We start from the raw sequence: 72,089 nt of genomic DNA on the forward strand, positions 1-72,089 counted from the left end.
CCATCTCTAGTACAAACACCTAAGAGTTAAAAATAAAACACAGTTACAAGATGAGAGATATTTGACTCAGTAATACTACAAGTGAATAGGATCTTGGAATTGTTGTAGATCACAAGCTGAATATGAGCCAACAGTGTGACTTGGCTGCAAAACAGGCAAGTGCTATTTTTCACTGCATTAACATAATTATGTGAAGTTCTAATCCCCTTCTATTTGGCACTGGTTAGGTCTTAAGTACTGTGTCTAGTTCTGGACACTACATTTTAAAAAGGATTCAGACAAGCTGAAACAAGGTCAGAGAAGGGCAAAAAGGACGACTAAGCTGCTGAAAACCAAACCCTATGAGAAAAGACTAAAAGTACTGGGCATGTTTAGCCTTGAGAAAAGAAAACTGGGGGCAGATATAATCGTCGTTTAGTCGTTTAGTCGTGTCCGACTCTTCGTGACCCCATGGACCAGAGCACGCCAGGCCCTCCTATCTTCTACTGCCTCCCGGAGTTGTGTCAGGTTCATGTTGGTTGCTTCGCAGACACTGTCCAGCCATCTCATCCTCAGTGAGGATACCATTCTTTAAATAATTTAAAGATTGTCATATAGAGATGGAGCAGGATCTGTTCTCAATCATCCCAGAGTGAAGGACATTTATTGATGGAATCAAGTTACAGGAAGCCAAATTTCAGTTGAATATCAGGAAAAACATCCTAACTGTTACAGAAGTATGATAATAGAACCAATTATCCCAGAAGGTGTGAGGACTCCAATGGTAGAGGCATTCAATAGAAAATTATACAGCCCTCTGCCAGATATGATTTGATTTTGATTCCTGCACTGAACAGAGGGTTGAACTTGATGGCCTTACAGGTGCCTTCCAACTCCATTTTTCTCTAATTCTATATTTTGGTCCAATAATTTCTAAACTTATCTCTGCTTTTGAATAAAATGAACTGGAGTTGGTTTGGTTCTCTGTTTCTAGCCTGGGAGATGGCCTTATTTATATACTGGACTCTTTGGCAGGAACAAACCAGCCTAATTTGCTTGTTAAGAATTTTTCCTTAAAGCTTGTCTTACCTTACCAGGTTGGATGTACATTTTTGGTTTGTCACATAATGGGAATATATAGTGTGGTCAGACCGTGAAATATTTAATATTTTGGATGACTTGTGTCATGGTCTGGTGGCATCTATTTCCTGATGATCACAAAATGTATGGGAGATCATGAACCAGCCGGATCCTAAGCCATGCGCAAGCTGGACCTTTTTAGTCCAGTGTCAAGTCTACTGTTCTTTTGGATCTGGATCGAAGTGATTTCTGCATGGATGGAAGTGTTACTTCAAGGCAGTTTGCTCTCAGCAAAGCAGTCCAATGCAATAAGATGTAATCCTTTCTCAGTGTCTAATCACACTCTAAGTTCCATGTACACATGCAGAAGATTGCATTACTGGAATAACCCTGAATTATTGCATGCATCCAGATTAACTTGCACAGTTGATTTAAGCATGTTCCCCCCCCTTCTATATAATAGTTTCCTTTTCCCTCTCCTCTGCTTTTTTTGAATTCTGTGCATGTCTTTTCAGAAGGTGATCCCACTCACTTGAATGTGGCTCAGATCAGTGTGTATGTCATTGCAATCTATGGTCTTGCAAGAACTTCAGTTCCTAATTGCATTATGCACTCTTGGTTTTTCCCATCAACATCACTCTTTATGCTACAGGGTCTGATTGATAAAAGTATGTAAGTCATACACTACCTTATAAATCACATGAAGCATTTTCTCACTTCCATGGGATTTATAGAAGTGAAAAAGCATTCCCTTGCAGATTTTGATAACCTAAGAGATTAGGTGCCTGCCCAGTTGCAGCAATGCTGGATGGTTTTATAGCATAATTTACTGTCTTGAAACTGACATATTAGCTATTTATTAACAGACGCAAGCCCTTCATTAACATTTGTTGCTGCATTGATTGTGTGTGCTGTTGGTGAATATGAATATCTTTCTGCTCAGAAATATAAAAAAGAAAAACATCAAAGCACAGGGATATCAGTTATTTCTATTTACATAGAAATATGATATTTACATAGGAATATGATAGCGTTCCTGCAGTGGTGGAGGCTTCTGCCACCATAATCCCCATGCACCCCCATGGTGCAGTGGTAAATTTTGAAGCTCAGGCACTTATAATGACACAACTATAGAGGCCTCCAAGAAATTCTGGCAGTTTTCATCTTTACCATGAGCAGGTCTTTTAAAGAGCAAATGGCTCTTAATTACCTAGTCATAAGACCTATTGTCTTGATACTGAACGTAACCTCCCACCACTATGACAGTACGTTGCAGCAGAAAGACAGTAGGAAGATACGGATCATGATATAATGTTGTTCTTGGAAAGATCCGTTGTCTTCATAGCTAGGAGCTATGCTCAGAGAAAACAGGAAAGGCTGAGGAGGTAGCAGATATCACTGACCCACTACTCAAAAAGTGTGAGTACTGTGATCATATGGCCTGGCTCCGATATATTATAGCTGACCTAGATCTTTCACTTCCTCCACATTCTTGATCCTGGTGTGGGGAAAGCTTCTGAGGGTCTCAAGGGATGTGCTGAGACACCTGAGCACTGGTGCTGATGAAACTATATTGTTATTCATAGTGGCCATGGTTGCATGACACAGTAAGACATGGAAATGGGGGGAATTAGACATATTTCCTTGGAAAAGACTTTGATGTTGGGAAAGTGTGAAGGCAAGAGGAGAAGGGGACGACCGAGGTTGAGATGGTTGGACAGTGTCTGCGAAGCAACTAACATGAATTTGACACAACTCCGGGAGGCGGTGGAGGACAGGAGGGCCTGGCGTGCTCTGGTCCATGGGGTCATGAAGAGTCGGACACGACTAAACGACTGAACAAACAGACATATTTATATTCCCAGTGTGGGATAGTGGGTAGAGTGATGGATTGGGACTTTGGAGAACTGGGTTCAAATCCCTATGTAGCCCTGAAACCTCACTGGGGAAGTGGAACTGGTAAAATCTCACTTAAATATCTCACTTACCTTGAAAGTTCTACTACGGTTGCTATAAGTCAGTTCTGACTTGACATCACATAACACAGAGAGACATATTTAATGCAAACAGTCTGCTAGTTGATGTTACCTGGCTGCTTTGCTCCATATTTTGTTCACCATGCTGTCCAAATTTCTCTTCTCTGCTAATGACTAAGCCAACATTCCTGAAGCTTCCTGGCTTACTATGTTGTACAATCATATTCGCTATTGGAATTTTTCACTGCCATGACACAAATGGCATGCAACAGATGGTGTCTGCAGTGATTCCTTGAGGCAATTTTCCTTCAAACGTTACACCTTTTCAGTAGGCTTGTCAGTATAATTAACAGGATTTTGGTCATGAGGTTGAATGCTGGCCAGATTTGGTTGAACTTCAGAGAAACTGAAGAGAGTTCACACCAGTTGTCTTGTTCCACTGTCTTTGTTATTTAAGTTGGGATACCTTTCATAGGGCAGCCAGGCCTGATTTCTTTTAACAGTGTGGGAAAGAAGACAGAATTGGGATTTGTGAAGCTGTCAATAAACAAGAAATCAAAATTAAAAAGCTTTTCTTTATTTCATTAAGGAATGGAAGTGACGTTTGTTAGAACAGAATATTATGTCTGCTAATATATTTGCTTTGATTCAGCAAAAAAAACCTATAATAATAGCCTCCTTTTCTTTTTGTTTTGCAATTATACACTTTTTTTTTCCTTTTTCCTTGTAAATTTAGCAAATTTAGAGTGGCAAAAATATCTTTTAGAAGTTACGATGCTGCTTTTGCCTGCAAGTTCTGACTGCTTTGGGGAATAATTTATATTCAATATTCTGCTTAAAAAGCAGGCCTTGAGCTATAATGATGCCTTTTTCGCTGTTCATATTTTTGCTGCCTCATACATGAAGAAGTGCTGCCTCATTATTTTGTCAGAAAGTGACATTTTGTTGCCCAAAATAGACATTATCATTTCTACTGCAGTAAATATGATGGGCTCTAATCTTTATATCACATTCTCTATTAATCATTTCAGTTTGGTTCAAAACCACTCTTTTTCTCCCAGTCCTTTAACATCAGATTGAAGTGGCAGATTTCCTTAAGGGAATTGTCCCCCAAACAAGTTTAGTGCCTTTGGGAATTTAAAGTTACATATCAGATACCTTCAATATTCACACATTTCTGGTTCTTTGTTTTGTTTTGTTTTGTTTTGCAAATCAGGGTAGCTTCCATGGAGACTGAAAGAGCAACTTCAAATAACATGGCAGGCTCATTACTGACATTTTATTTAAAATCAGTTGTGTAGGGAGAACAAAATGAATTGGGCCCACAGTGTTGGTTAATGGGGAATTTAATTTAATATTTTTGTAAATATTTGTGGGGTGCAGTATCAGAACTGGTCACGATATGGCACTTCCTGCATTTCTTGGTCTGTTAGTAACAAAGATTACAAATTGATAATGCACAGTGCAACAAATTACTGGTGAAATCAGAGCAATGGTGATGGTAAAAAACTGGCCCTGTGAGAGGAGACAATAAGTACTTTTGAAAAATAAGAATCCACATCTCAATGAAACTTTTTTTAAAAAAACTCTCAGATTACTAGTACCGGGCACATTTAAGACAGACATTCTCCTTCTCAGTCAACCCACAAAGCCTGTTCTTCACCTTATTTTAAGAACACTTCAAACTCAAACACAGAAAGTGTAAGACCACATAATTCTAAAACATCATGAAACGTGGTTTAAAACACATATCAATACTATACATACTGACTTAGATACCATGCTGATTTTTCAGTAAACTTCAAACTAAGCAAAATAAACTTGGTTAAATGACTTTCAAAAGTAAAGAACAGTCACCAGAAGGAGAGATGAAAGTAACAAAATTCAGATTTGGACCCTGAAGCAAACAGAAGCTTTCCTTCCAGTACAGATACCAGGCTAATCCCAGTTTGAGTTGCAGCAAGGCATAAAGCGTTAAAGGTTCCCTACCTGCAACACAAAGGTTTCCATACTTTGAAAGTGATTTGATGGCATACAACAACAGCAGCAGCAACAACAACAACAACATTTTCCACCCCAGGGTCTCATTTCAGATTGTTCTTTCTCTGTGACTACTATTTAGTTTTTCAAAACTCATTATAGGGCTGTGTCTTCTTTAATTTGGCCCTTCTTACATAGGATAAAATCCCATTTAACTCTGTGCAACCTGCATGCTTAGACAAACCTGTTAGTCCTCTAAACATATTTAAATCTAGCCATCCTTTGGCCAAAAGTACATCAGAGAGAGCCTGTGACAAGAAGAAAATCCTTAATTAATGAGAACATCTGAGTGTTACAGAAGTTTCTGTCACTTCCAGGAGTGGGCAAATTAGCTTGCTTTGTTTGATTACTTGCCTTCAGGAGTTAAGCACAGAATTTCTTTGATGTCTGATTTTGCAAACCCAAAAAGACAGCTTCAGTGACCTCTTTGCCACATTACTGTTCTTTCAGCTCTAATTACAGACTATCTCTAACGTCTGTTTCTAGCCAGAGTTTTAAAATACTGCACGATGTGACTGCCTTCTCTTATCCTAAAGGTACAACTGGATGCTAACATAATGTTTCAAGGTGGAGGAGGGCAGAAGAAAGGAAAGGGATTTGTTCATATATTTGGTGGGAACTGATGTGGGTTTTCATCTGGAGTTGAATCAGCTCATATATTGTTATGCAACTGCCCAGTTACCCTTCCGTTTCCATCGCTTACAGTCTAAGATGATTGGCTGACTAATGGCTGAGTAGGTGGAAGGAGCAAACGTAGCAATCTAAAGCACAATGCTTGTGACTCATATGTAATGAGTGATAGGAAATGTGGCTATAAAAATTCAAATGGCTGTATATCTTGGCCTTCTTCCTGTAGCTAGGAGGAAGTGGGGGATATGAATGGAGGTGGGGGGGAGAGGATGGAAGCATGTCTGTCCCTATACATAGGCGGGGGAGTGGATGGAATCTGTACCTTTTTTCTGGCACTCCACAAAGGGGATCCATGTGATTTAAGAAGCAGTGGGGCTGATACATGTTCATTTGTTGCCCAAGCCATAGCAACAGAATTTAATTGACTTGATAAATAAAAGTTGCTATGAGTTTAGACTGTTAGAAACTCAGGCTTTGGAGGAGAAAAACACCCACATTTTATTGAAGGTCGTCTTATTCTACAGCTAAGGGAAAATGTAAAAGGATATTTACAGGCGTATACCCACACAGAGAAAATATGTAGATATTTCTTCAAAGCGGTTGTGTCAATCAAGATTGAGAATCTGGTCAGAAGTTATGTTGTGGATATAGCCACATGAAGTAGAAGGCCAGCATACGAGGCATGGGGGCAGCTAAGTAAGAAGGGGGTATAACTCAAACTGAAAAGTATCATTTTCCACATGCACAGTCTGTGTATAAATTTAAGCCCAAAAGTCAGGTTCACATTCAGAGATCTTCTCTTGGGACAAATCCAGAATACTAGATTAGAAAGTGGCTATAACAGCTGGGTGGACAGAATTAGATGCCTATGAGAGCCTCACCCCCAAAATAGGCACATGATCCACCGGGTCTGCATTGAAACAAGAGTTATACACAGAGATTGGAAAACTTGCTTTTTTGAATTCCCAGGGTCCCTAAGGCACCATGGTCTTGTGGAAGAGGGACCCACAGGTATAGACCACAAAAAGGAACTTTTGGGGTAATACCCATGAAAAGAAGCTGCATATGTTGACAAGCTGCTGGGCCTGGTTTAACATCAGAACTGCCTCCTGCCTCTTCCCTGATATTTGCATGCTGGCCAGGACCCAGCTGCATCATTCTACTCATACAACAATCCGTCTATGTCCAGAATGACATGGGCAAAGTTTGTGGGAGGAGGCAGACATCTCCTCGCTCAAGTGTAAGCTTCATTTCAATGGTCTCTCTTGGCAATCTGCTCTTGCGCCACTATGATCGGGCAGAAAGAAGCCAACAGATGTTGCATTCAACTGGTGCTCAGCAGGACTGTGCCCACTGAGTACAGATGTCTGAAATGGGGAAACCAGGAAGAGAAGCCACTCACATGTGACGACTCCTTACGATTAGATGACATTAGACCAGAATGTGGTCCCTTAGACCCAAACTGCAATTCAGTCTCCAGGTTAAACAATGTTCCCTACCCTGTCACAGTTACAAAGAGTGTCTTGATGCTGTTCAGACATGCTTTGCAGCAGTCAATATATTTGGGGGCTACCTATAGTTCATGCAGGCATAAATATATGGAATTCTCCTGCACGAGATGAACCAGAACGACACGGTAAAAGTTGTGCACTTGTTCCTTTAATACATTTCTGCAGTGTAAATTCCCAGGGCACTGTGTCCATTACATGTTTCTATTTATTACTACAGAACCCTTAATTAATCATGCCATTCAGTTCCTATTAGAAAAGCTTCCTGTTTTCCTGCATGACAACATCCAAATGGTGCTGTCTATGCAGGTGCTAGTAGTTCTTCAGCGCTGCATTTTTTTCTGTTCATTCCACAAACATCCTTGACATCCCACAAAACCTAGCCCACTGGACTCACAGAAATCTGAAACGGACAAGAAAGGGGGAACAGGTGTAGGTGTCTGTCTATATACTGGTGAAAATTAGTCATTATGTTTCACCAGTTGTTGGATAACAGCCAAGGGATAGCATTTTGCAGCTGTGGAAACCACAGAAAATGGGTCAGTAGAAAAGGTTTATTTATTTGTATTTAAGGGTACCCAATTGTATGTGGTTACAAATCTGACAACTTCTCAGAGTAACACACAGTTTTTGCTTTTATGTTGCTTTTAAAATCTGGAACAGGAACAAAACTGTGCTACCAGCTTCTCTCTCATTATAACAGCAAAGGAATACTTTCCTGTTCTTAACATCCTACCTTGGCAGAATTATTGATAGCACAGAATTGGTTTCATAGTTATTTCTTTTCCTCATGTATGGATGGGATTTGTGTATTTGTAGGGGAAAAAGAGAAGAGCCTATTCAGAGAATTCTCTGAAATTCAAACATTAGCTGGTTTCTCTAGGCGAAAAAGGAGAAACTTGTTTGAAACCACCAGAACTAGGTTTAAAGCTTGGGAAGTAATTTTTAAAAAGTGATTGGAATCCCAAGGCCCTGAGAAGTAGTTAGTTACAGGGATAGTTAACCATTTTAAAAATCCTTGCTATCACATTTCTCAAAAAGAAGTCAAATTGTTCTCTTGGAAAATCTGACCATTTTGTGCTGTCAGCCAGTGATACAAAACAAACCTGCATCTATACATCTTGTGGTCAGCTTGCCATCAACAGCAGAAGATGAGGAATATTTGTAAGGTTCTCGTGAGTAGTTGGTTGGCCAGTGTAGGTACAGAAGGCAGGATTAGGCAGGAGGCCATTGGTCTGATCCAGTGGGACTCTTCTCATGTACTTTTGTTTTCCTCACCACCAACCTTGTTCCTTTCACAAACACCCCCCCCCCAATCTGCTGGGGTTTGATTCCAAGTTCCACCATAGATACTGAAAACCATGGATAATAGCAAATGAGACAGAGACAGAGACAGAGAGAGAGAGAGAGAGAGAGAGAGAGAGAGAGAGAGAGAGAGAGAGAGAGAGAGAGAGAGAGAATGGTAACAGGAAAAAATGCATAGAAAAGTATTTTCACATGCAGTACCAGAACTGGCCACTAGAGTGCATTAGAGAGCATGCTACATATTCTTCTCTAACAAGAACTCATAGCACAGTTTCTGGCTTCCTCTAGTGGCTGGTTCTGGTAGTACATGTGAAAATAGTTTTTTTCAGATTTTTTTCTTTTCATATTTTTAATATTTTCAGACTGTGGATAAGTGAAACCATGGATACTGATACTGGGGGTTCTAGAGAAGAAAGCAAATGAAATAAGAAGGGTATGGGCACTAAGTATGTGGCCCTATAAGTGGAGGATTAACCAGTTTACAAAGCTTCTCTCATCCAATTCATCTATCCCTTCTTCAACAACCTGTATACAATTCCAGAGTTATCAAAGAACAATAGATAAGCATCCTATGTAATGCTTTAAAACATGGGGATCTCACACACACTGAGGAATGTATATTAGCCCTGTATCTTTAATCACAGAAATACAGTTGCTTGAAAAGGCTGCTATTCTGGAGTCACCTTGCTACATTTATTTATTTATTTATTTATTTATTTATTTATTTATTTATTTATTTATTTATTTATTTATTTATTTATTTATAAATGAGAACCCAAATTGGGGACAGGGTTGATTCACATAGGAAGGTTGTTGGAGTTTAATTTACAACCTCACATCTTGACTGTAGTTTAGGTGACTGGGAGGGACTTTTCTGTGCTGTGGTGATTGTTTCTCTATCCAGCGCTAATCAACATTCCTTGCACCTTTTGAAATTCAAAGAGAGCCTGACAACTCCACCAAGCACTCTATCCCTCTCTTTTGTCAGTTGGTGGTAGTTGTTTGTTGCTGTTGATCTGTTCAGTTGGTTTCTAATATGTTTACAGTAAAGCAAGTCTGTAGTTTCAAGCAATATTTTTTATTCTTTCTCCTACAAATATCTCAGAGTGAGTTATTGACTTTAAGTGCTAGTCAATGAGAACGAGGTGGAGTCTGGGAAACACTCTGTGATTCTCTGTACTTCTTCTGTGTAGCAAATGGAAATTTTATCATAAATTCAAAACTGTGCAACAGAAGCTACCTGAATTTTTCAAGAAAGTTGTGATTTTGTGATTAATGAGATGGTAGAGGGGCTCAGGCCAGTGCCATTTCTTCAATATGTGTAGGTTAAAGCACACCAAAATAGGGCTATGATGTTTTGGACAGCTGCTTAAGTACTGTATGATTCATTGTCCAATCCACTGGATTTTAAGTTTTAAAAAGTATACATGTTTGACAGGAGTTAATAATAATTTCAACAGTGATGTAGGTTAGTAAGAAAATTCAAATGTTCTAGATTTAAAGCTTCAGTTCACACTCCCTTTTCAAAGCAAGAAAACAAGTCTAAAGTACCTGATGTATGACTCATAGCTAGGGACGCTAGTCTAATGACTTCCAAAGGAGTTAGCAGCATTAGTTTGTTAGAGGGAAATGAGCAAAAAGGTCTGGTGGCACTTTAAAAGCTTTTCAGTGCATGTGTATTACTCCAATGTAAATTTCCCTGATCTCCATGGGGTTTTTCCGAAGGAAATGTCCAGTTGCAGCCTTTTATGGCATAAACTTTGCAAAAGGGGTTTGTACTCCAGCCCATGTCATAAGAAATCTATTAAAGTTGGCACAAGACTCTGTGCTTTAAAAATGAATGGGCTTTTTTTCATGCCTTGAATGGCAGAGATTTAAACTGCCTTTAGCATTGTTACTGTTGTATTCACAGGGCTCTTCCACGTGGGGCATTAGTTGTGCTGCCCCCCTTTATTCAGCTTTGTAATGATGACTATGGGATTTACCTGGATCCTCCACCCCAGTTGGAAATGGAAACAAAAAATAATTTAAAAACAGAAGATACAAGACAGTAAGATTAATGGCTACACAGATAATGAAATTAAGGAGCAAAGTGATCTCATAAGAAAATGATTTTGGCCAATTCCTGAACAGCAATGAGAATACAAAACCTCCTGCTGTGTCTCTTCTGCTTCCTTCAGACTCCTTTGATCTTCCCGATAGCTTGGAGAGGATCAACATTATCTAAAATTATCTTTTCTGGAAGAAGGCAGAGGTTTTTAAAAATAGCAAGAAAAAAAAAACTTTAGAATGTTGAGGGATCCTAAAATATTCTCCTGGAACAAAGGGCTACAAAAAATAAACCAGGCATTTGGAAGCAATTTTTTAAAAAGGCTGAGAAACCAAGGCAAAGGAGCAGTGTAAAGTTAGATGGGGGAATGTTTTCAGGATGCTGGTGAAATTTCTTTATGAGATGTGTTTAATAGGGAACTTAAAGAAGCACAAATGGCCCATCTGGAAGAAAACATCTTTATTCCATAAATTGCATCTTGCTTATTATGTAGTTTTCTTGATGTACTAAGTCTCCTTTGCTTGATCAGATCTTTTCAAGGCATGTTGTATTATTATGAACCTTACATTCAGTGGCTGAGAGGTCTGAGCCACTAGGAAATAGTCCTGAAGGTGTGGAATTCCCCTGTATAAAAGGCACACAGAGCAGGCTGCCTTTTTCTGTGCCTAAGGAGGAGACATTCCAGACTGTTCTGTCCCTGGGCCCATGACATTACCTGTTCACTTCTGTATCTCAAAACATCCCTGTGAATGGGTTGTATGTCTGCAAACAGATATGATGCGGGAGCTATACTTCACCATGAGACCTATCCACTCAAAGCCCATACAACAACTCTAGAATCACACACACAAAATATTAATAGTATAGTATTAGAGCAAGAAAACACAGAGAGATCCTCAATTGCTAAGGCAACATTAAGCCTTTATTCATCTCCCCCTGCAAGGGCAATATTGAGCCTGATAAATGATGGTGCATAGTAAATTCTGATCAGCTCTTGGCAGCATCACATCGTCACTTGGATTCTTATATTGTGCGGGGGGGGTGTTGGACTCGATCGCCATATAGGCCCCTTCCAAAATAATTATTTTATGATTGTATGATTATATGATCTCATCTATTACATGAGTGTAAGTCATCTGACACACTAGCCCTTTACTTGCTAGGAATACACAACAAGGGGAAATGATTCAGTCACAAACATTGAAATTAGTATGCTTCCCCCCCATGCATTTTATGACAAAGGAAATAAACATTTTGCTTTAATCTTGCATGGACTTTTGGGGGGACCATTTTGGGTTAGACGACATCTTAACACTAATTGGAAAAGAAAGATTTGCTATCTGGATATGCTCACACATGCAATACTTGGGGCAATGTTTGAACTTCCTCTTAGGAAATATACGGAATTATTAGGCCCATTAGAAATATAGCATAAGAATTATTGTGACCAATTTCCCTGCCATTTTTTTAAAATGGGAAAGTAGTTATTAGAGATTTCTTCAGTTGAATTCTAGTACTGGAAATATCACACAAAAATTCCGTTAAAATGACAATGCTGCAAGGTTAACATTGCAAAGCAAGTTCTAAGTAGTCCTCAAATTATTGCACAACTTACCATTCTCTGTCATTTTCCTTTTTCATAGATGTGTGTGTTTGCACACACACAGCCTTTTGGTCAACTGTTTTTCTTAAATATGTTGTGCTGTTCTCTTGCTTAAAGAACTAAATACCAAACAGTTCCAAGATCTTCATTCAGATTGATTTCTCATCTCCCGTTCATGTGTTATTCATTGCATTTCTGAGATGCTGACACTCACTGACTACAAAACAAATTTAATTTAAATATCATTATATTTTTATTTGGCACTAGCTTGATAGCTTCATCATTTTTAATGCTAATGTTTATGGTTTCAAATATCTGAGTAACATATTAGAAAGATGTACTTGATTTTATGTTGCCCCTGGAGAAATATCTGGTTACCATAGATATAGAATGTTCCTTAAGAAGTACTTCAAATAATGTGCCCAATGGAAGATGTACGTAGCATTTGAATTTTCCTTCCACACCTTTTCTCTCAAATACTATTGAAAATATGTCCTTGGCCCAGGAAGTACTGCAGAATTCTCAGCAATTTAAGCCCTGTCAATGAAGTTAGTCAAATGGATTAGCTAAAAACTGTTGGTCATCAGAAACATGCAACATAACTACACTGAAGGATGTATGTTAAGACAGATGATCAGTAACACACTGAAACCCTTGTGATATTTCTTTTTTCAGTCAAGTCCACTGGGCTGTAAAGACAAGCATATGTCATGTTTTATTGTTCTCCCTATTGCCTAATGATTAATAAATCTCCCTTCAGAAAAGGAATTATCTCCAAAATATTTTTCAGAAATCTATCCCTAGGTTTTTGGAAGGATATTAGACACTATCGTTTGGTGAAGAATTTATTTTATTTTATTTATTTTATTTATATCCCGCCTATCTGGTCGTGTGAGGACCACTCTAGGCGAATGTTCTGTATTTTGATTCTCTCTGTATTTGTCAGCCAGTTTCTCATTCTACTTCAGTAGCAAACTCACTGGAAGATAAAACATCAATTTTCTCACTATGGTTTGTCATACCATTCCCTTCTCTTCTTTTAGAAACATATTATGTCCTACTGGAGGAAAGAGCTATGCGTCTCCCCTCCCCAATGAAACACACCTGTAACTACACCACTTGGTCAGAAGAGGAGGTTCACACTCACAAAAGAAAACTAGAATAGTGCTATGAGTGCCTATAATGCTTACTGTGTTTTTATGTGTGTGTGTGTGTTGTTGTTTTTTTTAATTAAAAGGCAGGGTTTTCAAAAGTTATTCAGGACACCCTATGGTTCAGGTATGAGTGGAGACTCAGTAAAGTATTCCATTGTGCAGAGACGGGAAGCAATTTTAACTTCAAATCCCATAATCTCAAGATTCAGAAAAGCATGGATAAATGCACAATGCTTGGAAATTATAGTTAAAATTTTTAAATGGTTCATTAGAAACAGAAGTTGATTTTTTAAAAAACAAACAAACTACTAATTCTAAAATCTATTTTCTTTTCACAGATTTGCTCTCAGCTTTTCAGATGTATGCTCCCAGCTTCATGAAGCAATGCAGCTGAAGGGAGTTACTCCTTTTGGAAAATGTATTAAGATGTAAACCACTGCATGTGGTTTTCTATCAAGGTCATGATCTGTAATTTATCTTCACAAATTAAAAAATGAAGACACCATGCAGTTGCTCCCATTTAAATTTATCACTCAAGTTTACGTTTATACAGACATTCAACAAAGCACTTAAAACATTGCATAGTTATGCAAATTGCAGTTCACTGAGTTTTTGTATGCACTTAATGAATACAAATGTTCCCTGTAATATTTTTAGTGCATTCCATTTTCTCTTGTGTTGAACTATCAAAGGGAAGCCAGAGTGTAATAAAGACCATCATAAGATTTTTTATATATAGCTAAATTTTACATAGAAGTTTAACTCTGATGAAAAATCCTCCCCATAGGAGAAGAAGGCGCGTGAAATAGCTGCCTGTTTTTCAAACAAGACCCTTGAAACATCACGTCCCTTGAACACCTTAATTAAAGAAATTGGATTAGATCCAAAGGTTCGTGTTCCATTAATCAGAAGAGTAATTCATTTCCATAAGTAGAACTCTCCTTCCAAGAATGCTCTTACTTTCCATTCAGAGAATAAGAACTTTGCATCCAAATTGCTTGGCATGTGTTTTCTCAACTAGAATAGACTTTCTGAAATGAATGGGAGTTGTTCATCACAGCTACTTACGGAATGTCCCACTGACTGCAGTAAGTCATAGAATCATAGAATCACAGAGCTGGAAGAGACCACAGGGGCCATTGAGTCCAACCCCCTGCCATGCAAGAACTCCTAAGTCTACTTAAGTTGGCACCCAGACTGTGTTATTGGTGCACAGAATGAAAGTCTGTAGGGGAGAAAGGAGTTGGAGAAATAATAAGCTCTGAACAATAGACCTGCCCATGACTGCTGAGATATTTTTAGAAAATAATAAGAAATAAGAAAATAAGAAATAATAAAATAGTGGCCATGGACATTTAATTCCCAAGAGTATTATAACAGTAAACTTGCATTAGGACTGGAGAGGAGTCTGCAGACTCCTTGTTGCCACCCTCTACATATATAGCAGCTAATTCTTTTTATTATCATATTCATGTTCATACGCAATGCAGCATATCTGACTAGTATCTCACTATTCAGCTGCTATTGCTACAGTTTAGGGGTAACATAAGGGATGTGGTGGTGCTGTGGGCTAAACCGCAGAAGCCTGTGCTGCAGGGTCAGAAGACCAGCAGTCGTAAGATCAAATCCACACGACGGAGTGAGCTTCCGTCGCTTTGTCCCAGCTCCTTGCCAACCTAGCAGTTCGAAAGCATGTAAATGCAAGTAGATAAATAGGTACCATCTCGGTGGGAAGGTAAAACAGTGTTCCGTAGTCATGCTGGCCACGTGACAATAGAAAACTGTCTTCAGACAGGCGCTGGCTCTATGGCTTGAAAAGCAGGATGAGCGCCGCCCCCTAAAGTCGGACACGACTGGACTGAAAATGTCAAGGGGAACCTTTACCTTTAGGGATCCGAAAGAGAAAGTGACGGAGCTTGGAACTGATGCATTAGAAGTAACGGCATCACCTGTAACGTGTCACTTTTGAATGTTCACAAGAGCTAGCTGAAATCCTGTTGCTTAGCATAGTAAGACACAACTAGAGAAGGCTTTTCATGTCATGAGAAAACTTTAGTTGTCATTTCTCCCGTTACTTTCCAGGGGATGGATGCTTTGGAGATAATTTCAAGGGGATTTCCTTTTTTATAAATTAAGTCCACTTTCTTACTTTTAGACTCCTCTGCAGCCGCAATTAATAAATAATAATTGCATGCTGTCAAGTCAGTTCTCATTTAGGGCAACTTTTTTCAGATTTATCCAGGTAGAGAAGACTCCTAAGTGGGTTACCATTCCCTTCTGGGGACATCCTGGGACTGTGCAGCTTGCCCAAGGCCACACAGGCTGCTTCTATTTGCAGGATATGATTAGGGCTATAGGCAATTTTAAAAGGATAGGCTGTACATGCTATGCAAATTAAATGTAAGATTTTTATATGTGAAAAAAAAAGTATTACATAAATGTAGCAATGTATTGGACAGATCCTGAAGCTGAGGCTCCAATACTTTGGCCATCTTATGAGAAGAGAGGACTCCCTGGAAAAGACCCTGATGTTAGGAAAGTGTGAGGGCAAGAGGAGAAGGGGACGACAGAGGATGAGATGGTTGGACAGTGTCATCGAAGTGACCAACATGAATTTGGCCCAGCTCTGGGAGGCAGTGGAAGACAGGACGGCCTGGCATGCTCTGGTCCATGGGGTCACGAAGAGTCGGACACAACTAAATGACTAAACAACAACAACAAGCAATGTATTATGGAAGGACAAATACCTGTTACATTATACAGTACTTGTCTTTTTACAATAGAGGAATAGGCATATAATATGTTTAATATAACATCAATGTACATTTCACAGGGAAGCTCAAGGAAAAGCAATTGAGAGAGGAGAAAATTCTATCACCATTGTGATAATGTTAAGCTATCTAACCACAATAAATTCTGCTTTGATCATTATGGCGGAACACATTTTTTAACTGAAGTAAACAACCCATCACTTCTTGTAACATAAATCTTTCAGATTCAGCACACATGGTTGTAACACAGACCAGCATCTTCCTCTTACTAAACAAACAGATCAAGTTCAGTCAATGGGCTACTTGTCTGTGGACTCATTTGTACTCCCCAGGCTTTCTCTTGAGCTGTTTGCAGGTCATCCAAAGAATTGTACAATAATAGAACAGTTGGGTTGGAAGGGGCCTATAACCCAGCACTTCCCCCTGTTACATTTCATTTGGTTGTTTTCAACTCAGTGCTCAAGCCAATCAAATATTTTTGAATTTTGTTCCTATCTCCTGTGGTATTAGCTATTTCAGCCATTTTTGTGTTATCTGCAAATCTGATAAGTATTCCTTGAACTCCCCCATCCAAGTCATTAATAAAAGTGTTGAAGAGCATTGGGCCCAAGACTGAGCCTTGTGGTGCCCACTTGTTACCTCCTTCCAGTTTCAGAAGGAGCCATTGATGTACTAGTATTGCAAAAGCTCCTGCTCTCAACAGGGAACTAAAGAAACAGGAATTCAGAGATCACACTGTTGAACACTTGCTGAAAACAGGATCTATAATGCAGGATGCAGATATAGCATCTCTGGTGATGTATCTTTCCACATTTTAAATCTGAATGTTACATGTATTATTAAAGGTAATAAAATTTGTTTTGGGAATGAGGATCAGCATTTGGAATACTGGTTGCAGATTTCAGACTAAAACCCAGATTGGCTTGACCACCAACAACCAAGAGTCACCAGACTTGCCTGGCTGCTGCTCAGAAGCTCTTGATGTCCGGTTGCTCTCCTGAATGTTTAGCTGGCATGTTTAGCCTGCAATTCCGACCATTAATTCTTGTCCTGGCCTCTGGATCAGCAGAGAAGAACGCTGCACCATATTCTTCAAGAAGGTCTTTCAGCTATTTAAGACTTTTAATCTTTGTCTAGTGGTCACCCTGGATTGCCGCCTAGAGTAGTCCACCACAACTAGATAGGCGGGATATAAATTAAATAAATAATAATAATAATAATAATATTTGGGTATAATTTCAACCATTCCAAACAAAGATGAACAGCAGAACAAACGGAAGAGACAATATCAAAACAGCAACAAACAACAGGATATGGTTTTTAAAGTTGGCAAAAATGAATGAGTAGATTTGGTTTAGCCTTGTTTCAAACTTTAGGCTCAATATTTCTGTATCTGTAATTTAGCATTGCACAGTATCTCAGAAAATATATTCTGCGCTGAGCAGAACATAGCAAACAGAATATAATCAAAATAAGTCTGTCCAATAACCTGGAAGTCATTAGCTACCTTAATGCATGCAAAGCTTGGTATACAGCTACAGTTTACTATTTCTTGGCAAAGCTAATGAAGCATTGTGTGCATAAGTTTGGCAGCAATGTTAAAAAATTGCTTTCTCCTTGTATATTCCCCATACATGGCCTTCTATTAAGTTCTTAAGTGTAGCCCATAGTGAATATATGGGAGGGAAGGAGGAGACGAGAAGGAGTCACCATGATTCCCTGAAGAGTTTGTTGCCTTAATAGTATATAATAATGTTTTATCAGTCATTTCATTCTAGCTTTCAATGTGTGCACCATAAAGAACTCTTAAACATCTTCTTACAGCTAAATGGTAGGAAGCCTAGGACTGGGAGTGTGTGAATCTGATCACACATCCAGCTTACTTGGGCCCAGCTGAACATTTTTCATTAGAAGGAGGGTTTTACTAAGGATGAACCTCTTGTTGCCTTTTGGGGTCAGTTGCATTATTTGACTCCTAACAGGAAACAATTCCAGAAAAGGTGAAGATGGCCAGGAACATACACAGTATAAACAGAGGTCCTTTTATTTATGTCTCGGTTACATTTATATCTTGCTTTTCTTCAAGTGAGCCCAAGGTTGTTTACATTTCTCTTCTCTTCTGCACCACATCCTCCGAACAACCCTATGAAACATACCAGGTTCAGAGAGGAGGACTGGCCCAGTTTCATGACTTCATCCAGACTAGAGTGTAGTCTCGGAATGCTTGCTCTTGTTGCAGATTTTTGAGTTTTGGTTAAATTCTTTCAGCCATGCAGCAGAAGTACAGGGACTTGAAGAGGAGAATTAACTTCAAGTTCCCCAAATTAGCCCACCTCCTTTTCTCAGTAACTGACACTTACAGTCTTAATAACTCATTTGAGTCATTAGTAATAGAAGGAAGCAAAAGTTTCATTGCTTACAATGAACAGATAACAACAACAACTGACTGTTTTAAGCAGGGGCCTCAGCAGGCTAACTGCTTTCAACAAATAGCTATGTTTCATGTCCTTAACATCCAGACATTACATTCTCCTAGAGTCACAAGGCTAGAGAGAAAACAGACACAAATTTCTGCCATGCACATCCCTAGTTCTCTCTCCATCCTGTTCACTACCCACTACTCAACACTTCCTTGTGAAGCAAATATCACTGGATTGGGATCACTATCTGTAACCAGTTCCTTTCCATAGGATTAGCATTTGGTGTCTTAAGGGACATCAATCCTGTTTATAGTGCTTTGTTTCAGATATCACTGTTGTTAAGCATGACATCTGAAAGTGTTTGGTATGCCTGTAATTTCATGCAGAATGCTGTGATTACTATTCATAGATGTACTAGTTTGTTGATGTTGCTAGGCAAGATTGTGAACAGAACATTTTGAACATTGAGTCTCTCTCTCTCTCTCTCTCTCTCTCTCTCTCTCTCTGAAAAACACTTAAATTAATATAGCTACTTAATATTGAGTGTGAAGAAACTGGGAAATTGGGGAGACATGGATTGGGGACCTTTCTAGGAAAGGCAGGCTTTTCTCAGTGCTTAGGAATGGCTGGCTGGAAGAAAGCTGTGTGTGTGTGTGCAGATTTTGCCTGCAAAAGAATGGAAGTACCCATTTATCTTTTTGGCAAAGATTTCAAGGGCAAGACAGCTTGTTCCTTGGTACTGTGTTAATTGGAAAAATCATTTAATATATGTGAGAGGGAGGGGCCAAATATGCTCTGGTCTTTGTGAATATTTAGGAGAGCTCATAGCCTGATTGGCAGACCATTTCAAAAAGTGCAGAATGTAGTGTTTAGGGTATATAATGAAGTTCAGAAGTTACTGTAATTGGCTTAGTTTTCTCTTAGGAGATGCTATGCTCAGTTGCTGTCCTGTTACACCATGCTCTGAGACTATGCTCATGCTATACTAGCATGTAAGTATCAGATAGTTTAGATAGCTTTCTTATTTTCTGGTGTGTCCTTTCTATATTGCTTCAGCCTTAGATTCAAAAGAAATGTTTGCTCCAAAGACTTCTGAAGCCTTTTTGAAACTTTTGGACAGTTTTGTCTTTTAGCCTTTTCACAATCTTTAATAAAATATTAAAAATTCCCCATTCAATTGTCTGGATTTTTGGCTCAGAGGGTAGTTAAAACCAGGTCTCCTGGATACACCCACTCTAGGATCAACAAGGTAGTGTGGATGAGTGATTAATGATTAGGTTGGGACTCCCTGACCCCAATGTTTCATCACTTGAGCATCCTGCTTCAACTCACAGCTAAGCTGTACTTACTGATTTTGACCTACAAATCTTCTGGCCATCTTAAACATGACTTGTATCAGTATTTGAGATAATTCTTCATGTCCCACCACTTTGAAGGTATGCTAAGTGATGAGAGAAGATAGAGTATTTTCTCATGTGACAAAGTGGTAGTGGAATGTCCTCACTTAAAATGCACTGGTGGCTCTATCATTATGTGTCATTCTGCAGGCCCAATTTTGGAACTTGCTTTAAATAAGGGACCTACACCACACATCTAGCTATGGATTTTAAAACTTGTATGTTTCTTCTGCACCACCTCCAGCTTTGCGCTGCTCAACCTGAAGATGGCCTCTGGAATAGAAAATCATTTTCTGCTTGTGATATGTTAGTGATACCTTTATCACCCATCCTTGTCTTCAAGATTGTGTCCACCTTTGTCCCCTTTTTTGATTCTAGATTTAAAAAGATTACTTGACCATGCCTTACAAGACTCGAATCTTATACCAACCTACCTGGCAGTAAGTCTCATTGAACTCAATGGGATGTACACCTGAGTAGACTTGTATAAGACTGCACTGCAAGTGTTTGAGATGTGGTGACAGCATTTGCTTTTCTTTTATTGTTGTGCTGACACTCTTATATTATATTTTTCTAATGCATTTTTAAATTGTAATTTTAATCTTTTTATTGCAGGACACTCTGGTGTCCCTGAGGAGCAGCATATGTTCAAAGCAAACAAACAAACAAACAAATCCCCCTAAATTTAGCTGGACTATAGGTGAAAATAAAATAAAACAAGTCCAGACCTTCAAGTACCTAGGAGTGCATTTTGATGAGAAAAACTGCTGGAAATCCCAGATACAGAGCACAAAAATATTGCTTCAGAAATCTAGCCATGCTCCGGTCAAATTTTTCCATTCCAAAGGTGGTAAACTAGTAACCCCAGCTTTAAAAGTTTTTTTCAGGGAGGGTCATCTCTCAAATGCTTTATGGAATTGAGATCTGGGGTATGAATCAGATCAACCTACACCATCTTGAAGTCGGACAGAATAAATTTTTGAGGCACATCCTCGTGGCACCCCAGGGGACTCCAGAAGCTTTTCTTAGAACAGAGACAGGCATGGTGTCCATGAAAGCTAGGGCAACTCTAGCTATATTCTCTTACTATAAGAGGGTGATGGATATGTCCGATCACCATCTACCTAAACGTTGTATGGTAGAGCAATGGAAGAGTGGGTAACTTCAGTTCAAACCCTGCTAAAATCTAAATCCCTCTCCACAGATATTTTTGTTTTTTCTGGGGTTAAAAGAATGTTGAGGGACTGGTTCTACAAATTGGATAATGACCAGGACTTAGCCTTAATTCACTCTTCAAATTTCTCTCACTGGTACCATCTGCTGCAAACAAACTACTCGATGGCGCAATACTTACATACACTTACTTTTGCCTCCTTGAGAACTGTATTCACAGAACTCTGCTTCCAAACCATGCCAATTGCTGTCTTAGATAGCAGGTACAGTGGTGCCTTGCTTAATGATATTAATTTGTTCCAGCGAAATCGCTGTAGAGCGAAAACGTCATAAAGCGAAATTAAAAAGCCCATTGAAACGCATTGAAAACTCCTCAATGCGTTCCAATGGGCTGAAAACTCCCCATCCAGCAAAGATCCTCCATAGGGGCAGCCATTTTCGCTGCCTGTAAAGTGAGGAATCCATCCAAAAACACAGCGGGGAGCCATTTTAAGCAGCCGGCGGCCATTTTGAACCCCGACGATCAGCTGTTTTGGATCGTCGGAAAGCAAAAATCGGTTCCTGAAGCAGGGAATTGATCATCGTTAAACAAAAAAACATTTAAAACATCGTTTTGCAATCGCAAAAAACTAATTGTCAAGCGATTTCGTCATAGAGCGGGGCAATCGTTAAGCGAGGCACCACTGTATATGAATGTCCCTAAACATCTAAGGCTTTGTATTTGTGGAGCAGGTGATATAGAGGATGTTGTCCAATATTTACCATACTGTCAACTCTATCAAAACCCCAGAGAAAAGTTCCTGGGTAACATTTTGGCTACTCTACAGGAGGAAAGCCCTCAGATAAAGGTGGTCAGGTTACTTTTGGACTGTGACCCTTATGTTACATACAGAACAGCGCTGTTTGCAAAAGCAGCCAGAAATATTTGAGCCAATTTCCTGAAAGCCATCCTGAGCAATTGTGCAGGGGACTCCCAGATATGAAGTGTCTTTTATTATTTTATATGTCTGTGATTTTTATCATGATTTTATTTGATCAGATTTGTATTTTAAACAATTGTGACGGCTTTTAGCTAATACAATAAACTTGAACTTGGAACTTGGAACAGACAAACAAATGTCCTTCCCTCTCCTGTGACTCACCAATACTTAATTAGCTGATCTATCAAATATTGCTTTCATTCTGCTTCACTGCATACTGTTGCCATTTTGAAATGTTACTACACAGAGAGAGGGGGGGGGAGGGAGAGAGAGGGAGGGAGGGAGGGAGGGAGGGAGAGAGAGATCTCTCCCAACCAGCATCAGACTCCTGGCATGCCTCAGCACTCTCCCTAGCCATGACATGGAGCTGCCATGCCAGGAGTGGGTCCTACCAGACAGCCACCATTGCACCAATGTCCACCACACTACTGATAACAGGGGCCTCAGTAAGACTGAGACCAACCTTTCTCAGACCACTTCCTGGAGATGAAAAGCAGCACTGTGTATATATATATATATATATATATATATATATATATATATATATATATATATATATATATATATATATATATATATATATATATATATATATATATATATATATATATATATATATATATATATATATATATATATGTGTGTGTGTGTGTGTGTGTGTGTGTGTGTGTGTGTGTGTGTGTGTGTGTGTGTGTGTGTAGTGAAAAAAATGTAGAATCAAAACCGTGCTGCTCAAACTCGTGCAATTCAAGGGAGAAGTGTATTAACAAATCATAGTCACCTGGCAAATGAAACCTTGTTAATCCTGCTCAACTCGGGGTGGGAAGTGGGGGTCCTTCAAAGCTTCCCATGTTCCATGTGAGACACCATGAATCAACAAAGAGTACCTCGCTACACCATTGGGTAATCCTCAGAGTTCACTGATGAGAATCATCAAGGGAGGGAAATAAAGACTGAAGGGATGGATAAAATTAATTAATGTGTACACACCAACAGTGCTCTGCCCTAACAAATTATATTGCATTTATTAATCAGGCTGCTACATGGTGCATGGCAGCCCAATGATATATGCCAAGTATGGATAATTGACGACTGCCTCTGAAGCAGGTGAGATACCTTGATTTCATATTTATCAATGTTTGCCAGTTCTGGTAACATTACATATTATCAGGTTATGTTATTTTTAGAAATGGATGCATCCTGGATTAAAATGGATTTTATGGACATACTGGTTCACTGCAAGCTGATAAGTCATATAGCACTTCCAATGATGGCTGTCACACCCTGCTTTGAATAATTACTTCTCTTTAGCTACAAAGTTTACCCTGGGGAATCTAGGCTTGTGCTTTTCAGTCTGCAAAGTACACTTTCCTTATACAATGATGATTTGTTTTATAAGATTTCTGTCAACGGGAGTATTGCTATGATTTGCCTAATGCAAGAGTCTTGGACTTGAATTTAAAAAATCCTGTTAATATCCCAGGATATTTGGGCGTCATGACCGGTGTCCATGGCAGCTAACTGATGAAACAAATATGGGTAATCTTGCCTGTTACTCATATGAGGTCAGTTTAAATATCCTAGCGGCAGCCACTGCCACCTCAATTCCTACTTCCGCTCTACAGAAAATGTTTGGCAGTCTGTATAAAGTATGACAACTGATAGAATGGTGGTGTATCCAGAGAGTGATCCATGAAGGCCTTTCTATTTATTTAAATTACTATGTGGCTTCCTCTGTTGCCCATCTATTTGATTGTGCATGTTCATGGGTATACATTGCTGTGCTGACACCTTCCAGAGATCTGGGGATGCAACACATATCCACCCCTAGATCTTGGAAAGTCACACCAGAAGGGCCAAACTCCATTAAACCCCAATTCCCTTTTCATACTTTTTAACATGAAAAAGCCTTCCCCCTCCAGTCTATAGTGGTCATGGGAGGGGGCATTGTCACCATGTTTTTGTCCACAGAATCAGAATAAACTTCACCCAGTCTAAAACAACTCAGGAAGGTCCCAAAACTTGAGCAAAATAGCTCCTCCACCACCAAGAAGATGTGAAGAAAATTTTTCAGCAAACATTTTAATTAACATAAACAACTTAGAGGACTATGGGAGTGCTAGGAGTGCCTTAGGTGTGGAGGATTGTACTTGGGGACTTTCTGTCGCCCACAGGATGTCCTTTAGCACCCCTGCTATACACGACTCTCTCACTGCAAATGGCACTCAGGGGCAAAGATTGCCCACCCTGTGTTATTTAATTACTCCTTACAGCTGTCTACTTCTTGAGTCTTCTTTATGGAGCAATAGCAGGTCCCTTCCCCACCACCTGCTAAGAACAATAGACTAAATCCAACACTATGCTCACAGCAACATTTAAATTTTCTCCCTGTGGCCTTCCATGATGGCAAAAAAAATCTGTTCTGGAAAGCTTTCCAAATATATGGTGCAATGGGGATGGGAGGGGGCAGCTGCAGAAACGAAATGGCATTACTTCAGCTTCTACTGTTGGAAGCCGGTTCTGCCATCAGCCATATACTGTTAGATAATCATGGTGTCTGTGGAAGGGAACAAGGGCATATAGTTTCCAAAAGAGGGACACAAAGCTGAGCTTGGAGTTTGTAAGGATTTGGGACGTTGTCATCCCATGAAGTCTGATATATGCTATGACTGTGAGTTTTAGCTGTGCTTCCAGACCTGTGAATTATGCAAATAAACTCTAGTATTACAAAAATTGGAGGGGAAAACAGTGTGTGCCTTCCAAAGAAAATTAAATGTAGGTAAGCGCTGTGCCCCAGAAGGTCTTCTTGCCTGGGGAGGATATAGCAAGTTGTAGGTCAATACTTGTGCATTGATCTGACAGAATGGCTGATGCATTGCAGAGCTATTCAACAAGGGTGACCTTGGACGATTCAAGGGTAGCAAAAGGCAGCAAACTCTCTATAATCTTGTTTTTTAAATCACTTATTTTGAGGTCCCAATCTTTAGCTTGTCTCGGTTAACTTTGTTTTACACATCCATGGTTTGAAAGACCCATACTTTCAAAGCAAGTAGAGAAAGATGTGAACATGCTCCTTCTCCTTGTTGTGGTGTGCTTTCTTCACTGTGCATGCAGGCAAAATAATGAACCTGACTCACATCTTCTGAGTGCCCAGGGAATCACAGAACAAGAAAACAGAAATGCTTTTTGTAGTTCTTTTCCCCTCTCAGATGCTGCTTTTAACATAACTTGCAGATTTTTATTTCTGTTGTTTTTATGTATTGTGATTCAAAACCCTTAGTAATAACCCTTTGTAGTCTTTAATTAATATCCACACTACTGAAACCTAGAAAAATAAGAACTAACGCACATGACCTGCATAACAGAAGAACTGCAGATTCTGATGTTCCCTCAGAAATTTGATAGATGACTCTAATTAAACAGGACTCTATCACCTGAATTTGCTAGAATTGGTGGGGACAGGCTTAGTAGCCATTGATCCATAAACCTTGCATAATTTTCATAAGTGCTGTTAATAAGCCTTTGGGAACAATGAGATATTTAAATAAGTTACATTATATCTAAGTTTAAAAGCCTCAGAATGTAGAAATTTGTCACCAGTGCTGATTAATATGTTAGATTTTTCAATTCCATTTCCAATTATATATGCATTTATATACCTTGCCAATAGGACAAAGTGGCCTCATACTATAAGTTTCTCATATGAGAAGAATCAAAAGCCAGCTGCAATGCTTTTAGAAAATAATGACTTAATTTTATGCTATATATTATTTGCACTGGAAGTTTTTTCTTGATTGAATTTGATTTTATTGACAAATCTAGAGGCATGCTGGATAGCTCAGTGGTTCAGGTAGATGGCTGTGGAGCCAGAGGTCAGACGTTCCCCACTGTGTCTCCTTGACAGGGGCTGGACCTGACGATCCATAAGATCCCTTCCACCTCTGCAGTTCTATGATTATAATTATGATCTCTGCTTGTCCTTGACCAAAATGAGTAGCATGACTTCTGTGGTCATTAGCTCAGGCAGTGAACAGTGACAAAATAACTTGGAGCAAGCAGTGTCAAAATGGAGCAAGCAGTGTCAAAATATCATCGAAGGTAGTATTTACCTCCAAAAGCAGTTCCTATGATCTGCATCTTCTTGCTCAATAAACACCCAGCAATTGGCCTTCCAATCTCCTCCTTGCCACCTCTCATTTTATTTTCCTTTTATCTTCTGTTCCCTTGTTCCCTTTAGGCGAGCTCATCTGGTTGTACTTTCCATAATTCTGCAGACAAGGACATTAATTTTATAATTTATTTATTTTATTTATTTATTATTCGATTTATACCCCACCCCTCTAGACAGAGTCTGCTCAGGGCGGCTTACAAAGAAGAATAAAACATTATAAAATACAATCAAATAAAAATCATCAATCCTCCCTATCATTTTCTACCAAGTTCTCTTTATGTCTATTATGATTTATTATTGGTTTCATAGAATGAAAAATCTTAATGAACTCCCAATACATCAAAATACAGTAAGTATACAATATGTGTATATGTGTATGTATATGTGTGTATATATGTATTTGCATTTGTTTTTGCAAATTAAAAGTACTCATAAGAAACTCTTCTGGTTTAATTCTTTGATGGTTCTTTATGTTGTCTCAGATTGGGCTGTTTATTTTAACATGCACTGAAAGATTTCTGAAGTAAAAAGTACTTTTTAAAAGAAGAAGAAAAGAGAGTAATAAGTGGGTGTGCTGTGTAACCATGTGTTACCATAGTAACATGCTGTAGTGAATCTTGTGTGAGGAATGACTAATTCCAAGTTAACCCAGGGTAAAAGGAAGGCTGCGGGTTAGTTCCTGTTGCCATGGGAACGAGAAAATTCAAAAGGAGAGGTCAATTGGGAGAGTCTGATTTGTTTTTTAAAGACAGCTAAGAAGACCTATTAGTTGGAAATATGTCTATAGCATTGGTGGGACTCTGTAAAGAAGGTCCAGAAGCTAGATGGACACTTGTTAACATGATATAGTTCCATCAAGCAGTTGAGGAAAGAGAGAGCGAGAGAGAATTGTCCAAGAAAGGGAAAGCTTCCAGCCAAGTTTAAAGGCTGTACAACAGTAATAGTCAGGTCAGTGAACCAGCTCCTTGCTGTGATGAGAAAAAAAAAAATGCTGAAAGAAACGCAATACTGTGGACATCATCTAATTTAAAGATATATTCGCGAAGGCTTTCACGGCCGGGATCTAATGGTTGTTCTGGTTTTTTCAGGCTCTTTGGCCGTGTTCTGAAGGTTGTTCTTCCTGACGTTTCGCCAGTCTCTGTCCTCTGAAGATGCCGGCCACAGACACTGGCGAAATTTCAGGAAGAACAACCTTCAGAACATGGCCGAAGAGCCCGAAAAATCCAGAAGAACTAATTTAAAGATGTTGATTTCTTTCATAAAACACACAGATCTTTAAAAATGACATCTCTGCAAAAGCTTCTGGAAGGACAGTTTTTTGCAAGAATTCAGTCATCAACCCTAGTTAGACTGCAACTACATGATCAAATACTGTGGCATTTACTGCAGATTTTAAATAGATGAATTTGGGTTTTGTTTTGTTTTTTTAACTGGCCACACGATGGAAAGCTCAATTTGAATTGGTCCTGCCCTTTTTGCACCTAATTCGCTCTGCTACTGGAAGCTTCTATTTTTTTTCAAGCCAGTACAATTTGAACTGACTTTTCTACATGTGATCAGTTGTTTTATTTTCCAGAAGGTTGCAGGGGAGTGTGACTGTGGGTGGTATTATGACAATGTACTAAGCTGGGTGTGATGTTTTGGATGATGGCAGCACCTACACCCAAGATCTTTCTCCCTAGTCACCAGGAAGTACCCTATTTCCCCGAAAATAAGACCTAACCTGAAAATAAGCCCTAGTATAATTTGTCAGAATGCTCATAATCTAAGCCCTACCCCCAAAATAAGCCCTAGTTAAGTGAAATCCTGCCCTCCACCATTGTGAAGCAACCAGAAGAAGATGACATGACTGTCTTTGAATAAATGTAGATTGTTGTACATGAAAAAATAAAACATCCCCTGAAAATTAGCCCTAATGCGTTTTTGGAGCAAAAATTAATATCTTATTTTCGGGAAAACACAGTACATGTATTTACTAATTGAAGAAGCTATGGAATTTAGCTCTCTTCCATTCCACAGTCACACTGCAAAACAGTTCTTCCAGGCATCTCCCTGTCTCTCTTCCAAATTCTGATATATGTTGGACTTCAAAGGCCATGGTGATTGAGGAGAAGTGTGCCCTTTTGTTACATCTTGGCCAGGCATTAATGCTGCCAAGCAAAACTGTAGGTACAGGTCTGTTCATGGTAATCAAAAAAGCTAGCCACGTAATACTGTTGCAATATTACAGGAGCTGCAGACAGTGGATACTGAAGCTAACTAAAATTGGCATTTGTCACAGCATGCATGTAATTTAATACTTGGCTTGTGCAGTGAAATATCTGGAATTAGCAATTAAATTCTGGTGGAAATTGATTCATGGGAGAGAAGCCCCTTCTCATTATTTTGTAGCTGAGATAATACCACTTGTGTAACTTCTGCTCTTCACCTCAACCCCGGTTGTTTCCAGCTCAATTGGCAACATAAGTTGCATATCTCCATTTTATTGCTTCAGAAGTTGGAAGGAATGATAAATTGGAAGCTGTTGATGCCTGCTAGCCAATTTTTTCCTAATCCAGAGCAAAATCTGTTGTGCCATTCCCTTCCCTGGTGAATTATTCAGAAGAGGAAGGAAGAGGAAGCTTGTAAATAAATGAGCAAGCAAAGTAAGAGATACAAGATGAGTCTTGGGAATACATCCACCTTCCTTGTTTGTTTGTTGTCTTGGCTGAAGTACCTCTGCTTTGGACAAGTGAGGAGCTTAGCTCAGTGACAGAGCAGATGACTGCTTGAAGAAGTCTCAAGTTCAGTCCCTGCTAGCAATATGACCTGTGGTTCAACCAATGTGTAAATATGGACTAAATCAGAATATTGGTCCATATCCATGATTTCTGTGGGGAAAGAGCCCAAAGTCTCTGATGGGGACGAGCGGCACCCCAAGTATCCCTTATGTTAAAGCTATTACTAAGGGGATTAACAATGTTAAAATAAAATTTAAAAAAAGATGATGTGATTACAAGCTAGAAAAAGAAAAGCTAAAAAGGAAAACAGGAATATTCTCATAATTTTAGAACTGATTCTTCCTTGCCTTTCTTTCTGAGAAGTCATTGATTAAATCACTAAAGTCGGGGGGGAATTGCCATTGTTCATAGAAAATCTTTAGAGGTTACGAGGCGCTCCTTGGTTGTGAAGCCAGGTTTGGAGGCCCTTCATGTGCGGATTGGGGCCAGGGATGGTATTGGGATCTTGTTGGGTTACCGCTCTCCCCGCGATCCAGCCACCTCCCTACTGGAGCTGGCGGACTTTGTCTCCGCAGCACTGTTGGAGTCCCCGAGACTTTTGGTCCTGGGTGACTTCAACATCCATGCAGAGGCGGAGGTATCCGGTCCAGCTCTTGAGTTCTTGGAAACCATGGCTTCCTTGAACTTGTCCCAACATGTTAACAGTCCCACACACATGGGCGGCCATATGCTCGACCTGGTATTCTCCACTGAGTGTAGTGAGTGTGGTCTGATGGTGACTGACCTCATGTCAGTCCCCTTGTCATGGTCAGACCATCACCTAATAAAATGTAACCTTGCAATGGCGCTCCCTCCCTGCAGGGAGCAGGGACCTATTTTGTTGTTCTGCCCTCGAAGGTTACTGGTGTTGTGGTCTGGTCAAATTTGCATTTGTTCCCTGAGCTTCTGGAAGCCATTCTTGGAAGGCAGCTGTAGCTCACTACAGCTGCAGCTCATCAGAAATTATGTAAATAGGTGTCTCGGTCCTGTATATAAGGAAAAATGCCAGCACAGTTGGTGTGGGTTAGAATGGGTGTGTAGGAGTGCACGTCTGCTGCTATTTTGTCTAAAGTAAAGTGCCTCTGAAGAAGACTTGCTTTGCTTGTTGTGCTTCTTTCTGCTGGAACCTTTGCTGAAAAGGCATAACCCTTACATCCAAAACACAACAGGTTATGGGTCCAGCCTACGCTTCTGAACGCTGCAAACAACAAGAGAAAAGCTGTTGAGAGCAGTAAGTGGCTTTGGTGAGAAAACAGCGACAGAATGTCGGACACAGACGATGGACCAGAGGTGTCTGGAGGAGCAAGAGCACCAGCCCAGGTGTCAGCTATAATTCAACAGACTACTCCCTATCCAGTCTGTCGCCTTACCGAGACAAATTATGCAGCATGGTCCCACAAGATGCGTCTGCTACTGAAGAGGGAGTCGTTATGGTCAGTAGTAGAAGCAACACCCACCCCCTTAACGGGAGAAAATCTTCAAAAAGATGAGAGAGCACAAGCCCATATTGGCTTAAGCATGGACGATGAACTGCTTGTGCACATACGAGGCCTGACCACAGCAAAACAATGTTGGGACACGCTCAAAGAAATCTACACACGCCAGTCTGTGGCCTCGAAAATAAGCCTGTCCAGACGCCTCTACAACACGAAATTAGAGCCTGGAGGTGATTTACGAGCACATCTACGTCTCATGAAGCGAACACTCAAAGATTTAGAGGACGTAGGAGTGAACATTCCTGAGCTGCAGAAAGTGCTAATTGTGCTGGGCTCATTAGATAGCAGCTGGGATGTTTTTGCTCTGACCCTGGAGGCGATACCAGAGAACACATTAACCCTTCAGTATCTCACTAGCCGATTGCTGGAGGAGGAGGAGAAACGACAAGAGCAAAAACAGGAAGGGAAGAGGGGAAAAGCCCATCCCTCTACAGCGAGGACATCGGAGAAGGAAGAGACACCACACGTATATGCAACACGGAGATGCTATTGCTGTGGCTCGACCTCTCACATTCAGCGCTACTGCCCGTCTAAAGAGTCAAAACGCCGTGGGAAGACTGCAGGACGAGGCAAAGTTGCAGTGGTGAGAACACAGGACCCAGAGGAAGGACAATGGCTAATTGACAGTGGTGCCAGCTGTCACATTTGCTGTGACCCGACACGATACACCAGTTTGAATCCCTCCGAGAGGACTCATGTGAGCTTGGCTGATGGAGCCTCTGCAAAAGTTAAAGGGACTGGTAAAGTGTATGTACCTGGTTTGCAAGCTGTAGTATCTAACGCTTTGTGTGTACCCTCCCTCAAACAAAGTTTATTAAGTGTGTCATGCCTGTTGCAGGACGGGTTCATTGTGCAATTTAAAGGGAAAACATGTAATATTACAAAAGGGGGCAAGTGTATAAAGGTGCCAATGAGAGACAATCTCTTTGTCCTCGAAGCCACTCCAAAGGCTGAGATGGCTAGAGCATTGTGCACAAATAAAGAAACTCATAAAGCATGTGTACATCTGTGGCATAATCGCCTAGCTCACTTAAATTATAAATATATTCAGAAAACAGCTGAATTGGCCCGTGGTATCCACTTGCAAGAGTGCCATAATTATGTGGACTGTCACACTTGCAAACAAGTAAAATCACGTAAAGCCCCAGTGAGCAAGAAAAGTGACAGACAGTCACTAAGACCTTTTGAATTAGTCCATGCAGATATAGTAGGTCCATTCAAAGCAACAATGGGAGGGGCCAGATATTTTCTGTTGATAATTGATGACTACTCACGTTTTGTATTCTGTTACCTACTGAAAGAAAAGAAGGAGGCATTTCAGAAATTTAGAGGTTGGGTTCATATGGTAGAGCGCCAATTCAACCACAAGGTGGCGCAATTACAAACCGATAGAGGAGGAGAATTTATGGGCAGTGCCATGCAATCCTGGCTTGAAAAGACAGGAATCCAACATCGGACCACAAATCCGTATTCACCTGCCGAGAATTCTGTTGCTGAAAGAAAGGCAGGAGTACTACAGGTCATGAAAGATGCTTTGCTAACCCAGTCAAGGCTTGGTCAAGCATTTTGGGGGGAAGCTTTGCAATGTGCTACACATTTGACTAATCGCATATATAGTAGATCTATAGATAACATTCCCTATAACTTGTTATATGGGAAAACACCTGACCTATCCTACTTAAGATGTTTTGGTGCTAGTGCTTTTGTACACATACCAAAATCCCAAAGAAAGAAAGGTGCCCCCAAAACTCAAAGACTTTTGTGTGTCGGATACTCTCCTTTTACTAAAGGTTATAGATTCCTAACCAAAGATAAGCATGGTATAGTGATATCTAGATCTGCAAATTTCTGTGAACAGGAGCTATTGCCTCAAATAGAAGAAACTTATTTCCCTACCTCAGACATGCCCTTCACATTACAGGAGAGAGTGAGTGAGTTGCCAAGGCAATCTCTCCCAGCAAAAGCAGATAGCGGGGATGAGGAATACAAACCCTTAACCCCTTCTGTGACTCCAGAAGCTATAAAACAGGAGGCAACACCGCCTATTGAGCACAGCCCCATAGTACAGAAAAGAGAACTCCCACCAAGAACGACGAGGGGTGTACCACCCCAACGGTTCGTTATAGGGGAAGCTGTGGCATATAATGTACAGCTTGAACCCCAAAAATATGAGGACATTCTCGAGTTACCAGTCAGTGAAAGGAAAAAGTGGTTTGAAGCAATGCATCAAGAGATGCATGCCATGAAGACACTTGGTGTCTTCACCCCCTGCAGCCTACCACCAGGAAAGCAAGCAATAGGCTGCAGATGGGTATACAGAATCAAGCCCCAGGAGGGGGCAGATCCCATATACCGGTCCCGCTTAGTAGCCAAGGGATTTTCCCAGAAGAAACATATTGACTATGAGGAAATATTTTTGCCCACAGTAGCAGCTCAGACTATTCGTTATGTTCTAGCAATAGCAGCCCAACGACAGTGGCACGTGCATCACTACGATGTACAAACAGCATATCTGAATGCCACACTGGAGGAAAATTTATATATGGAACAAGCACCTGGTTTTGAGCTACCAGGAGTAGGCACAGAGCATAAAGTATACCACCTGAATTGCTCGATATATGGGCTGCGACAATCAGCTAGAAGATGGGCTCTACATCTAAAAGCAAAATTGGAAAGTTTGGGCTTTAAAGCCACAAAAGCAGATGCATGTCTATTCATTAAAGGAACAGGTATTAACCAAACAATAGTGATCTGTTATGTTGATGATCTCCTAATAATGAGTGCTGATGTACAGCAAATAGAACACACGGCACTATGCCTAGAGAAAGCTTTTACTTTAAAAGCACTAGGTCCAGTAAAACAATATCTGGGTGTAGAGATAGAAATAATACCAAATAAAGGATTTGCTCTGCATCAAACCCAGAAAATTAAACAACTCCTAGAAACATGGAGAATGTCAGAATGTAAGCCGGCTAGAACTCCTATGACGGTAGGAAGCCAAGTTACAGAGGAAAACACTGAACAATTTCCTCATGTAGAACAATACAAGTCATTATTAGGCAGCCTGCAGCATATAGCCATGTGGACAAGGCCTGATATTTGCAATGCAATTAACATACTAAGCAGGTATTCCAATAACCCAAGTCACAAAAACTGGACAGATCTAAAAAGAGTTTTAAGGTATCTAAAGGGTACAACAGATCTGAAATTGAATATTACACCAGTGGGTGCACTAACGATTAAGTGTTATGTAGATAGTGACTGGGCAAATGATACAGAGGACAGAAAATCCACGTCTGGTAATGCCATAATGTTTGGAAACACTTTAGTTGATTGGTCTGTAAAGAAACAAACATATATAGCCTTATCTACATGTGAATCTGAGTTTGCATCACTTTCGCAACTATGTACAAGTCTAGTATGGATCAAACAATTGTTAACAGATCTAGGCATAGACCAAAAGGAACCAATGATTGTCTATGAGGACAATATGGCATGTATCAAATTAGCCAGCTCCGAAAAGGTGAAAACCAGGAGCAAACATGTGGACATTAGGTACCACAACGTTAGGCAAACGGTACAAGAAGGAATAATTACCTTGAACTACTGTCCAACAGAAGACAATCTGGCAGACATACTGACAAAGCCTCTGTCAGAACCCAAATTCAATAAAGGTATACAGATGATGGGTATGAAATGCATATGATGTAATATGTACAATATTTAAGCGAAATGTATCTGTACAGTATACCTTAACCAAATGAAGTTTTGTATATATACAAAATGTACTGTAAACAATATATGTATCAACCAGTGCAAATGTGATATAACAGAGAAAAAGACCAGAAACTCAGAAACAAATGGGAGGAGTGTTGTGGTCTGGTCAAACTTGCATTTGTTCCCTGAGCTTCTGGAAGCCATTCTTGGAAGGCAGCTGTAGCTCACTACAGCTGCAGCTCATCAGAAATTATGTAAATAGGCATCTCGGTCCTGTATATAAGGAAAAACGCCAGCACAGTTGGTGTGGGTTAGAATGGGTGTGTAGGAGTGCATGTCTGCTGCTATTTTGTCTAAAGTAAAGTGCCTCTGAAGAAGACTTGCTTTGCTTGTTGTGCTTCTTTCTGCTGGAACCTTTGCTGAAAAGGCATAACCCTTACATCCAAAACACAACAACTGGATCCAATGAGATTCCAGGATACCATGAGAGGGATTCCAGTGGCACTGTCTGGCACTCCTGTTGAAGCCCTGGTTGATGGTTGGTTCTTCGCCGCTACTAGGGCTGTTGACACAATCGCAACCAAACGCCCTCTCAGGAGCAGAGCTCGGCCAGGACCCTGGTATAATCAGGATCTACCAGCGATGAAGCGAATAAGGAGACGTCTAGAGTGCATTTGGAGAAGGAAACCGATGGATTATAATAAGATAGCTGTCAGGATCGCAACTAACCATTACCTTGCTAAGGTAAAGGCTGCTAGAAGATCTCACATCACTGACCAGATAAGCAAAGCTTCCAACCAGCAGGCGGAACTTTTCCGTATAGTTCGCGATCTATCCAGAATTGGTCTGGGTGAAGGGCCTCCCACTAGCATCTGACCTGACCAATTTGCAGCGTTTTTTAAATCCAAAGTGGAGGCCATCCGCCGTGACCTTTCTCCTTTTTTAAATACAATGGATCGAGCAGAGATGTCCAGCGCTCCGTCCTGCCCGGTAATTTTTGACTCCTTTCAGCCTGTAACACCAAATTTGGTAGGCAAGGTGCTTGATCGCTGTCGGGCCACCACCTCTTCTCTCGACCCTTGCCCGGCCTGGCTAATAAAAGCAGCCAGGCCAGTAACAACTGAATGGGCCACTGCAATAATTAATGGGAGGGCAAGGTCCCCTTCGCCCTCAAGGAGACACTCATTGGGCCTACTAGGAAGAAACCAAAATTGGCAGCGGACGAAATTGGCAATTACAGGCCTGTCGCCAATGTTTCCTTCCTCAGCAAACTGGTTGAGAGGGTGGTGGCAGATCAGCTTCAGGCGCTCTTGGACGAAACCAATGCTCTGGACCCATTTCAGTTGGGCTTCAGGCCGTGCTATGGTACAGAGACGGCACTGGTCGCACTGTTGGATGACCTGTTGAGGGAGGCTGATGGGGGCAATATGTCCTTGTTGGTCCTCCTCGACATCTCAGCCGCCTTTGATACCATCGACCACAGTATCCTCCTGGGGAGGCTCTCCGAGTTGGGAGTCGGTGGCCTGGCACTTGCCTGGCTCCGGTCCTTCCTGGAGGACCGCCCCCAGAGAGTACAGCTTGGGGAGAATGTCTCGACCCCGTGGAATTTCAATTGTGGGGTTCCACAGGGATCGATCATCTCCCCAATGCTGTTTAACATCTCTATGAGGCCGCTGGGTGGGGCCATGAGGGGGTGTGGGGCATCGTGTCATCAGTATGCTGATGACACACAGCTCTACATCTCCTTTACACCAACTTCAGTGGATGCCGTCCGGTCCCTCCAGCACTGCCTGGAGACTGTACTGGAATAGATGCAGTCAAATGAATTGAGGCTGAACCCGGACAAGACGGAGGTCTTGAGGGTGGGTGGCCCTTCCATCAGTGGCATAGGTGACTCCCTCTCCTTTGGAGGGACAACCCTTGCCGCAAAGAGTGAGGTCCACAGCTTGGGGATACATCTGGACCCGGCGCTTACCATGGAAACCCAGGTGGCGTCCGTGGTCCGTTCCACCTATTGTCATCTATGGCAGATTGCCCAGCTGCAACCATATCTTGATCGGGGGGCCCTCACTACTCTAGCCCATGTGCTCGTAATCTTGAGATTAGACCATTGTAATGCACTCTACGTGGGGCTGCCTTTGAGGCTGATGTGGAAACTTCAGATGGTCCAGAATGCGGCAGCCAGGCTCCTTAGTGGGGTGAGAAAACACCAGCATATCTCCCCCACTTTGGCTGCTTTGCACTGGTTGCCCATCCATTTCCGCATTGACTTCAAAGTGCTAATGATCACTTATAAAGCCCTAAACAGTTTGGGACCTCAATATTTGGCAGATCGTCTTCTCCCACCCAGATCTACCCGAATCACCCGACACAGCCAGCAGGGGCGGCTGAGGGGTCTGACGCCGAGAGAGGCCCGGAAGGAAAAAACAAGAAACCAGGCCTTCTCAGCAGTGGCCCCTTGGTTGTGGAACACCCTTCCAACAGAAATTCGGCTGGCACCCTCACTGGGTGTTTTTAAAAGCCAGTTAAAAACTTCATTATTCAATCAAGCCTTCCCTCCAGTCAACTAAGTCTCTCTTATTTTTCCTTTCTTATGTTATTCCATCCTGGTAATCCTTCCTTAAATTAATTGAAACTGCAATTGTAATTTTTATGATTATATGCATTTTTATACTGATCCATTTTATTTTGTAAGCCGCCCCGAGTAGACATGGTCTAGAGGGGCGGGGTAAAAATCTAATAAATAAATAAAACACAGTTTAAAGACCTGTTTCTGCAATCATCCAACATCCTGTATCTTCAGTCACAGAGCTACAACAAGCCAGGGCTTCAGCACCACAGATTTCAGAGGAAGAAGAAGAAAGGAGAGTGGGAGGGGGGAGATGATAGAAAGTAGAGATATAAGACTGGAAGTTTCTTCCACTTGTCTTCTTCAAAAGAAATAAACCTATTTGGGTCCCCTCCCCCCCAAAAAATAAACTCACTTGTCATCTTGGTGGATGGCAGAAGAGAGGACTAAGAAAAGGAGAGCTGAAATTCCAGGCAGTGTGAAGAAAGAGCAGTCTCCTTGTTTGTCCATCTAAGAAGGAATCAAAGAGAACCATGTCCAATGTTCTCACTCATTTCTTTCCCTGTAGCTGTCTTAGGAAGCTTTCTGCTCCCCAGTGAAACTGGGGCTTTTTCCTTGGACCTTGTGGAAAAGTGGGCAGAGAACAAAACAGAACAACAGCTCTGGAGACTCTTCTGTCCTTCCTAAACCTCAGAGCTCTGAGGCCTTGGCACAGTTGCACCATTTGCTATGACCTGGCCTAGTCATTTCCATTGCCCCATTTGCAAGAATGTCCCCTCCCACCTCATGATCCAAAAACACACAAATATGGCTGTGGATTCAGATAAACACTGAGTTAAAATGGCCAAAAACCTCTTGCTTAGCATACTAAATCATACTGGAGTAGTCCAATTGAATCAACAGAGATTTGGTAAGTCAACTCCTCTGTAAACTCCATTGATTCTGATGAATATACTTTAACTATAACTTAATTTAGTACAGTAAGTAGACCCACTATTCTAACTGCAACATACTATCAATGGAACTTACAGAGGAGTTGACTCACTAATTTCAAATTGATTTAGTGGGCCTACTCTACGGAGATTTACTATGCTAAACAACAGGAGTTTGACCACTGTCTCTGTAAGGGCACAGACTGGGTCAAGTACCAATCTGCATGCCCTTATTTGGGTATGGATCTAACTGAGGGAAGACCATATTGCTACTATATCAAGACTCCTATCATATAACTATGTATAAGTGTGAGTGGCCGCCACAGCCTCCTCTATCATGACATGATGACTACTTTCAGGGACAAGCTCTTTTGTTGGAGCAACACAACTTCTAATGAGTTAATGTGGCTCAACAATAAAACTTATAAGCTCTTAGTGTGCCAGGGAATTAACTTCACTCTCAAACAGTCCAAACAGGAATAATAACCTTCCAACAGTCATTTATTGGAAGGAACAGGGGCCTGCCAAATCTACCAGTTCTAGAACTCCTCACAGATGGGCCACTCAACTGTCCCTGGAGTAGCATAGCCTTGGCTCCTTCCCCAGCTACTCCTCTACAGTCACCACTAGTGGTGGCCACTCCATCATGCAATATTGCTCCTTGGAAGCATGACCAAAGGCTATTCAGACATGACTGGGCTTGTAGAGTAGCGTGGCAGGTGAACTAGGAGGAAGAGGGCTGGCTGACAGTCCTTGGGTATGCTGACCAGGAGGTCCTGGCAGTGGGGCTGCTTGTCCCTGTTGCTTCCTCTGCCAGTGGCATGCCTGCCACTGGTTCTCCAGCTTTCTCACTTTGTTTTGCCTCACCTCAACTCAGCATACCAGGGCTGCTTCCTCAAGCAGCATTAGGAACTGCTCCCAATACTTTGTGAATGTGGGTCAAGAATCTAACCCTGAGACTTGCGGAGATGGAAAGCCCATTCTTGCCATCAGGGGATTGGGGCCAGTCCCACACTAAATTATTACAACAATTAATAAAACTAATAGTGTCTTAATTCTGATAAGTTTTGTACATGTTTCTGTGCTAAAAGTAATATCTAAGCAAATAGTGGCATGGTTGCCTACCATCAATTTAAAATCTGGCTGGTAAAATTATCTATTCTGTCTTCTAAAAGCTGAAGTAGAGTGGAGAAAATACTTTATTCCATGGCAACACTTGGAATAACTACCTTCACTAATTTGATGAAAACAAGTTGGCTTTATGGCCTATCTTTTGTTTTATTTTGCTAAACATATTCTTGCATTTCTAATGTAAAATATGTTCCAGTTAAAATCTGCTTTAAATTTAAAAAATCTAGCTTTAGGAAACTGATAGCCAGAAAGAAGAGCTAAAAGAGTAATGTATTCTCAAAGGCTTTCACGGCCAGGATCTGATGGTTGTTGTGGGTTTTTTGGGCTGCTTGGCCATGCTCTTAAGTTTTTTCTTCCTAACATTACATCAGTCTCTGTGGCCAGCATCATCAGAGGACAGGAGTCAAAACTCTGTCTGTGCTCTGGTGCAGTTTGTTTGAATAGTTGAGTATTTATAGCTGTGGGATCAGCTTTTGTCCTTTTCAGGAGATGGGTGACTATGGTGATCAGCGTGTTTTTGTTGTGGGTATATTGTTGTAATAAGGGGGAGAGATTATCTGTCACTGTGATTGATGGGTGCCGTTAGCTGTTCTTTTGTGTGCAGTGATCACCGGTCCTTGTTGGTGGATAGAGTTCATTACCTTTTGCAGGCTGTATTTTTCAGTGCTTGGAGCCAGGCTTTGCTGAGTTTTAAACTTTCTTCTTTTTGTTGAAGCTCTGCTGGTGTTTGTGGATTTCAATGGCTTCCCTTTGCAGTCTAACATAATGATTGCTGGTATTGTCCAGTACATTCTCTTCAGTTCAACTTGAGATATTGCTGTACAGAATATCATATGCGGTTTCTAGTTAAATATCTTGTGTCTCACATATAACTTATTTTTCTAATATACTGAAGACATTACTTTCAAGAAAACAATGTTATATTTGAAGGCACAACTGAATGAGAAAAGACAATTTCAGTTGTGGCAAGAATCATACGTAGGCACAGCAAAAAATGTGTTATCTTTATCATTGTCTGCCCCAATTCTTTTGGCACATTATGTTCAACTCCCAAGCAAGGTTCATAACTTGAACTTTACTAATGGTGGTAGATCCAGTCATCTAATAGCAATTACTATTTGGCTTTAAACAACAAAATATTGAAATCTGAATTTGGAACCAAGATCCTGGTAATCTAGGATAATCTAGATTTGTTGCATTTATGGTTAAACTGGACATCCCTACCACAAAAAACTTGTGTGTGAAAAATACCTGTATTGTCCCAATAATAAGAATAAAAAGATTCCCTGCTGCAGAGGATATTTAAGTATAAATGGACCATTTTATGATGTGAACCGCACAAGCATGTTATAAGAAAGCAACAAAGTATCACATCAATAGCTATGTAAAACCTTCCTTGCCTTCTATGGCCTTTACTTTCACCTTCAGTTATTCAGGTAATAGTACTTGTAAAAAATTCCATCTGAATTCATGTTATTAAACAGCTTCAGGGTAGAGGAAAGGTGAATGCAGACACATTTCACAAAATGTATTCTTGATCTTCCAGAGTTTTACTTCAAGGGAAAATGCATGCCTTATCTATCACCATCATTCCACAAGACATCAATACAGAAATATTGTTGTTCCAGGAAATAAAAATTATACATTGCAATACACCCATAACATGTAACCGTGCATCTATGTAGTATGGTTAAATTTTAGGAACAATTGGTGCCTAAAATACAGCATATCCATCACACACTGAGAAGCTCAAATATGGGATGACGTTATAATATGGGACACATCAAAACTTAAAGGTCTTTAAATCAATTAAGACTCTATGTGAAATAGACAATATGAGTATTAAATAAATAAAAAAAAAGAATGATAGGTTTTGAAATTTTCAGAATAGAAATTCAGTCAAAGTAGATGTGTAGCATCTTTATGAAGAAAACAATAAATAACTTATTAAGAAAACAATAAAGAAGTGGGATTCTGGCAACCACCCATGTCACTCATGTCACTCATATTCATGAGCTGATTTACATGAACCTATGAGAGGGCTGGAGAGGTGGAGTCAGATAGGGTGGTTAGGGAGATAGATAGAGAGGGTAGTAATGAGATTGTAAGCTGAGAAAACTATGTACTGAGGGAAATGCTTGTCTACACTGAATACTTTAAAGACTTCTGTTATTGTTCTTTCTGCTTCACTTCAATAAATAAGTTCTGTTTGGTTCACATGACAAGTGTTCAGACATACATCATTTATACTGTGGATTGAAGTAATCCACTGGTGGCAGTGAAGAGAGAACGCGACGTGAGCCTTTGATTCAGGATAATAATCAGGGGCCACGTGGAATCACGACAGGGATATTATTTGAGTGATAGAATAAAAATAAGCAGCTTTCTACAGAAAGGTGAACAAAGGCCAAACAGTACCTGTCTGTTAAAAAACAGGCCCAGAAAACTAGTCTGTAGACCTGTCAAAGTTGTTCAGCTGGCATGATAAAAAAAAAACATCACCAAGAATTTTGCAGCCACTTGTTTCTATCACTCCAGTATTCTTTCTCTTTGGGAAGCAAAGTTCTCACACATGGAGCAAGCACAGAAGGATTAGAAGATATCCAATACTTCCAAATCTTAAATTAAGAGCAGCCAGCCTAGAACAAGACTACCAAAGTGGTTAGAGTGTCAAACTACATCACAGGAGGCATGGGTTCAATTCCTCACTTAGCCATGAAATCCACTGGGTGACCCTGACCAGTTATAATTTCAGTCTGATGGACCTCACAGTGTTATTGTGAGAGTAACATGGGGAGAAGAAAGCAATGTATGCTGCCTTTAGCCCAATGGAGGAAAAGCTGGATACAAATTCAATTGATAAGTAAAATAAGAATAGTTTGAAGCGATTTACTAAATTTGCACAGTTCTGTAAATTGCACATCTTTGCACAAGAAGGGGCAATTTTACACAAACTTGCATGGGGGGAGGAAGAGATATCATTCCTACCAATGTGAGAATTCCATCAAGGCTGCAAGGGAAATCTTAACTATCTTCCCCATTGAGGGGGAAAAAATGAAGTAATTTCTCATGTGAGAATGAGACAAGAGGATTTACATCCCTCTCTCCTGCACCAGAAGGGACGTGGTGGCGCTGCAGGCTAAACCACAGAAGCCTGTGCTGCAGGGTCAGAAGACCAAGCAGTCGTAAGATCGAATCCACGTGACGGAGTGAGCTCCCGTCGCTTGTCCCAGCTCCCGCCAACCTAGCGGTTCGAAAATGCAAGTAGATCAATAGGGACCACCTCGGTGGGAAGGTAACAGCGTTCCGTGTCTAAGTCGCACTGGCCATGTGACCACGGAAGATTGTCTTTGGACAAAAAAGCTGGCTCTATGGCTTGGAAACGGGGATGAGCCCCGCCCCCTAGAGTCAAACACGACTGGACAAAAATTGTCAAGGGGAACCTTTATCTTTACCTTTACCTCCTGCACCAGAGAGCTCTCTGTGTCTTGCAGAGGATGCTTGGATGGGATCTAAAGCAGCATCACTAAGGAGTTTGTAGTGAGATTTTAACTTCAGGTTATTCATTATTGCCAGATTATAGTAATATTCAATATCACTGAGACGGCGCCAAAGTTAACGTCTCAGCTGTGTGTCTCTGTGTGTATGGCTACAGTGCCCCAGGTCTGAACATTCTGTAGTTGCCCATCTCTGCATAATAATAATGGCTGGTGGCTGCCATCCTTGCACACAAACCTCACCTACAATGGCAGGTCCTGAAAGTAAGCTTTCTGAGCTTTGTTTCCATGCAATTGTAATGGAGCAATTTTGACTTGGTTCTTTGTGTAATGGATGTGAATCCTAAAAATTGTCAAGGAAGCAAGATTGATTGATTGGGACATGTCTTTTTCTGCTAAGCTGGCAGAAAAATATCAACACTGAATGAATGTCTTACAATGAATTTTTAGTGGATTAAAGCAAGAGCAAAAGGCAGCCCCCACCCCAAGGGATCATCCCACATTCTGCCTTTGTTACTTCCTTCACCAAGGAACAACCAATGCTGCACGTCACTATAATATAATATGACATCAAAATTTTGCAGACTCTTTGTGAAGTGACAATCAATTTAATGTTAAATGATGGGTAGGGTTTTAAGTTTGGGAAAGTAGCTTAAGAACTTGCAAGAAATGAGTTTCAGAAGGAGACTATGTTAGTCTCTTACACCAAAACAAAGGACAATACAAGGAAAAACCGTTCCAAATATTGAGAACAGACGCCATCCAACCCAAGAAGGATGTGACATTTGTACATAAAGCTCAGATATATAGTATAAATGAATGGTAGATGGTTATTTTCATGTATATGGTACAATGGCTATAATTAAACACAAGTGGAAGCTGCAACAAAACACTGTGTATCTTTATTCTCTAAATTGCATGCACCTGCTGAGACATCAGCCAGCCTAGAATATTTTGTTGTACTAGGTCTGGTTTAGGAGGAAAAAGAGGTTGAGAGAGAGAGAGAGAGAAGGACCTTTTATTTTATATATAGTCTTTCCATGCTATAACATATAGTACCAGTTAGGACTGCCAGGCCAGCCTGGAACATGAGTGAATGGTAGCAGAAAATTACCTCAGCAGTGGACTTCTTAATCTGACAGCTACTATCAAGCTGCTCCTGATTAAACCAAGGAAAAAAGCCAAAGGTAGGTCTTTCTTAGACCACTACACAATTGCAAATGTAAGCTAGCTTTCAACAAGTCTTCATCAGGCCAGGCACTAGAGAGCTGAGGACGGTGCTTAAAAACATAAAAGTTCCGAAAACCATGACCACATGTGCATGCCAGGCTTCTTTCTTTTTTATTGGACAATGGAAAATGCTAGGGCACTATGTACACAGGTTGGCCAGATGAGTCTGGGAACTGTAGTCTAAAATTGTAACATTTTCCAGATCCTGTGACCTCCTATACATTGGGTATACTGTCTAGACCCAAAAAGAAATTGGAAAAGCTTAAACAGGGGTCTTGTTTAACAGGCACTACATTCAGCTCTCATGTCAACTCAGTTGTTGTGATCCTTTTGCTCAGTTTCTCCTATCTTTATGCCAGTGGCGCGGTGGTTTGGGGAGGGGGGGGGAAGACTCTATTAAATGTGTTAATTTAGTAATATAAAAATATTCCAAGATATTTACCTGTTCCAGCACACTAAGGTTTCCAGTTTCCTGTTATCTCAGTACTTCTTTCTACTAAATGGAAAATCTCTTTGTCAAGTACAACGATGTTCTAGTAATGCATCAGAAGCTTTGCAATATTTAACCTCAGGAGCTTAGATGTCATTTCTTTAAACTTCTGTCAGGTATCTGCTTCCTATGTCCCATAGGCCATAAGCAGGCCCCCAGGACCATTTTGTAACCCCCCCCCATAACCTGTGTGTACACTGAACTCCCATGACCAGATTTTTTTTTTAAAAAAAAAACCTTTTTAAAAAATTTGCTTAGAAAATCTCAGTCTATCTAGGTGGTGTAGGGGAGAGTTTTGCATGTTTTGAGGGTCTCCTAGAACTCCATGGCCCTCACATCGTCCCCAATTTTTTTTTTCTAATTACAAATATATTTGGCCACTACAGGCTGAAAAACAACTTTTCAATTTAACACCTTCATTTTCAAGTTAACTCCCTGCCTTTTTTTCAGATAACAAAAAAAAAATCACTGAAGCAACGCTTGCAAAGCTTTAAAAAAACTGCAAACAATAACAACCAATGTGTAAAGTAGCTGCTTTAGACCCAGCTTTTGGGATTGTGGTCCTCAGGCTGCCAGAAAATCTGAACTCAGCCTTTCTGAGATTGCCTACCCCCATTCTATGTAGATATCTTGCTGTAATCTTTTTTAAAAAATCTTCTGGACGTCTTGTGCAGGGTAAAATGAAAGATAAGAATCTCTTCAAGTGGAGCTGGTGACAAGAAATTCATAACATAAATAAGTTGCGAGTATTTCTATTTTGGATTAATGCCTGCCACATTTCTCCTTCCTTCTTATATCCCTTTCATTCCTCTCTACTTTTCAGTGCTGGCTGTGAGTGAGGGAACTGTTGCAATACAACCAAAGAGCATCAAGTAAAGTACATTCATTACGTAAGTAGTTTCAGGCTTGCTTCAGCATGTCTGCCCAAGAAATTCACATTTCCCTGCAAATTTTATTGACCTAGAAATAACTTTAAGAGTAAAATGTTTGTTTCATGAATGTCAAAAGTCTAAACTATTACTTTATTTTTCCCACTTCCCCAATTCCCATAGAGCAATGACATAACACTTTTAAGCTAATCAAATAAATAAGTGATGAGAAATGTTATTAATATTTCATTTTCGTTCTTAAATAACAAATTTAAATTATAGCAGAGTGTAAAAACTTATGTGCGATGCAAATAGTGGAGCTTTATTTCACCACAGATATTGCATATCTTTCAAGATTGCACAAAGCCATGAGGTTTCTGGGTCTCACATCTGACCTTTCTTGATTTTCACATCACCAAATCAGTCATTTTGGTGTCATTAATATAGCGTAGGAAAACAAAACATAACTTGTTCTTTTAAATCAGGAGATAAAATGGCAGCCAAAATGAATGTTGTCATGATGTACTAAAGTGTTATCCTTTTCTCCCTTTTCTCCTCATTAAATTTTCTCCATTGTACTATTAGCACACTTATACATAAGTATAAGTGTGCTAATAGTATAGGGGTGGTGAATGAAAGCTCACCCTTTCATTCACCACCCCTATTCTTCCAAATGACCATTACATATCCTTTCCCTCACCAGCCTCTGAAAACGTTGGTCTTATGCATTTTTCCATGGGAAAAGTAATTTTGGACTATAACTTCCATAATGCTTCACCTAGCACAGGATATTGGTATTTGTAATCCCCTCCCCCCAAAAGAAAAATCCCTTCTCCCATCTGTTTCCTCTTCTCTTCTGATCTTTCCAGACACTAAGCCAGTATCACAGTTCATTCCTCCCAGTTCTACTTACACACAAACCCAAAATTATGTGTCTATGTGTATTTGTGCAAGAGAGAGTGAGAGAGCAATAGAGCACATGCACTTTTAAAAGAGAGAATACGAATGGTAATTTTAGGGATCTACCGCTCCCAGAGTTCCTTCAGAAAGGGGTGAGTTGGTAATCAGACATGCAAATTAACACCCATGTGTATGCAGTTGAGGAAAACATATGCCATGATGAACAAAGCACTTGTAGAACATGAGGCAGCACTTTAAAAAAGGAGCCAAATACATATGTTTGGCTTGATTCGTAGTGTTAAATCCTAGCTTAGCATCACAGTCCAGCCAAGCAACTGTTAAGGTGTGAGGACAAAAGGATTTAGTCAAGATTGGAGTGTAGTATGCTCCCCCCCCCCATTTTCCCCCTTCATTTTCAAGACATATTTGTAATAGAAAAGGCTGGGAAAGGACAATGCGCTAACTCTTGTGAAACATTAGTGAGTCAGAATCAGAGTAAAAGAGGAATAGAGAAGTAACTAGGGGAGGAGAAACTTCTGAGCTGTTTATAGTTTCAGCCTTTCTAGTTGCCTATCATTTCCAGAAATAGCAAACAAAGGTGTTGTGGGTCTAGCAGCTTGGGAGCAAATGGGTTTACTAAAAAATAGCACAAGCTATCCCATGAGTAAGTAGAAGCCCCTAAAGAGGCAGAAGGTCATAAGTTTGTGTATTAAAATGGAATTACTTTGTCAAAAATGTCATAAACTGTTTGACAGGAATATTTGTGCATAGCAACTCTTGGTGGCAGTTCAGTCTATAGAGACGTGCTGAGCCTTAATACACTAACAATCTTGCAGACTGTGCACATCTTCCAATCGACAGGAAAATGAAGGGCAAAGTACGGATCTGCTAAAGCCCCTGCCTGCTTCTGATAAGTATCTTGGATTAGTGTTGAGAGGGTCTTTCTTTCCTGTCTCCAGATCTAGATGTCCTTTTACATCCTCCACTAATAGAGCCAGAGCTTAGAGGGCTGAAATGCTGGGATTTTTCCTTGACAGGATAGTGCAGGGATCTTCTCCTATCATTCTCCAGATTTACTGTCTTGTCTGAACTTAGCTACAATCTTCACAGTAGCTGGAAACAAAGACAATGAATGTTCCCAGAGTTGTAACATGTGGCTTGATCCATTCAGAATCTTACCAAACCAGATTTAGAAGCAATCAGGAAGAACTCAAGCCATTGATGAAATAACAACTTTAACTAGAACAGTGATGGTTATTTATTAAAAATAAACTGAAACAAAACAAAGCTCACAACAGTCTTTGGCTAGCCATGGAGCTCCCTTGCTTGACAAGTATGGCTCAGGGCAAAGATTTCCAGATACCAAAGTACCCTAGGTCTTGAACTGAGAGCAAATGGGACACACCTTGTGAAGGACAGGGTATGCTACTCTCCTTCTTTCCAGAAGCTTCTAGAAGAGATAAATAAAGCATGAAAAGGATTTCACAGCCAAGGATGGGAGATGAGCATAAGTTCCCAGCTATCTTATCTCTGGAATACTCCAAACTGGCCAAGGTGAGACATTATGTGAAGATCTATGGCCTATTTAAAGTTTTGCTTGCCTATTCCTGACCTATCCTAAGAGCAAGGATATGAGCCTTCAAGAATACATGTGACCCTTTCATTACAAGGTTGTCTGTGACAAAGTCTGGGAGAGGTTTGTGAACTTTCCAGCTTCTTCCATGTGTCTAAGCAAGACAAACAACAACAATATTTGCTGTGGTCTATTCCTCTTGTTAGGGGTGTGCCCTATATGCCAAAACTCTCTACTGAGTCTTCCTCCTGTATTAGAAATATTTCCCAGTTTCCCAAGAAAATAAGACTTCAATCTTATTCCCCCCACCCACCCTGCAACTTTTTATTTGTCATTTATTCGCCTGCCGAGGAAACCACCAAGTTCTGCAAGACTGGAAAAACTGAGATCTTTTGCAAACAAGTATAGAATCAAGTTGACACTGAAGAGATGGTAGAGAAGGAAGATTCCGCATCTGGTTTGAATATCCAGCATTAGGTATGCACACCCACGTGTCAAATATTGTCTCACAGGATTATATCTTTATTTTTATTTAGAATATTTTTGCTTCAGCATGTTGCTGGAACAGAGAAAGGAAAAAGAATGTTAAATATAAGCTTTCCTATAACTTTTGCTACCAACAATGAGTGGAAGCTTTTGTTTTTGAAATGGTAATCACACACTCCCTTGAATAAACTCAAATTTTTATTCAAAGATAAATGATTAGTCAATGAATAGTATTTAATTAGTTGATGCCCCTTAAATTTTCAAATGTGCTTATGTTTATTTAAACTGTTTCAGAGCCAGAAGAACTATATAGAGTACAATCCTCTTTTGATGAGGGAAGTGCTGTGGAAAGTTGTAATTCTTTTTTCTATGGGCATAAGAGGAAATGACAGAAACTGGTTTCAGGGTACTGAAAGGAGTTGAGACTTAACACTGGTCCTCACAGAAGTCAATAAGCAAATCTCCCACTTTATGTCATCAACGTTTGGATTTCAACTTAAGGAAGGTGTCTTTGGGGAATTGTAACAACAAATGTAATCAATGCTGTTGATCCACAAAATGCTGTGTAAGTGCCAGTCTGAGAAAGCAATCAAGTATATGCTTACATTCCATGAGACACCAATGGAAGTTTATTTTCTCTGCAGTACTTGAGTACTCCAAATGTAAAGCAAAACCTGAAACTGAGGGGGGGGGAAGCTGTCTGTTTCTTTACTGTGTCTTTCACTCTTTTTCAGTTTGCAAAACAGAGAATATGAGCAGCATTTCTTCAGAGCTACTAAGATATTCTGCCCTTTACTAAACTAGCAATGATATTATCATTTAGAACAGTGGTTTCCAACCTTGGGTGACCTAGCTGTTCTTGGACTGCAATTCCCAGAAGCCTTCGCTATCAGCTGTGCTGGCTGGGCTTTCTGGGAGTTGCAGTCCAATAACACCAAGGTTGGGAACCACTGATCTAGAACTTCCCTAAGTGAGATAGAGAATTTGAAGAAAGCATGTCACATTGCCTGCTTGTGAATTACCTGCTGGGATAATAGTGATCTTACATGCACTAACACTAACACAGCTTAACTGTCCCTTATCACTAACTTGATTGGTAAAGTTCTTTCCCTGCCCCCACCTCTCTTCCTGTTTGCTTGCTTGCTTGCTTGCTTGCATTATTTTTGTTAACAGCCCTCTTCTCTCAGATCTCTCTCCAAGCAACAAGCATGGAGGGTCTTCCACATGCTTCCTCTTTGTTTTTTTCTGACTGTAAGTACAGATGCTAACTATTTTTCTAACTTAAATGGTTTTAAAGTAGTTTTATCATATAAAGTGCTAGTTTATGTACAAACAAAACTGGTGGGTGGGTGGGGGACTGATGAGACTGAGCCAATCTCTCCACACTTCTTTGTTGTTGTTTCTGCCTCATGCTCTACTTTAAAAAACCCAAAACCAAAATTTCTCAATATTATCAATTCAAATATACTTGGTCCATCTTCCTCAGTTTGGCACCCTCCAGCTATGTGGGTCTAAAGCATTCATTATCTTCAGGCACTTTGTACTAAGTGCAGTTTCACATTAGTGCATTCTTAATAAGAACTTGCCAAAATCCACAACATCTTTTACATTTGTAAATCCAAGCATTTATTAAAATACTTTAAACATGAGAGAAAGCGGAAGTGATAAATTAATCCAGTATGGCCAGTATGTAACTCTTTTAAAAAGTCAGCATTGGAATCTTGTTCTCATAAAAAAATATAAATTTTGCCACAGAGCATTAAGCCTTTTTAGTTTATGCCTTCATCAAAACACAAGATGTTCCAATTCCCTGTTGAAAATATCCATGGGTAAACAGTCTCATTTAAAGCTGACACTGAGTGCCAAACTAGGGAAGACCACAGTTTAAGGTCATGATCAACAAACTGCAATATGTCCAGAGAAGGATAATCTAGGTGAAAAGGATCTGGAAACTAAACCCTGTGAGGAACAGTTGAGTCAGAGACTGAATTAGATTTTAGTATGGGGAACAGAAGACTGAGAGGAGGTATCTGGTACCTAGAAGATGAGTCAAGCCTCTTTTTCACAAAAAGTAGGAGCTGAACTAATGGATTCAAAGGAGATTTTGACATTAAGAAGAACTTCCTGACAATAACAGTTGTCCGAGTGAAAAGAATCAACTTAGAAAGAGTGTGTTCTTCTTTGCTGAAAGCTTTTAAACAGAGATAGGATGACTGTCAGGGATGCTACAGAAGAAGATTTGACTCATTGGCCACTGGAGTCCATTCCAGATATATAATTCTCCAGTTCTAATGACAGTGGGAATTCCACAGCAGCCTCAGGATGGGAGCAGGGACGGAGATGAACTTTTACCCTCTCAAACTCCACCACTCAAGAAACAAAAAGAGTTAGACCATGTATGGAGAACACAGGCCAAACAAATATGTGGCTATCCACAAGGTGATGGTTCTCAGTGCTATCACAGATTATTTACTGAACAGTGAGTTTTTCAACAACCAGCCATAATTTCTCATGGGGTTTTTGAGGTTCAGGTACTTGTGTTGCTCATGGACTACACTAACAAGCTTCTGTATCTCACTCAGGAAGTGATAATGGTTTGGCTCAGATTCAGCACATCCTGACTTTTACAAGAAAGAATCATTTCCAGCAAGCATATATATAGGTTCATACTGTGATGCTGAGCATGACCATGTCCAGAATACTACTGGATTGTTATGCACCCATAAGGGAACTGCCATTGCCATAGCCACTTGCCTGTTGCAAGTTGGCCATGTGCCTGATCAGGCACCAGATCATACATCCAACTGCACTCTCAGCACATTCTCAGTTAACTACAATTAGCCAAAGCAACTTGTGGGTATATATGGTAAATATCCAATAACATTTTGGCCAACATCTGAGCAAGTGGATGATAATGAACACTCACAATGAAATAAACCTTTTGTTGTTGTTGTTGTTAAAGGTGTCACAGTATTTTCGTTTGTTTCTCTCTGCTTTTTTTGTTTTTTGCCTTTGTCATACATGGCCATGACAAAATCAATGCAAGAGGGAGAGCAATTCGTTGTTAAAAGGATGGCATAAGGAGGTCACAACAAACCACTTATAATTCCTCTTTATGAAATGGGTAATAAAAGCTAGAACAAAGAGTTCCATGCAATAGGACTACAATGCATTATTCCTTGAAAGATGACTAGGTGGGTAGTTGTTTTGCAGATAAGAGTGACAGCGATATTTAAAAGGTCTGCCTTTTTAATGCATTCTTTATATATTACTCCAAATGCTAAGTTCCAAGATACACCATCGACTCATGATCCTCCTCCTCCACTTCCTGCTGCTACCACTGCTGTTGTTAAAGATTTTACAGCCACATCGTAATGATCAGGAAATCAAACCTGATTAGGAGAGACAGGCAGCTTTCCCCCCCTCCCCCAAAGCAGAAGAGTGACACTTGGCTTGTCGAGTGAACTTTCCACGGATTTTACAAAACATACATTATTCCAAGATTTTAAGTTAGTTATTCCAGGCACAATGTCCTTTGTTTTTGTTTTCGATAGCCAGTAAGAAGAGATCTGTTCTCCCTCTCTGCTAGCACTGAGCTGTAAAAGTTGTGACTAGTTAATATACCATCAATGAGAGTACAAAGATTGGAATGTGATTTTTCGGACGACTATAGCCTGCATCTTCAGCAAGCCACATTTTGTCTAATACTGGACCACCTTGACAGATGGAGCTTTCTCCTTCCTCATTTTAACACTACACCTAGCTAATGGCACCATTTCTACAAGCTCAGTTTTAAGCATATGGCATGGACAGGTGGTGGTTTTGTCTTTACAGAATTCCTGCTATGCTTTTCACCTCCATCCTGTGGAATCAAATGACACTGTTGTGGAGATCTCTCACTTCTGATTGAGCAATGCTCAGGGTAATGTCCTCCGCTTTGCCAGTGGTCCATGCAGGAGCAGCTGAAAAGATACAGAAATCAGAATGTCCATTTTATTTGTCAGTCTCGATCGTTCCCGTTTTCACCACAGGCAAGATACATTTTGCATGGATGGACAAACATGAAGAGCCTGTAGCAACACTGAATGAAATGAGGAATGCACTATGTCTTTTACAGACTACTGACTGTAATTGGCATCATGAAAAAGTCATTTTCCTGGCTGAGCTCTGTGTTTGGCACATAGATTTTATCCTGTTTTTCAAAATGCAGTTTAATCAACCATTGAGGATTTACCATTGAAAGGCATTTACTTAGGAGGTATCTTATCGATCTCTTAATTGAACAATCACTGCTGACTCTTGATTGCATGCCCTGAATGTACGGCTTTTACTCTAGCCTAAAGAGAAGAAAATTCACGAGGTAGGAAGCTTTCTATTATTTGTACAACATACTCCACAAAAATATTTGATTCACATCTTTGAATAACACTCATTGATCCCTGCACATTTCTGTTAACCCCTTATCTCAGACTTCACAATGTGAAAATGAACTTTATGAAACCCTCTGAACAATGTGCATCTACGATGTCAGAAAAGAAATGCAGGATGTGTTCTGAGTTGCATTTCTGAGCTCCAAATTAGGTTTCTTTTTTGAGTGTTCCAGTAAAACTGCAAGATCATGAAATACCACCACAAGCCCCAGAGGAAGGCTAGCCTTTGGCACAAGCCACATGGGAAGAAAGCAAGCATCTAGGTTCTCAGATTGTCAGACAGGGTCTGATACAGCTTCAGGACAGATTGCCAGGGGCAATGATGGTTGCTTAAAGCAAAGGTCTGCTCAGCTGGGTACCTATGCAGCAGAATAAAACTTATAAAGCTGTGACTACACTGGCCCTTTTGGTGCAGGCTGCTGCAATCTAAATAGGGTCACCTGAGGTGGGGGGAAGGAGCAATAAGCAATTTGGTGTGATCCTCACATCCAAATGGCAGACGGACCTCAAGCAACCCTCCAGTTCCTTCTGCTGTAAAGTATCAATTGAGGGATTTTCCTTTCAATTGAACACTGTCAATGGAAAGCGGGAAAAAGAGACCGTTAACCAAAAAAAAGGGGGGGGGGATTGGCATCACAAAGCTGTTAAAGAGCTCTTCCTCAGCTGTACAAGGAAGTGAGAAAGAGGGTGGTGAGAGGGAGTCAGGGAGCCCCCTCTCGCCTTTTTCCATGAGAGAAGGAAAGAAGGGAAGGCAAGCAGAAGAGAGAGGGGGAAAGACCCAGGCAAAAAGTGTTTGTGGATTCCCCCTCCTCCGGACTGCTGTGTGCATCTCTGTGTGTTTGTGTGTGTGTGCGTGTGTGCACATGCGTACATGCACATACACAAAGTGAGATGATGCACAAAATGGGACGAGGGCAAATGGCTCCAACAGCTGTCATGGGAAGGCCCAAAGAATAGGCGTTGAATTGCTCAAAACCTCACTAAACTATCTAATTAGAAATGACCACATGCCTCTGGTCCTGCCATTAAGGGAAAATCACCTCCGGTGTGATTTTGTTTTATGCTGAGAATAGTTTAAATAGTTTAAATTGTTTTTAGTCTGTTATTATTTTATTTGTGTTCTTGTTTACATTATTTTGTTATTCTTGTGTAAACCACCCAGAATAGTGCACAGCACTAATGGGGCAGTACAGTGGACCCTCGACTTACAGACGGCTTGACTTACAGACGGCTCGACTTACAGACTTCTCTGGCTGCAAGTCGAATCTAAATTTTGCAGCCAGAGAATCGACTTACAGACCAGAAAAAAACCCAAAATGGAACAAAAAGAGAATAAAAACCACTGGTTATGGGATTAATCGGTTTTCAATGCATTGTAGGTCAATGGAGATTCGACCTACAGACTTTTCGACTTGCAGCCACCATTCCAATACGGATTAATTCCTTAAGTAGAGGGTCCACTGTATATAAATCAAATCAAATAAATAAATTTTGTCTGTGCTAGACTATCGCTGGTGCACTGAGCCAATTAAATTAAATTCTTTTCAATTATTTGCCTTATTTAAACCACTACACTGAAAATTGACAATGGGGGGGGACTTTGGCAAGCTTGAAAAACTGCAAGGCTCTATTTTAGTCTCCCAGCAACTGTCTGCTGGGAACAGACTAAACTAGAGAACATCAACCTGCCTCAGAAAGGTAGAGGCTCCTGACAGGGACTCAGAAAGGTGTGGACTGAGGTACTCTGGGGGCAAGTTGGCCTGCTCTGGTGATGACATCATGTTGATACTAGAAAAAAGAACACCAATATGCCCTGCAATGCACCAAACAGCAGGACAAATGCCTGTCTGAATGATCCCAAAGATTGAAAAATACAGATTCAAGTTCCTTGTTCCAGAAATCTGATGATAGAAACAGATGCTATATAATTATGCCATAATTAGAGCTGGAAGTAGTGCTAGAGAAAGAGATTCTTGTTTCAGAAATCAGACTTCAAAAGAATCTTGCACTTAAGACCTGAAGATCAATCACACATCAAAGCAAACTAATTTGTTAATTCTGAGAGGTGAGAGAAAAATTCGGTTGTGGTAAATTACAATTCTGTGCCGTCAAGTCAATTCTGACTTATGGCTGCCCTTTTCAGGGTTTTCTAGATACTCAGAAGTGTTCTCAGTTCCTTTCTCTGGGGGTACCCTGGGACTGTGCAGCTTGCCCAAGGCCACCTAAGCTGACTCTTTTGGGATGCACAGTGAGGAATTGAACTCTCAGCCTCTGACTCCACAGCCGGATACCTTACTGAGATATCCAGACGTTGTCATAATACTCACCCACAATTAGCCCTTAAGGATTTCCTTCTTGTGACAGATTATCCAGAACATCTGCTTCTACTACCTACGAGTGGTCGTATAATCAGATCAGTGGGATATAAATAAATAAATAAATAAATAAATAAATAAATAAATAAATAAATAAATAAATAAATAAATACTCTGAGCATTTGACATCAGTATGAATGAATCCTTCTCTGAAAGGCCTAAAGAATTCTTCTTCAGCCCAATCTGCACTTTGCCTTCAGGCAAAATCTTAATGAATTTCCACAGAAATGTTGTCTTCATCCAAATCCCTGTCAGGAGCATATTTCCAATGAATTTCCGCACCTCGCTTCCAAATTTAAACAAAACATGCTGGGCATTCTGGAAACTGTCCTTATATTACAGCAGCTCAGTCATGAAGGAGAGCTATTCTCGTCTCAATGCATCACTGGTCCTTGCGCTGAGCCTTTTCTGGATCTGCTATTGGCTTCCAGATTGGGTGATTTGAGTGATGTCGGCACTTTTCTACGTTCATCATTGTTGAAACTGCCCAAGAGACCAAATGTCCAACTGGCTGGAGGACCACATGAAGGTGTAGCAGCACAGCTATGTGTAGGATGATCAAAGATTTACATGAGGCTTTCGCCTCATCTGTTTGTTAAGAACTGGTGTCAGAATGCAGAAGTGCTCCATTATGAATTATTGAAGGGCACAGAGAACATTTGTTAACTACCAGCCTATCATGTTTAAGAAGGAAATGAGAGCAGAGATGAACATTTCATTAGTAAGCTGCTGATTCACCCACCTTTCTTCCAGTCACCTTGTATTTTCTACACAATAATGTAGGCAATCAGTCATTTATTTATTTTTCTAGATTGGTTCTGTTTGCTGTGGTACATGCTACAGCATTGCATTTCATTATAGGACACAGAAAAGCTGTTATGATAATTGTACATAAAGAATGGTGCAGGAAATTGGTGGGTGGTGACGGTGGTTTGTTTGGTTTTTGTTTCATTAGGAGAAGCTACAGTAGTTTCCCCCTTTACCGATAAGAATTTCTTTGTCTTGAACATCTTCTTTCCTATGCTGTAAATAAACATATACCGTATTTTTTGCACCATAAGACGCACTTTCCCCCCTCCAAAATGTGGGTGGGGAAGTCAGTGCGTCTAATGGTGTGAATGCAGCAATTTCGTCGCTGCTGGCCCCGTGGGGGGGGAGCGTCGCAAGGGTCCGGGTGAGCCTTCCAGGACCCTTGCGAGGCTCCCCCACGCCCCCACGGGGCCAGCACCGGCGAAATCGCCAGCTTCCAGGTGGGGGGAACGTCGCAAGGGTCCTGGGAGCTCACTCAGATCCTTGCGACGCTCCTCCCACCCACGCACCGGCCAGCACTGGCAAAATCGCCAGGTTCTGGGAGTGTTTTGAGGCTTCCCAAGCCTCAAAACACTCCCAGAACCTGGTGATTTTACCCCCCCCCCGGTCCCATGGGGGGGGTGGAGGGTGGCAAGGGTCCAAGGGAGCCTTCCAGGACCCTTGCCACCCTCCCCCCACCCCCCCGCGGGGCCAGCCCTGGCGAAATCGCCAGGTTCTGGGAGTGTTTGGAAGCTTGATAAGCCTCCAAACACTCTCAGAAGCTGGCGATTTTAACCCCCCCCGCTCTGTGGGGGGTGGGGGGAGGGTGGCAAGGGTCCAAGGGAGCCTCCCTTGGACCCTTGCCACCCTCCCCCCACCCCCCGCGGGGCCAGCACTGGCAAAATCGCCAGGTTCTGGGGGTGTTTGGAGGCTTCCCAAGCCTCAAAACACTCCCAGAAGCTGGCGATTTTACCCCCCCTGGTCCCATGGGGGGGTGGGTGGAGGGTGGCAAGGGTCCAAGGGAGCCTCCCAGGACCCTTGCCAGGCTCCCCCCCACCCCCCCCACGAGGACAGCGGGGGCAAAATCGGGAGCTTCCAGGACCTTTTCTGAGCCTGGAAAGGCTCAGAAAAGGTCCTGGAAGCTGCCTATTTTGCCCCCTCTGTCGCCCGGGGGAGGCAGGGTGAGTCTCCAAAGGGTCCTAGGGTGTGTTCTAGGACCCTTTGGAGACTCACCCTGCCTCCCCCGGGGGCCAGAAGGGGCAAAATCGCCACCTTCTGGGGCTCTTTTGAGGCTTGGGAAGCCTCAGAAGAGCCCCAGAAGGTGGCGATTTTGCCCCCTCTGGCCCCTGAGGGAGGCAGGGTGAGTCTCCAAAGGGTCCTAGAACACACCCTAGGACTCTTTGGAGACTGACCCTGCCTCCCCTGGGGGCCAGAGGGGATGAAACCGCCACCTTTGGGGGCTCTTCTGAGGCTTGGGAAACTTCAGAAGAGCCCCAGAAGCTGGCGATTTCACCCCCTCTGGCCCCCGAGGGAGGCAGGGGGAGGCTCCAAAGGGTCCTGGAACACACCCTAGGACCCTAGGGTGTGTTCCATAAGATGGACCTCTCCATAAGGCTCACCAAGTTTTAGGAGAAGAAAGCAGATAATTTTTTTCCTGTTTTCTTCTCCTAAAAATTTGGTGCGTCTTATGGAAAGGTGCGTCTTATGGAGCGAAAAATACGGGTAAGTTTCTATTGTTCTGAAAGAAGCAGACAATGGGAAACCTACACGCTTCATATACCTGTTCATTGTACCTTTGTACGTTTTTAAGGTTCCTGTTGTACTACTGAAAAGCTAAACTTTCACTTCAATAATGAATGAAACAGACCTCAGTGTGGGACTGGAGAGGGTCCCACAGGCTGCAAGAATGGATTCTCCACTTCTCTGAGAATGCCAGCTGGATTCCTTATCTGCAGCTCACCTGTGGACTGGAGCAGGGGCAGGACAGAGGCAGGTGATGCCTTGGAAGCTACAGGTGGGACTTGGACTTAAGGAGGAGCAGGAAAAAGGAGAAGAGAACTGTTGGGAGAACACCATAGATTGGGAGGCATGCAAGGCCCAGGAGTTGCTACCGCTGCCACCAAAGTAGAAAAATGGCTGAGAGATGTTCTTTCAAATAATGTTATCTCCAAAAAACGGCTATTGGGTAGAGCTGCTTCTGCCACCAGAGGTGGCTCAAGCACTAGCAGTGGGAGCAACACTGGCAGAAGAAACATGAGAGGTAAGCGGCTTCAATAGAGAAGCTCCATGGCCATCCTACCTCCAAGTCTCGAGAATACCACCGGCTTCCCCCCCCCCTTTGCCCCACCATGCAGCAGATGTCAGTCAAGTCCATGTGCAATTTGGATGAGCTGCAGGAGACGATTACTGTATCTATGGTCAAGCATCCACCACTGGTGACTTAGGAAAAGTGGCAAGGGAGGAAGCCTTTGCCGCTCACCTCCAGGAACACTTGACAGCACACACCCAGCATCCTGCTGTGGGACCTTCATAACTGGCCCACCTGTGAGGGGTTCTCAAACCTGGTCAAGGAGTCAGAGTTCCACACCTCCCAGTAAAGACAATACAGGGGCCATGCCCAGACAACTGAGAACGTCAAGTTAACTTCCTAGTTACCAGAGTTACATGTTTCAAGTTAACGGCCCCTTTGGCCTTTTAAAAGTTCCATTATTATATAAAAGAGCCTGTTTATGCAACTTCTCTCAGGATCATCATGAAAGGGGACATGAGGGCCGCTTCCTCTCAGACTCATTACAAGACCCTTCCTCACATACAACAAAATGTATGCCCAGAATTCATAGTGGGACAGTAGATTCACAACCCGTCTGCTTTATTGTCTCTTTCACTTTGTGGTATACATGGTGCAGAAATGCAAACATTGTGATACGTGTTTGTATACTTACTGTTTTCAGCTTTAAACATTGTCGTCTAATGATGTAAACCACCTTGGGAACTTTTTAAGGAGAAAGGTGGGATAAAAATATTTCAAGTAAATAAATAAAAATAAATAAAACATTTAGATGTTAACGTAAGTATGTTGTTATCTTCCATCAACTTATTTCTGACTTAAAGTGACAATATGAATGAATGGCCCCTAGAAGGTGATCTCATTTACAAGTCTTGCTTAACTTAAAAGCCACGGCTTACTTTGTTGTGTCAATCCACCTTGTGTAGATTATTTTAGATTGTGAACTGCACAAAAAATAATAGTTTTGTTCAAGCAATATAAGCAGCACGGCACAGACATGAACACAGGCATTTGCCTTGTATCAAACCAGATAATGGTTCCATCTGGTTCAGTATACTGAGGTTTGTCAAAATTTCAGACTATAGGTTTTCCTAGCCTTACCTAAAGACAGTAGGAAATAAACTGAGGATCTTTCTTCTGCCAGCAGGCAAAGACCTTTCTCTTCAGGCAGACTTTCCTGTCATAACTGGTTGTCTGAGAGGGGTTTTTAACTGGATTGTTGTGCCCTGTTATTTCAGATGTGTTTCAGTACTGATGTTATTACTGGTTTTAATGTAATGCTTATTTTTTAAAAATATTTTTATACCTACCATTTTTAGCTTTTAAATATTGTCTGTTTAATGATGTAAGCTGCCTTGGGTTCTTTTTTAAGGATAAAAATATATATATTTTTAAAAAGTAATAAATAAATAAATTGCCTACATCCAGTTTCCCCTGCAACTGAAATTAGCTCTTTACTTGTATGCTATGAAGGATACATCTTGTAAATTTTCAGGGCTATGGATTCTGAAAACCCTTACCAAACTGACCAGAGAAGGAAAAGGAAGAGAAACAAAAAGAATTTCAAATGTAATTTCCTTTTAGAACAAGAGTGTGCAGCTTTCCGATGTCCAGGAGCAACAAAGGCCTATTCCTGGGCCTTTGGGAACTACAATATCCCCCACACAATGTTCAAAATAAAACTCCCCTGGTATTTCAGAGGGGCTTTGTCACCAGATTTTTGTTCTCTTTGGTTTGTTTTAGATGCAGAAGAGGCTTCTATAAAAAACTGGAAGTGGTCTGAAATAATATTTCAGAATAATTTAGAGCCCCACCCCCAAACCTGGGATGATTAACCTTCAAGGGCACTCTACACGCTCTCCTCCCACCCACCCACTCAGTTTCTGTTGCCGGGATTTGCAGCTTAATTATTCCCTTTTTAGACAGAGAAAAAGCATGGAGAGATCTGCTCCATCTCTTTCCCCTTGGAAAAGGGGGAAAGATCTGGATGGATGCTTCATGCTTAAAGGGAACAAAAAATGTTTACTTACAGTTCACTGCTTCTTTTTTTCTGTTTTTTTTTCCTTTTTTCTTTTTTTGGTCTATATAGTGTGGAGCTACATCTCCATGAGTTTATCTTGGAAGAGCAAGAAATGGAGGAGGGAGGAGAGGTGGCTAACAAAAGAAGCAATAGGAAGAAAGGGGTGGTCTCAAAGACCCTGAGACATGGGAGCCCCTCTATGGTTAGTGAGAGATAGAGAATATATTCCCCACAGACACCCAGTGTTAAAGAAGAAACTTGCAAGGTTGTATTTTTTTTTTTTAACAGTCCCAACCCTGTCAACAGGCTCTTCCTCCTCTCTTTCTTTCACTTTTAAATGACGTTTGGGCACACTGTAGAAGAAACTGCAATTTGGGGTTGGCATCTTCATTTGTCCAGATGGCCTCGAGATGACTATGTGAATCCAGAGGCAAGCTGGAGAAATAAACATGCCAGCTTCTTTCTACAGCATGACTAAACTAGAGGAGAGGCAGTGTGCTGCTTTACTGTGTGAAAGCATGGAAGAGAAAAAAAAAGCACTTTGAATGGGCAGCATAGCAACAGAAAGAGCTGTGGGATGGAACAGGAAGGAGAGTAAGAACACTGGGGTGCGGTGAAAGCAAAATAGAAGGACGAGAGAATAGAAGGAGCAGTAGGACAACAAGGGAAGAGAATGAAGGAAAGAGAGACTACATGCATGGCTGGGAGGAAAAGCAGAAAGAGAAGACATCTTGGGTGGGGAGCAGAGAACAGAGAGAGAAAGAAGAAGGAAGCAAAAGAATGAAAACAGTACGGAGTGAGAGCATCTTATCTAGGGTTCCTTCACTTCTGGGAATTCCACTGTTTATAAACTAAATGTATAATCATGAAGAACAGAGTGATGATGTTTAACTACGCATGATGCTAAAACTTTTCTGTTTCCCAGTTGTTAAAACGACTCAGCTGAAAAGGTGTGCCTGCTCTCATTTCAAGACTGTTTCATCTTTTGCTGAGTCCATGAAAAGTATATGCAAATTATGTACAAAACATGCAAAATTAAAGGCGGTTTGGGGATATACTCTCAGCTAAACCTTCAACCCTGCACAAGTTGTCTGCCCTTCTTTACAACTTATAATAATGCATAGGAAATTTGCATATTAAATGTTGTCTCTGATACAATGTACTGCTTTGTTTGTTTCTAAAGCAAACATTAGAGACAGCTCCAGCCTACATAACCATTTCTGATTCCACAGAATGTGGAGAAAATGTGTGTAGATGAAATGTTCTTCTGTCCTGGCTCTTTTAACTGCTACTAAAGTCATTTCATTGAGTCCTAAAGAGTGACTAGCATAATTTGTCATGAAATTCAAATTGGAAATCTCAAACAAGGTGTTCAAAAGAAAACAAAATGGAGAAAACACAATGTGTGACTAAATCTGGAATCATTTTGTTCAGGAGAAAATTGTTTATTTCTGAAGAGTTGCTGCTAACTACAGGCTGCAGCAGTGACTCACTCCAGATGGGAGTATATTGCATTTCTAATTAAACAGCACATACAGTACTTCTGTTTTAAAGCTCTTTAAGATCCGTGCTGGCCAGAAACATTAGGCTAATGTGTTAGTTGTGGGGAAGTACATACTTCTACAGGATATGCATATAGGTGATAAACAAAAGCTGTGGTTTACCAGGACATGGCAGTTAACATACCCCAACCCTAATTTTGAGAATTATCTGTTCCCAGGTTTTGAATTAGAATCTACATTAATTAGAAAAAGACACTGTGACGCCTTCACTACTCTTAATTCTTTCTATTGTATGTTCGTCTGAAGGATTTACATAATGTTTTTCAGCTGTGCAGCTTCACAATTTGTTTAAAAAGTCAATATAACATCACTAACAATTGATATATAATAAAACTGTGTAGGCATCCTTCGTCTCGAGAGACTATGGTAATGTGCTCTGAAGAGAGGTCTTGGAACAACGTCTAGTGTGGCTGAGGAGACCGATTCGAGAGTGACGATCCCTTCCACACTGAAGACAAATACGTACAATCTGTCCGCTGTCCAGCTCCCTGATTTCTTTGTGGCAGAAATGAAGGCTGGTCAGAATTCTAACCATAGTTTCCTGAAAATATTCACCCCCTTTGAAAGGCGATCCAGTCTTCGATTTCTACTGAAGGTGGGTGGGTCCTTGATTTTTCAAGAAAGATTTGCATGTATAATTTGGCACTGAGTACTCAGTTTAAAATGACTGTCACCTACAGACAGGTGAAAGATAACTAGTACACACTATTCCTCTCTTTGTATTAATGCATGCTGCTTGAATCTGTAGACACTCAATATTGTGTGAATGTATTCTAAGGTTTCAGATTCAAACAGCATGTTTCAAATCTTCAAAAACCACAAATGAGAAGTCACCCTACAGATACAAAGACTGGTGGAGTTTGTTCTTCAAATGCCACATTTGCAATGCAAGTCTCTAAAGATCAAGATTTATGGTCAGCTTTTAAATATAAATTAGTTATAAGGCTATCTTCTTCTTCAACTAAGGCTCACACCTTTTAATTTCTTTTTTTAAAAGAACAAAATATCTGGCCCCAAGGGCAAATATCAGTGTGTGTGTGGCAAATGCTTTCCACAGAAAGGAACTAAGAATGCATGTGTTGGCTGAAATTCAGTTGTAAGTCACAACTCGAGTAGGCCCAATGAATCAGTGGGGATTTGATAAGTCAATTCCTCTGCAAGTCCTAGTGATTCAATGGATCTACTCTAGTGGTAACTTACTACTGGATTTCAGGCACAGAGTGTTTTCAACACCTGGATAGGACTAAGGGATTTAGAAAACCTAATACCATGTTGTTAGTGTAGTTGCATCCAACTTATGGCAACCCTAATACGCTTTTCAATGCATATGAGATATTTAAAGAGCAGTTTTACCAGTGTCATTGCTCCATTGAATTTTCATGGTTGAGGAATTTGAATGCCAGAGGAGGTCTACTGAATCCATCTCCACTGCTATCCACTACACCACACTAGTTTTCATAATACCATAATAGCTAATGCTAAACTGCAGTAGGGAAAACAGCAGCAACAATACATGTTGCTTGAGTTTATTATTGAGACCAGATTGAAATTGGTGCATTTCCCAGAGACAATCATATACAGTATGTTGTCTAAATATGCTTTGCAGTGCAATTCTGTTCATATCTGCCCTGAGGTAAACTCCTCTCAGGCATGCAGCTTACTCCCAGTGCACTGTGTATTAGCTTGCATGTTTTTTCATTAAAATTTTATCTCAAAATACTTTGCAATAGATTTCAAAGACAAATAGTAGAAATTTAAAAATATAATATAACATGGGGGTATTTGTATACAAATACCCCCCCCACTGGTGGACATAATGAGGGTCCAGTCCCCTGGGGCCAGACTGTCCACTCCAGACTGTCTGCTTGCATGTTTGTTCATTAAAATTTTATCTCAAAATACTTTGCAATAGATTTCAAAGACAAATAGTAGAAATTAAATAATATACAGTAGTGCCCCACTTGACGATGACCCACTTGACAACTAAATCACTTAACAATGAGCTATAACGATCGCAAAACGATGGTTTCAATGGGGTTTTTTTGCTTCACAATGATTTGGACCCTGCTTCGACAACCCATTGTTCGCTAGATGACGATTAAAAACAGCTGATCGGCGGTTCACAAAATGGCTCCCTGCTGTTTTCTGGACCTATTTTCGCTACACAGGCATAGCAAAATGGCCGCCCTATGGAGGATCTTTGCTGGACGAGGAGGTATTTCCCCCATTGGAATGCATTGACGGGTTTTCAATGCATTCCAATGGGTTTTTTGTTTTTGTTTTTTGCTTGATGACGATTTTGCTGTACAGCGATTTTGCTGGAACGCATTATCGTCATCAAGCAGTGCACCACTGTAATATAATTAAACATGGGGGTATTTGTATATAAATACCCCCCACAGGTGGACATAATGAGGGTCCAACCCCCTGGGGCCATACTGTCCACTCACTGTCCACTGCTGTCCACTGGCTCCACTGCAGTAGGACAACAAGCCTCTCTGCCAGATCAAAGAGTGGCTCACAGACCAGGTGCTTCAGAGTAATAGGAAGGGAGTGCGTGGCAGCACCGGATGATAAATGGACAGTCCGGCCCCAGGGCGCTGGACCCTTGTTATGTCCTCCTATGGGAGGTATTTGTATACAAATACCCCCATCTCTAAATATAAATTAGGCTTTTTGGTTAGGGTCCACCCAGGCTTCGTTTTCCTGCTTCACTACTAGCTGGGAGCATTCTTTGTAAGCATATGTGTGCTGCTGTTAAGGTGCACCTATCTTATGGGGATCTAATAAATCTTCCAAGGCATGTGAGCTATTCGAACAAGGGGTACCAGTGTGACCTCCCAGTGAGTTTCCATGGCCAAGTGAGGATTTGAATCCAGGTTTTCTGCTTCCTAGGAAAGTGCTCTATCCAGTATAGTACATTGGCTGTTTGCAAGTGTATAGCACATTTGAAAAATGCTGGGACAGTAATTAAAAACAACACTGCAATCACTACAAACATATATTGTAAGACACCATTGAAAAGACTGAGACCAACATTTGGCATGGCATGAATGAAAATATGAGTGTATCTCCATTTTGAAGGTTTCCTTGCACTTGTCAGAGGAGGAAAAGCTTTGAAAATAAATCTGGCTCTCGCACTTTAATTCTTCTAGGTATTTAAGAATAGCTTTGCAAGAGACATTTCATTCCAGCTTGTGACAGTCTCTTGGCAACACGGCAAACTCCCACTGGTTTCTGAATAAAACATATGCCACACCATAGCAGCTCTTAAACCTTCATGTTATGCAGGATGAATCTCTTTTAATGGAAAATGTCCACTTTTGCTCAGGATTTTGTTAACTCAGCATCAGTAGTTTATTTTTAATCAATATCAGAACAGACAGCAAAATAACCCCTCCCTCTTCTATCTTCTTTAGAAATGCCAGTTTAGAAAAACCTGTCCAGGCGTCAGGGCCCACAATCTATATATGCCAACGTTAGAGAACAAAATGATACCTGGGGAGATAGACGGAACTTTATTCACTGCACACTGGTGATTGCAATTCCAATGTGAAGATCAAGTGCATCTTACTTATCTAAAAAGACTAGAATCCCAATGGAATTCAGAACCAATGTTCATTGGAGAAATTGTGATGCTCTGGAATGATATTCAGCTGATCACAACATGGCAGTTTCATAAGTATCCTGCATATGACTGGGACAATGCAAAACGGTTTTTTGCGTATGTGACATTCCAGTGTTGGAGAGATATGCTGAGAATCTGGTAAGGTCTACGTGCGCACATCCACGTGCACCCACACTCACACACACACACCTTTAATCCCAGGGCATGGGGTTAGCAGACCTTTTCTGAGCCTGTCTGCACGTGACTGCCCAGGAAAGCACTTCCACACAGAGAGGCTCCCCATGCAAAATACTATTTTGTGTGGTGCCAGCTATATGTTCTGCAAAGGGACATGGTGGTGCTGTGGGCTAAACCGCAGAAGCCTGTACTGCAGGGTCAGAAGACCAAGCAGTCGTAAGATCGAATCCACGTGACGGAGTGAGCAAGTAGATAAATAGGGACCACCTCAGTGGGAAGGTAACAGCGTTCCGTGTCTAAGTTGCACTGGCCATGTGACCACGGAAAATTATCTTCGGACAAAAACGCTGGCTCTATGGCTTGAAAACGGGGATGAGCACCACCCCCTAGAGTCGAACACGACTGGACAAAAATTGTCAAGGGGAACCTTTACCTTTAGCTATATGTTCTGAACATAAAGAGTGCACAATTCATCCGCATGTTCAACATGTTTAATGCAGAATGATTAATAATTGTCTGCTATCAATCATTGCACTGTAAAGTGTGCATACAGAACTTTCTGGTGTGTAATGCCTTGTATAGATAGCCAGAAATCAGAAATCAAAACAAAAAGTTGTACATAGAGATGGGCAAGAACTATCGAATTAGTGGTTTGTACCAGCCTGTTTTTTGGTCAAACAAGTGTTCAGTGCTTCTCAGCCCTGCCTCTTCCAGAGGCTACCCACTCAGAGGCAGCTCCCCAGGTTCCCTGCCCTGTCTGCTTTGGGTACTGCCTCTGAGTGGATGCTCACCAGAGGAGGTGGGGTTGGGAACCACTGAATACCTCTCCAACCAAAAAGCAAACCAAAAAACGAAATCCATACCCACCTCTAGAACTGGTACATTTTTTGAGAGATACAGTACAGTGGTGCCCCGCTTGACGATTACCCTGGTAGACAACAAAATCGCTTCACGATGAGGTTTCAATGGGGAAAATCCGTTTCACAATGATCAGTTCCCTGCTTTGGGAACCGATTTTTTTGCTTCCCGACGATGAAAAACAGCTAATCGTTTTCAAAATGACTCCCCGCTGTTTTCCGGACCTATTTCCGGAAGACAGCGATCGAAAATGGCTTCCCCTATGGAGGATCTTTGCTTTACGATGAGGTATTTTGCCCATTGGAATGCATTGAACCGGTTTTCAATGTATTTCAGTGGGTTTTTTTCTTTCGCTTGACGACGCTTTCGCTTAACAGCGATTTTAACGGAACAGATTAACGTCATCAAGCGGAGCACCACTGTACTTCCTATGGTATATACATATATATATATCATTGGTCCCATTCTCTGCCTCTGGAACAGGATCAACCGCCATGGAGCCGTTCATAAATCAAAAAGTTCATACGTAGGTACATTCGTAAGTTGAGGGTTGACTGTAATTCCTCAGAGGACAGGGATCCCTTGCTCAGGGGCATGGCTTGTTGTTACTCATCTGATGAGAAGACTTTGACAGGAAACGTGACTTGCAAATGATGCCTGTGTTCGCTTCCTAATGGCCAATCATGAAACATAAGCAAAGGTAATTTGAAAACTGTGAAATAAAGCAAGCTCAAGCAAAAGTATGATGAGCCGATATCTTCATTTCTTGATGTAGAGTCAGTCCATCCTCTACTGTGCTAATTCTGTTATTTAATTTGGGCCTGAGGCTAATTCCTCAATAGACATGCTACATGATCCACAATGAAATTGTGCAATGTCACAAATCATGCTTGTTTACAACTCATTCTCCACACACAAGCCTTGACCTTTCAGGCATAAATCCAGATGGGGAAAACAAAGCACCTGGAACCACCAAAAATAATCCACATTTTCCTGGTTTTATACTCCCTTATGAAGAATCTGAGTCTTGCTATACTCCTAAGCAGATCTAGGAATCTTCTTGTGGGTCATTTCATGTGTGTAGCATCAAGCAAGGGCTGAAATCCTTTCTGGCACTTCGGTGCCATTATCTTGTCTGTTGTCTTCCCCTGCAAAACTTACCCAAGGCAAAAAGATTATTTAAATTGTCTTGTCAGGCGCCATCAAGGCACTTCCAACTTATGGCAACCCTAATAGATGTTTCATGGTATGTTAGATGTTCAAGAAGTGTTTTACCATTGGCACTTCTAGTGAGCTTCCATGACTGAGCAGGTATTTGAACCAAGGTCTCCTAAATCCCATGTGGGACATGGTGGCACTGTGAGCTAAACTGCAGAAGCCTTTGTGTGCTGCAAGGTCAGAAGACCAGCAGTCGTAAGATCGAATCCATGACGGAGTGAGCTCCCGTCGCATTGTCCCAGCTCCTTGCCAACCTAGCAGTTCGAAAGCATGCAAATGCGAGTAGATAAATAGGTACCACCTCGGTGGGAAGGTAAAACAGCATTCCCTAGTCACACTAGCCCCGTGACCACGGAAACTGTCTTCGGACAAGCGTTGGCTCTACGGCTTGAAAACGGGATGAGCACCGCCCCCTAGAGTTGGACACGACTGGACTAAAAATGTCAAGGGGAACCTTTACCTTTACCTCCTAAATCCCAGATGACACTCTCCTCCTACTATACTATCTAGGACTACTGATTTGTGCCAAAAGTATCGCCCTATCCCTTGCCACTGAAACAAGTATATCTAATCTGCTCCCTCCATGCACTGGTTCTCTAATTTTGGCCACTGTTTGCTCCCAGTGACTACCACTCTTATCCATGTATCTGACTCACTTGCTGCCATTTAAATTAACAAGATCACATGCTAGGAGACATTTTTTGAAACAGCTCCCCTAGAACTAATTGCATCATCTGTCTCTTTAATCTCAGCTCTGGCTGGCAGTGGGAATGAACATTTACAGAAACTGACAATGACAACCTCACAGGAGATTTTACCATGCCGTGTGCTGTTTATTGCTATCCTTCCAGAGTGCAAGCGAAACACTGTAAGCTTTCCTAGAGGCATTTCCTCAATCCTATAAAGAAATCCTGAAGTTTGCATTAACATACAAACGTAAACATCACAGCTAAAGGATCACTTCACAAAAGGAATACTAACAGTTTGCTCTGGGAAGACTTTTAACTCATGTACAGAAATATATTGAAGAAATCAAGTAAAATACTGGATTTGGTAGGGACATGCATTGGCCCCTTATGCCAGAATAAGACCCCAAATAAGGGCACACAGATTGGTAACTGACCTATCTTGTGCTCTTTTAGAGATACTCTGACCCAATCTTTGTCCATGTCAGTATTTGTGCACTTTGAAACCGTTGGGGGGGGGGGGAGGTAAATCTCATTCCTGCAAATGGGGAAATAGAAACAGCACGGCCAGGTCACAATTTAAATACATGGTGCTATTCTTCAGGATCCAGATGTTGGGGGCAAGCTGGTCAGAAAGTCACAGCAGTCTGCAGAGCTGGGTACTCAATTTTATTTTTATTTTCTCCTTCCTTTTTTTTCGAGCTGCCAGAAGAAAGATCCAATCTCATCAGTGCACAGAGCTGCTTACTCAGGCACTAAGTGTCAGAGTTGGACTCAGGAGACCTCGGCTCATATCTCCACTCAGCCACGGAAACTCGCCGAGGGGTAGCGATGATGGACCACTCTGAACTTTTACCTGCCTCTTAAAACCTGCCAGGGTCTCCGTAAGTCGAAAGCAACTTAACAGCACATGATATAAATGTAACCATTCATTTGCAGTGAATGTGTTGAGAGTGGGAGAGAGGTTCACGGCAGCAGGACAAATCCTCAGGCTTTGTGTGTTCCAGTGTCCATGTAGACATGCATGTTCTACAAGCTATATACATATAGACTCTTATTACTTTTTTTTGCATGTTTAACATAACAATGTAAACATAAATTACACTAAAAAGAAAAAAAGAGTTTAAAATGAGCAAAACAGAACCAAGAAAACAAAGCAAATAGACAAACAAAAGGTCAATACAATATAAAATAGTATGGTATTATATACGTTCACAATAAACTATCTTAAGCATTTACAATGATTTCATGAAGGGCTTCCATATATCTACATAGATATCCTCACGGAGTTGCTTTCTGTATGATATTTGTTCAAAATAGGCTAATTGTTGCAGATCTTCCAACCATTGTGTGAAAGGTGGAGGATGATCATCTTTCCAGGCTTTTAATATAAGGCTTAAATAATAGTAAAAACCATGTGCCATCAAGTCAGTTCTGACTTTTTCAGTGTTTTGCAGGTAAAGAATATTCAGAAGTGGTTTACCAGTCCTTTCTTCTGTGGGCACCCTGGGACTGTGCAGCTTGCCCAAGGTCACACCCGCTGGCTCTACTCACAAGAGGCACAGTGGGGAATCGAATTCCCAACTTCTGCCTCTGCAGCCAGATACCTAAATTACTGCACTATCCAGCCAAGAGAATGCATACTTCTTCACAAACAACTACCACTAATAATTTAAAAGCACACACAAAAAGTGTATCAACTAAATAAATATGTTCTCCAGGCTTTCCAATCAATTGCAAATTTCCATTTGGAAGGAATTATATTCAGCTGCCAACTGTGATGACCTTATGGATGTGCCAGTGTTACTGGGGAAGTGTGGTCTCACAGAGTAAAAACAGAAGGGAAAGATTATTTGATGACTTGCTTGTGCTCACTCAAAAGAGCTGTTTTAATGACTGTATCTAAATATCTGTTCCTTGGGAGGGCTGGCAGAAATTCCAGTCAGCTGATCTGATGAAAATGTGTCTGGCTTGCCAGTGAAGGTTGCTCTTTACATAGATCTAAACATGATCTGTTACCTAGAGGACATTCATGTCACAAATACTGTGTAACTGGAACACTTGCATATTCTGAGCTGAAAATATATTACAGGTATCCTGCAGGTAAGAAATGGTTAAAGCTCCTCCTATTCTTCCACAGTGAGGAACCAGTTCCTATAAAATATGTAGTTTTACCCTGGCAGGTCACATTACAGAACTAAAAGAAAAGCGTTTGAAGTAGACTGCACTTCCATCACAGTGCTGGAGCTCTCTGAAAACATGGGACTCCTTGCGGCATTCAAGCTTCAGAATGGAAATGAGTGTGCATGAGATAAAAGTATAGGAGCAGTCGCTCTTGCAGGTTTAAGTGGGGCCGGAAATCCTTCATAACCTTTGAAACACCCCTCAAACTGCTGCCAAACCCATTGAGGATGTTATTCCATGACGTACCTGAATCAATTACCTCAGGAGTTTTCCTCACAATTTTGCAGAAACAATACACTTTCCCAAAAGTTGCAGAAAATTGATTAATTATTATTTTTGGTTCTGTTTAACTTGCTATCCCTGAGCCAGATAATATCAGATCAGTTTGAAATCTGGCACAATGGTTTACCTCACCAAATAGTTTGTGAATACCAACGTTCAGGTTATTATCTCTGTGCATGTTCTTTCTATAAACAGTTTTGTAGCTTATGACAGTGAAATCATTTGTGGCTCATCTTAAGATATCCCTGTGCTCCTCAGATTTGAAGACTTGTGTTTCTCAGCCAGTGACACCTCTACACATCTTTAAAACAAAGAGCATGTATTTGCCAATCCTAATCAAGACTAAGGAGTAATTCAAGGAATGTAATGTGAAAGGGGGGGAAGCTTCCTGCTGATGTCTGATCAGTTTCCTTCCTTTTCTCATGCCTCTTCTGCTCTCCCAAAGAACGTGCAAAATGAAATTACTATGACCTGAAGAATAAAGAGAGCATTGTAATAGGCAGACTGGCAACCTTATGAAGGGTTGAGGTTTGGCTTCTCCTTGCCAGCAGGACAGGCTTTTATTTTCTTTCAGGGACTAAAAGAATAGAGCTTTCGCTCCAGCTGCTGTTTGAGGCAAAGTGACTTCCTGCTACAGAGAAAAAAGCAGGTCTGTGAAGACTCACCAATCTGTGGACTCAGATTTTGATGAAAAATAAATAATACTGCATTGCAGAGTTTTGCGACTGTCAAAATAATTCTAGGCTTTTGTTTTATTTTAACTTTATATATTTCTAGGGTTTGTTGTTTCCATTCACAGCAAGGCCATAAAATGTCTGCAAATATCACCATCTGCCAGTGTGACATTCAGGAGCTGCTGTGTAAATCAAAACGTGAGTCAAATAGCAGGATTTGGGTTTTTATCTTTATTTTCTAGAAGATAGTAATTGAGATGTATGATTCGAAATGGTTACATAGTGCTGTTCCTCTCCTTTGACATCTGGTTTGCTTCATTTGTGCAGTGGCGATTTCAAAGCATAACTCAAAAATGGCCCGTACACAATAGCAAAATTCAAAAGGAAATGTTTAATAAAACAGAAGCTCTGGCAAACTTATTTGATCCTGGTAGGATTCTCCCATCTCCTAGCTGCATTACATTGAACTAATAGAATCTTGACACCTGGAGGAACTTTTTTAAACAAACGAGCAGAATTGTGAAAGTAAATATAAGTAAACATGGCAATAACAGAAGCAAACGTTACTCGGAACATAATAAACATTTCTCCAAAGGGAATGAAGGAAAATAGGGTTAATAAAGACACACACCACTTTCCTTTACATCAGTCTAATACCACTTGGAGAAAAGGAAAAAATAATTAAGGAGGGTGTCTCAGAGGGCTTGACCAACACCAGATGACCCAATTAGAAAATCGAATTGAAATGTTAAGCAAGATTTTTTTTTTCTGAACAAGTTCACACAAATATACCTAGCTATCAAACGAGGCTCAGGGGAACTGTTAGAAATTAAATGTATATATTGATCTTTTCACCTCCAGTAAAGGATAAATTAGTGCTTGGGGCTGTGACATACTTTATAGCTTTTCCACACAACACTTGCCATGTTCAAGTTTAAATTAACACAACTCTGTGTGTGTATGATGGTAGTATCTCTGTGAGCCTCTCTCATACTATCAAACAAAATAAGCAGAGATGTAAAATGCTAGCCAG

The 72,089-nt window shown here is 40.9% G+C and overlaps 2 long non-coding RNA genes across 2 annotated transcripts; both read right to left on the bottom strand.

The window, feature by feature from the left end:
* Positions 1 to 25,032: 25,032 nt before the first annotated feature.
* Positions 25,033 to 37,254, bottom strand: LOC144583219 (uncharacterized). The gene is made up of 2 exons (XR_013536885.1): positions 37,194 to 37,254; positions 25,033 to 26,334 (listed from the first exon to the last, which is right to left on the bottom strand). It is a non-coding gene; the product is annotated as an uncharacterized LOC144583219 (long non-coding RNA).
* Positions 37,255 to 41,327: 4,073 nt separating this feature from the next.
* On the bottom strand, positions 41,328 to 55,006 carry LOC140707774 (uncharacterized). Its single transcript, XR_012087953.2, has 3 exons — positions 54,644 to 55,006; positions 51,742 to 51,848; positions 41,328 to 47,277 (listed from the first exon to the last, which is right to left on the bottom strand). It is a non-coding gene; the product is annotated as an uncharacterized LOC140707774 (long non-coding RNA).
* Between the last annotated feature and the right edge of the window lie 17,083 nt (positions 55,007 to 72,089).

The sequence above is a fragment of the Pogona vitticeps genome, chromosome 5 (genome assembly GCF_051106095.1).
Source record: "Pogona vitticeps strain Pit_001003342236 chromosome 5, PviZW2.1, whole genome shotgun sequence".
Taxonomy (NCBI): domain Eukaryota; kingdom Metazoa; phylum Chordata; class Lepidosauria; order Squamata; family Agamidae; genus Pogona; species Pogona vitticeps.